At 42.5% G+C, this 64,829-nt stretch overlaps 2 protein-coding genes across 8 annotated transcripts in view; one reads left to right on the plus strand and one right to left on the minus strand.

Annotated features, from left to right (window-relative positions):
* LOC120312908 (tumor necrosis factor receptor superfamily member 10A-like) overlaps positions 1–18,835 on the plus strand; it is a 48,545-nt gene extending 29,710 nt beyond the window's left edge. For 3 of the 5 annotated variants that reach the window (XM_039354227.1, XM_039354224.1, XM_039354226.1), the window contains exons 2-10: positions 55–184; positions 2,807–2,938; positions 4,206–4,320; positions 7,129–7,217; positions 8,849–8,968; positions 9,679–9,704; positions 12,624–12,803; positions 13,851–13,914; positions 15,223–18,835. In XM_039354227.1, the coding sequence (XP_039210161.1) occupies positions 97–184; positions 2,807–2,938; positions 4,206–4,320; positions 7,129–7,217; positions 8,849–8,968; positions 9,679–9,704; positions 12,624–12,803; positions 13,851–13,914; positions 15,223–15,512 (1,104 nt within the window). In that variant the 5' untranslated portion in view covers positions 55–96 and the 3' untranslated portion in view covers positions 15,513–18,835. The remainder of the gene's footprint in view (positions 1–54; positions 185–2,806; positions 2,939–4,205; positions 4,321–7,128; positions 7,218–8,848; positions 8,969–9,678; positions 9,705–12,623; positions 12,804–13,850; positions 13,915–15,222) is intronic. The other 2 variants (XM_039354225.1, XM_039354228.1) reach the window with 2 other exon arrangements.
* A 3,380-nt stretch (positions 18,836–22,215) lies between these two features.
* On the minus strand, positions 22,216–60,355 carry RHOBTB2 (Rho related BTB domain containing 2). 3 transcript variants are annotated; one of them, XM_039354229.1, is made up of 11 exons: positions 60,207–60,355; positions 50,045–50,124; positions 34,478–34,679; positions 33,288–33,391; positions 31,909–32,094; positions 30,263–31,272; positions 27,114–27,232; positions 26,095–26,245; positions 25,650–25,738; positions 24,445–24,550; positions 22,216–23,549 (listed from the first exon to the last, which is right to left on the minus strand). In XM_039354229.1, the coding sequence occupies exons 2-11, from the start codon at positions 50,098–50,100 to the stop codon at positions 23,323–23,325; spliced, it is 2,250 nt and encodes a 749-aa protein (XP_039210163.1). In that variant the 5' UTR covers positions 50,101–50,124; positions 60,207–60,355; the 3' UTR covers positions 22,216–23,322. The 3 variants fall into 3 exon arrangements, with proteins under 3 accessions (XP_039210163.1, XP_039210164.1, XP_039210165.1); XM_039354230.1 differs by lacking the exons at positions 50,045–50,124; positions 60,207–60,355 and adding an exon at positions 43,387–43,615 and having other exon boundaries at positions 23,323–23,549; XM_039354231.1 differs by lacking the exons at positions 50,045–50,124; positions 60,207–60,355 and adding an exon at positions 40,992–41,313 and having other exon boundaries at positions 23,323–23,549.
* Between the last annotated feature and the right edge of the window lie 4,474 nt (positions 60,356–64,829).

Genomic DNA, 64,829 nt, shown 5'->3' on the forward strand with positions numbered 1-64,829 from the left:
CTCAGAGAGGCACAGACTAAAATTATCCCCGATTTCTCTTGTCTTTGTTTCCAGCATGAAGTCACCCTGACAAGACTTCCTCAAATACAGAATCCAATGGTCACTGCCCCCACGATACCAGATGATGACACCAACAACTTCTACACTGTTTACAGCAACCGCAAGTGCCAGAAATGCCCACCAGGTATCACGTTATTGGCTCAACCTGATCCTTCTTAGTAAGACCTGGACATGTGTATGACTTGCCCCTTTTTTTGAGAAGGATAACTTGGACCGTTCTTTCTTGCTGACCCCGTGGGACAATCATTTTCGAAAGACCATTTCTGAATAGTTATTTTTTGCATCATTGTTCCTCGTTCCGAGAAATGTGCATGAGCAGAAGCAAGGGAGGGTTGGATGACCAGGCTGGAAGCAGTGACAAATCTGCACAGGAAATGACCCGTTCCAAGAACTGTGCTTAGAAGCCATTGGAAGTTGTAGATAACAGCAGAAGCCTACTTTGAAAATAATAATAATAATAATAAAAATCACATTGCATTAGTCATTTCCCCAGAAATTCCATACAGAATTCATGACACAGTAAGAATTTGAAAAAGGAAAGCCAGATGGGAAAAAGAGGGGCTTTGAAAAGTTAAGTGAGTATTCCAGGACACCTAGTTAGCATGGCCATAAAGGAGAAAGTTGGAAATTATAACTTGGCACAACTTTCTGGATAACCACCACTTTTCTTCTAGGAAACTGGACAAAAAAAATATTGCTGTGGTGTTCATTTTATTGTGGCTAAGAAGATGATTCAGAGGGATTAGAAGCACATCCTGCTGTTCCAAAAAAAAGCGTGTTTTCCCCCCTCCTTCCCAAATAATAGGCCCACGCTGCTTCTGATGGACTTCCACTGGCTATTCCCCTTAATATTACATTTTTCTGAGCACAACTACAATGTATGCTTCTGCTTAAAAAGGCAGATTCCCAAGTGGTTGACACACTTATATTTCTGACATAATAATGTTGTTAGTTGTGAAGTCATGTCCGACCCATTGCGACCCCATGGACAACGTTCCTCCAGGCCTTCCTGTCCTCTACCATCTTCTGGAGTCCATTTAAGCTCACACCTACTGCTTCAGTGACTCCATCCAGCTGCCTCATTCTCCGTCGTCCCTTTCTTCTATTGCCCTCCATCTTTCCCAGCCTCAGACTCTTCTCCCGTGAGTCCTTCCTTCTCATTAGGTGGCCAAAGTATTTAAGTTTCAACTTCAGGATCTGGCCTTCTAAAGAGCAGTCAGGGTTGATCTCCTCTAGGACTGACCACCTTACAGTCCAGGGGACTCGCAGGAATCTTCTCCAGCACCATAGTTCAAAGGCCTCAATTCATAATACTACTGAGACACTTCTGCGCTGTGCAAGACGGTATTTGTTTTTTTTAATTTAATTTACATCACTGCCCGTCAGAACTGCCACCTCACACCGGTGATCCTGCTATCACCAATGTGCCATGGACCCTGGGGGGAGGGGGGAAGGAAGGGGGAAGGTGTGGGGGGAAATGAAAGTAATGGAAGTCGCTCCGCTGTGAGAAGAATGCTGCTGCAAGCCGGCCTACACAGCCAGAGTGACCATTTTCAAAAAACATCTTCTTTGAAATTGATTGGATGATTGGGGGGGGAGGGAGGAAGGGGAACCAGCAATGGGAAGTGCCTAAGAGGATTGTGCCTACTTGGGATTTTGGCACGTGAATTTCAGTTCTGGCTTGGCTTTGCTGTATTTCACTTGACCTTTAGTAAACGATACCTTTCCCCACAAATGGAGTCAAGGATCGTTCTTGCTTAAAGGTTCAAGTTGGGACAGGACTGATACTGCCCATCTCTCATACATGTCTCAGGGTGGCTCACAAGTTAAAGCAACAAAAACCAAGCTACTCTCAACAAAATTAAAAACAATTCGAACAGTGAAAACAAATAACCAAAGCCATCAAAAAATAAAAAAATCACACGGGAGTGCCAACCTAAAACTCACAAACAATAAGCCATCTTGCAGGATCCCTACTTCTAGGGCAGGGGTAGGCAACCTTGGCTCTTTTATGACTCGTGGACTTCAACTCCCAGAATTCCTGAGCCAGCACAGCTGGCTCAGGAATTCTGGGATGTGAAGTCCACATGTCATAAAAGAGCCAAGGTTGCCTACCCCTGTTCTAGGAGATCCCCAGGCCTGATGGCACAGCCATGTGTTCAGGGACTTCTTAAAGGCCAACAGGGTTGGGCCAATCTGACTTCAGGGTGGATGATCTACCAAAGTCTGGGCGCCTTAGCGGGATAGATTCTGCTCCTGGGTCCCATCAGTGGGAACCCCTTTAAACAGAGAACTCGCAACATACTTGTTCTGCCAGATTTGATGGGATGGGTAGATACAACAGGGGAGAGAGAGCAGTGCTAACTGCTTTCTATAGCTGTGTAGTAGATTTATTTTCTGCCTTTATTTGGTGCAACCTGGACATCCATTGTATGGCTAGATCCGCAGTTCCTAGAGAATTCTTGTCTTTTAATACAGGGGTTCTCAAACCCTGGTCTGAGGACCGGCCCCGGTCCGCAGCCTGTTGGGAACTGGGCCGTGCAAGCAGCGGGCGAATGCGTGAAGTTCCATTTGCACATGCGCAGGATTAGGTTGTGCACACACAACCATCCTCTCCCCACTGCCGCCGCCACTGCTGCCACTGCTACCACTGCTGGTCCACCAAGCCGGAAAAGTTGGGAAACCTCTATTTTTAATATATACTTTTAATGTGTACTTATTTTTTACGTCTTTTTTTTTCTTCCAGGCACGTTCGTCTTTCAGCCTTGTGCTATCCCCAGAAGTAGAGGGACTTGCCGGCCCTGTGAAAACAACACCTTTTCCAAGCTGCCGAATTCCTTCAAGGCCTGTTTTAGTTGCAGAGCCTGCAGGAGTTTAGGTAATTAAGGATGGAGACCATTTTTTTTTTTTGGAAGAACTTTTTTATTTTTTCCAACTCTCCCCCATACCTATCAGCAAATATACAGCAGATATTTATCACGTGTTAACAGATATTCTTTTTACATTCTTATCTATCAGATACTCTTAATAAAATAAAGTAAATACATACACATAAATTTTGGTGTTGCTCGCCCATTTGCCCTTTCACTGTATCCACACTCCTACTCTTTCTTGTCTACCTCCTTTCTCTCTTTCTTCTCTTTCTTCCCTACTTCCCTCTTCTTCCTCTCCTCTCCTCTCCTCTCTCCTTCACCACTCCCCTTTCTCCCCACTTCTCCTCCTCTTCTCCTCCAACCTTCCTACTTCCTTCCTTCCTCCTTTACTCTCTCCTCTCTCCTCTCCTTTCTTCCCTCTCCTCCCTCTTCCGGTACAATTCAGGGGTAATGACCTCCTCTCTCTAAATTTCCCCATCTATATTATATATAATAAGATTGATTTTCTATTACGTTAATACTTCTATTTAGCTGACCTTCTCGGCATATACTTCTATAAATATATATACGACCTCTGGTTATTCAATACTGTGTCGCCTGAGTCTCCCTCCTTATCTTGGATGGAGTCAATTTTATTTACTTAGTTCGTTAGATTTTTATCCTGCTTTATTACCTTATAGGTAACTCAAGGCAGCAAACATGCATAATACTCTCCCCTCTTTTTTTTTTCTTTTTTTTCTTTCCCCCTATAACAACAATCTTCTGAGGTGGGCTGGGCTGAGAGAGTGATTGACTGGCCCAAAGACACTCAAATGGGTTTTCGTGCCTGAGACTAGAACTCACTGTCTCCCGGTGATTGGTCAAAGTCAGCTAGCTAGCTTTCATGGCTAAGGCGGGGCTAGAACTCACCATCTCCCAGTTTCTAGTCTCGTGTCATAACGACTGGACGAAACTGGCTCTTATCTTATATTTGAAATGATATTTTAAACAATCAAAAGTCATCGATGCAATGAATTGAAGAAATGAAATGAAACCTGAGCCCAATGCCTTTTATGGAAAGGTTCCACCCACTGCATCCCAAGAAGTCGCTCACAGGTTATACTAAGTTGAAATGAAACATATTTGCTTTTGGTAATTCAAACATCTGGGCTTTTCTCCAGAAATCCTGGTTAAGGGTCTCTTGGGCTAACATTGCCATGCGGTCTTAGTTTAAGTCTTCATTGCTGCTCAGAACTGCTATAATTCTAAATTTGTGATTGATTCTCTTTCCAGATGAGGTAGAAGTCAAAAGGTGTACTGCAACCACAGATACTGAGTGTGCTTGCAAGAATGGTACCTTCTGCTTGCCTGACCATGCCTGTGAAACTTGCAGTAAATGTACGACAAGGTCAGCATTAATCGACACCGCTTAATATGCTTTGGAATTAACTTGGCATTCTCTACTCTGACATGAAAAAAAAAATGGAAGAGGAGAATATGCCCAAAATGAAGTTCACAGATCTTAGAGAAGGGAAGAGCAAGCTAGAGGGGAAAAAAAAAAAACAGGTTCTGCTAGCAGCACCCTCAAATTTCCAAGCTTTGGGCCATCCCCGAGGATGCATTCATAAAGGAATACAGAATAACCAAATTGGAAGAGACCTTGAAGGTCTTCTAGTCCAACCACATGCTCAAGCAGGAGACCCTATATCATTCTAGACAAGGGACTGTCCAGTCTCTTCTTGAAAACCTCCAGTGAGGGAGCATTCAGAATTTCTAGAGGCAAGCAGTTCCACTGGTTAATTTTTCTCTTAAGGAACTTTCTCCTTAAGTCTGGATTGGATTTCTCCTTGATGAGCTTCCATCCAATTCCATCCAGGGCCCTCAGGTGCTTTGGAGAATAAGTTGACCTTCTCTTCTCTGTGGACAGCCCCTCAAATATTGGAAGACTGCTGTCTTTTTTTTTTTTTTATTAAAAGTTTTATAAATTTTACAAGAAGAACAAGAACAATACAGAACAAAAAACAACATATACAAAAGAAAAAAAAATTAAACAATACATATAAAAAAAAACCCCCACCCCACACCCCTCCCAAAAACCCTCCCTTCCCCCCCCCTGAGCTTCCCAGAGCAGAATATAGGCTTAAGAAATAATAAGAAAAAAATAAAAATTAAATTAAAAACTTTATATTTATATATATAAAAAAGATATCTATAATATATATAAAAATAAAACTTATGAAAAAGCTATATGATATTTTTGTATACCCAATCTAAATTGTATAAATTTTATCCATTTGTCCCAGATAGCAAAAAACTTCTCTTGCGTTTGTTGCTTTAAGAAAGCCGAAATCTTTGCCATTTCCGCCAGATAAGCTACTTTAAAAAACCATTCCTGCAATGTAGGCAAAGATTCCTTCTTCCAATATTGTCCAACTAACAGCCTCGCGGCTGTGATCAAATTTAACATCAATACAACCTCCTTTGTATCACAATCTGTAACAATACCTAACAAAAATAATTGCGGAGTAAATTTTACCCTCCTTCTAAAAATTCTCTGGATATTCCACCATATTTTGATCCAAAATGCTTTTATCTCTCTGCATGACCACCAAATATGATAATAGGAAGCCTCCTTATAACCACATCTCCAGCATTTAGGTTGCACGTCAGGGTACATGTAAGACATTTTTTGTGGATCAAGGTGCCATCTATAAAACATTTTATAAAAATTCTCCCTTAAATTCTGTGCTTGAGTAAATTTGACATTTCTCACCCAAATAGTTTCCCAGGTGTCCAATGAAACTGGCTCACCAAAGTTCTGCGCCCATCTAATCATACAATCTTTAATTAGTTCCGTTTCTGAGTCCAATTCAACTAAAACCCCATAAATTCTCTTAATGTGGGTTTGTCTTTGATCCTTCAGTTGCTTAATAAGATTTTCATCTTCTCTAAGAAAACCCACCTTACAATCCATCTTCCATCTATCTAGTAGTTGCCTATATTGGAACCAAGAATAAATAAAATTTTCTTGTGCTAATTCTTCCCGTGATTTTAATTGCCAGTTTTGTCCATCCCATTTAAGTAACTGTCTATAAGACACCATATCCATTTTAACCCCTCTTTTTATTCCTTCTATCGCATGCCAAGGTATAGCCCATAATGGTACTTTAAAATCACTTTTATAATATTTTCTCCAGATCCTAAGTAAAGAAATTCTTAAAATATGAGATTTAAAAGCCCAATCTATTTTTTTATTAAATATTAAATAGGCATGCCACCCATAAAGTAAATCCCATCCCTCTAGATAAAGTATCTCAGAATTTGTCAAATTTACCCAGTCACTAATTAATGTTAAAACCACCGCATCATAATATAATTTCAAATTTGGTACCTTGAGTCCACCCCTCTCACGGAAGTCTTGCATAATTTTGAACTTAACCCTTGGTTTTTTCCCTGCCCAAATAAATTTATTGAGACCCTTCTGCCACTCATTTAAATTAATCTCATTTTTCAAAAGACTGCTGTCTTGTCAGCCCTGGTCCTTCTCTTCGCTTGAAGCTATGTTCACCTCTTCCCGAAGCCACAGTTTGAAGCATAAAAGCACCACACCCGGGTAGAGACTTGGCTCAACTGTTTTGAGTGACCAGTTGAGAATAAGCTTAGTTTGGATGACCATCCCAGCATAAGTAAGATCTGTACCCACCCTAGATCAGTGTGAAGGTGCCTCAGGCACCTACACTGAGCTATTAAGATTTTGAGTGATAGTTTGTGAAGCAGTGATTTTGCACAGATTTGCATCTGGAGATATTGCAGTCTTGTTGGCAGCTTCTTGAATACGTAACTTCTACAGGGTGGTGAAATTGGCTTGTCCATCACCAGATGCCAGTTTCCTGTTGGCAGTCTCCCACAGTAGCATAATGGAAGGTATATCTGAAAAGAACAATTCCAGCAACTGCCACAGTACAATCCAGCTCTTATGACACCACAGCAGGTCTCATCTGCTTACTTGAGTGCTTTATTTTGTTGATGTATGTATATTCCTACGATATATCTTGGAAATGTTCTGGATTGCCAAGGAACCTAGAATCTTAGGATAGGTTAGCAGCAGTTGGCTGCTGCTTCTAGTGGTTCAGCTTTCAGTGATTCCAATTGAGGCTTGTTTCAGTTTGAGTGTTGACCAACTCCTTCAGCGTCAGTTTTCTTTTTGTGTCCGTAGCTGTGATCCTGGAGAAAAGAAGGTGCAGGATTGCACTCCTACAAGTGACATCAAGTGTGTTCCTGATACTACCTCATCACCTCCAACAAGTAAGATGCTTGCATCCTGGTAGACCAGTATCAGTGAATGTGAGACTATGGTGCTAGTCCTACGATGAATTTTCATACAGAACAAGAAGGAAATGTAACAAAATATGGCAATGATGACAGCTCTTGATTAGAATACTTGATTATTTGATTCCTGTTGTCCTCTGACCTTTGAACCTGCAACCGTCCCTTCTCTGGAAGAGAACCAGCAGTCTGTATCTGCTATGCAGGGACAGTTCTTTGGAAGTTGCTATCATATTAGATCAGGGGTCTTCAAATCTGGCCCTTTTATGACTTGTGGACTTCAACTCCCACAATTCCTCAGCCAGCGTGCCTGACTGAGGAATTCTGGGAGTTGAAGTCCACAAGTCATAAAAGGGCCAGGTTTGAAGACCCCTGTATTAGATTTTGTTTGTTAAAGAGGGGGATAAGGGGAATTTAGATTAAATAGAAAAAGGAGATTTATATACTTAGGTATTTTGGTTGATTTCTACTGGACCTTTGCGGACTCCTAAGGAGAGTTGAAGATTTAGAGATGAGTTGTAGAAAATGGGGTGAGTTGTGGAATGAAGATGCATCTGATTGTGTTTTAAGAGGGGGTGATATGTTGTTAACGGTGGGGTCCTTGGTGCTCTCTAAGCTTGGTTTTTTTCTTGCAGACATTTCATTGCCAAACTAGGTAAAATCATCAGTGCTAGCAGGGAGCAGATGTTTGCTCTCATTTTATATGCTAGTGCAGGGGTGGGGGACCTTGGCTCTTTTGGATTTGTGGACTTCAACTCCCAGAATTCCCAAGCCAGCATGAGGGAAACTTTGGCCCCTTTATGACTCGTAGACTTCAACTCCCAGAATTCCCAAGCCAGCATGAGGGAAACTTTGGCCCCTTCATGACTCGTGAACTTCAACTCCCAGAATTCCTGAACCAGCATGAGGGAAACTTTGGCCCCTTCATGACTCGTGGGCTTCAACTCCCAGAATTCCTGAGCCAGCATGCTGGGAGTTGAAGTCCACAAGTCATAAAACAGCCAAGATCCCCCACCTTTGTGGCTTGCTTGTAAGTGTTGGTCTGAATGGGCTTGGTGGCTCCTTGATTGGCTGTTGTTTACTGTTAGATTGTTTGTCTTGAATGGTTGTTCCTTGATCGGGGTATTGTTTACTTCTTGGTTGTCAGTCTTCTTGGGTTAATCTTGGTGTTAATCTCTGCTTTAGACCAATCAAGCAAACAGTGCCCCAATCAAGGAACTTCCAAACAACCTCACAGTAAAATACAGCTCAATCAAAGAATCACCAAAACTACTTTAGTCTCTAGAACGGGCTTTTATCAGTTTCTGATCAGATGAGGCTGATTCCAGAACAGGGTTTGTAGATTAAACTCATTACATCAAATTTTATTTCAAGCCTCTTAGAAGCCAGCATAGGACCCAGTTTGAAGAAGCATTGCCATTCAAATGATCAGTCTATACCAGGGGTGTCAAACTACTGGCCCATGGTCCGGATGCGTCATGCTGGAACTGCACCCACCCCATTGCCGGCAATGGGAAAAAAGTCGCGATATGTCGCAACACATCACGCGGCATTGTGAGTTTGACACCCTTGGTCTATACCTACCTTTTTTCTTTTCCTTTCATTTTAAGGTTCCCCTGGAGTAGGAGATCATAAATGGATCTGGCTCATTGTGGCCAGTCTGGCTCTGGGGCTCTTTGCAGTGTTGGGCCTGGTATGGTGTTGGAAAAAAAACACAAGCTTTAGAAACGGTAAGAATAATATTTCTGTTTTCACTGAGACTCAAAATGCTTAAGACATGTGGCATAGCCCTTGGTATGATAATGTAATAAGCAAAGAACCTTTTATCATGAGAAAACAAAGAAGGGAGCCTCAACTGCATTCAGAAATTATAGAGTCTAGAATTCTGCCATCCTTCTCTGCATAATGCAGTGTTTCTCAACCTTGGGAATGTGAAGAATCATGGACTTCAAGTCCCAGAATTCTGGAGAAAAGATGGACAGAATTGATCTGGGGGGGGGGCGGTCAGCTTTACTTGACTGCGTTCTTACGTGCTGGTTTCATTTACTCATTTTGGAGTGTAGAAATCCTTTTGCAAGATTGAGTCAAATATCTCTTTAGTATGACTTTGCATTATTGTAATAACTCAACTCCCTCAACATCTTCACGTAGATGGAGCTCTGAGGAAGCTCTGCAGCTTTGGTGTTTGCTAGCCTTTTGCAAGAATTCCTGTCTTCTCCTCCAGTGCTTTAGAACTGAGATCACTCCAAGTTTGAATTCAAGCTAGATCTTCTAGAATCTGGGGTAGAACAAACCATCCCAAAACAGCTGTTCCATACATGTAGCAGTTTGTGCGTGAATCATTTATCAGGTTCCCATTTAAATGTCTTTATAACATGTCCACATGTGATCACTGCTCTGCTGGCTAAATTTCTTTATATCGTCCTGTTTTCTCTTACAGCTTGCACGGGTTTCTGGAGCTCCACGGTAAGAACACTTTTCTCATCTGGAGATGGAAAAAGTAATACTGGGTGAGGGGATTTTTTTTAGTCTGACAACTTTTGTATGAGAAGCTATCTTATAACAAGGGAAGTCATGTTATAAGCCATGTTGCTTTTTTCAGCCTATTAAGTGTGATTATTTTTCAGTCTTCTCTCCTTAGCCATAGAATATAGGGTATTTGGCACACCCAAAATAGGTTATCTCGTTGAGCTCTGCATGCTGTAAGATCATTATGAAGATTTAATAAAATTATGTTGCATTAGAACAACATTATAATTGTATCATCCTTGAGTACCAGGGTACGTTTCTGCAGGAGGAAGAGCTCTTTTTAAAAAGTGAATGAATGAATCTTTATTATCAAAGTATAATATGTATACAATGAGATTGACTGAGCCTCTCTCTCTGTGCCCCCCCCCACAACTCACAGTGACTACAACCCCACCAACTTATTACACTCTGTGCGCTAATTGCACAGCACACAGGCCTCACGAGTCTATCATGCATAAAATTATGTCCCATTCAAGAGCCTGGCAGCCCATAAATAAAACATAATTGGGTGTAAAGATAAAGAGAGGAAATGTTTTGCTGAAAAAAAAACTTGGAAAGAAAGGTATCCAACATCCACAGTGGAGTATCTGTAGTGTTGTTACAGAAATAGCAGTAGCACTTAGACTTACATGCCGATTCACAGTGCTTTACAGCCATTTCTAAACAGTTTACAGAGTCAGCCTCTTGGTCCCCCTTTTATTGACCTTGGAAGGAAGGAAGGCTGAATCAACCTTAAGCCAGATCGAACTGCTGGCAGGAGGCAGAATTAGCCTGCAATACTTCATTCTAACTATTTTACCACCGCGGCTCATCATATATGGAGCTGCCTTAAGGACCGTTCAGAAGGTGCAGCTAATCCAGAATGTGGATTATGTGCAGGCACTGGTGGACATGCTTTGTCATGCCTATTGTTATGCCTCTGCCTCACCACAAGTGCGCTGTTTACCTGTAGGCTTCTGAGTGCAATTCAGTGTGTTGGTTGTCTCCTTTAAACCCCTGCATCTGTCTCAACTCATTGTCGTATTTCTTGTTGATTCTAACCACTGCGCCAGTAGTTAGAATGCAGTACAGCAGGCTAATTCTGCTGACTGCCAGTTGCCAGGAGTTTGGCAGTTTGATTCTCAGCAGCTCAGGGTTCACTCAGCCTTCCACCCTTCTGAGGTCAAGGTCGGTAAAATGAGGACCCAGATTGTTGGGGGCAATAGGCAATAGGTAAACCACCTAGAGAGGGCTGTAAAGCACTCTGAAATGGTGTATGTGTCTATTGCTATTCATGGCATTATAAGGGTGGGTTATTTGTGGAACTGCCTGTCTCCAGCTATTTCTGTCCATTCAATGAGATCGGACAGAGTGGGAATGTTTTGGATCCCAACAACTAAACAACATCATCTAGCAAAACCCTGGAAAAGGGTCTTTTTTATTTGGTCATTGGCCTCTGGAATAATATCCACCTATATATGCCTCCCTGATGATATTCAAAAAGCTATTGAAGATCAGGTGGTTCTCCCAAATCTTGTATAGGTCGAATGTGGCACCCCTGTTTGAGGGTGTTTGGTTTATAGCAGGATTTCTCAATCTTGGCACCTTTAAGACAAGTGGACTTCAACTCCCAGGATTCTCAGAGTTGAAGTCCACACATCTTAAAGTTGCCAAGAAACCCAAGTTTATAAGGTTGTCTCTAGCTAATTATGAATTTTTCTCATGTTTTTGTACCGTTCTCCCTTGGGAAGGTGTCCAGAGTCATCCGTACTTGGGCATTTTTTAAATTGCCAAAATAAATATATTCAGATGAACTGAAATGACAGTTATATAGTTCTTGGTTGTAAATACAGGACAATACATACATGTAGTCTAATTTTTGAAGATTTCACGGATTTGAATTTTGTTGTTTCAATTTATGGTCTGCATTAAGGAATGTAGTAGAAAGTCTTCAAGTTGAAAATGGAGAAAAATAATGTAACCAAGTTAGTGATAGCAAATATTGTTTGTGTAAGACCTTTAAAAAAAAAAATCTACCGTAAATGCCGGCGTATAAGGCGACTTCCGCGAGCGCTGAAATCGGTGCCAAAGATGGGGGTTGTCTTATACGCCGAGTCGTCTTATACGCCAGAAATACTGGTAGTTTCCAGCATATAAGACGACGTTCTAGGAATGCAGCCCGGCTATAAAGACGGGGGTCGTCTTATACGCCGGGTCGCCTTGTACGCCGGCATTTACGGTATATATATTGCATATATTTTCTATTCTTCATTCATTCCTTATGCTGTTTGAACTATATAAAAATTTTCTTCAAGGGGGATCAGGTTAGTCAGTTATCCAAGCAGAATAGTCATCTATACAAATCTGGTTATCTTTCTTTGCCCATAACAGTCTTATCTGAATAGTTTGGTAAAACATCTCTTAATATGCTGTATTTACTAGCATTACTAAATTTAGCATTAATTAATCAAGCAAGCAATTATACAATTAAACTGCTAACAATTAAGCAATTAAAATTAATTTTCCTGGTATTGGTTAAATTAATTCACTATTAATTTAACAAGAAATTTTAACAGTAAAATTACTTGTTGAAGTAATTACAAAGGCTAATGATCCTCCACTCAACTTGGGTAGATTTAATTCTCAGAATTAACTCTAACTTTCGTGAATATTGCTATCCTTCTTGTACAATAAACAGTAGCTAAAGTGGCATTCCCTGTTAAATGGGGAAGAACGAATATTTGGGATGTCATTTAATTCAGCAAGACTTGGTTCCTATACCTAAAGGGATATGCATGCTCTTAAAAATCCAGAGACACAGTCATATTTTATTTTTTAGAGCTAGTATAATCCACCGTGTGTTTGTTTTTTTGCAAGAGTACCCAATTCCTCCCATATCTGCAGAAGAGGTTCAGTCTGGGGCCAAGGGAAGAACGTGACAACAACATGTTGAATATGCAAAGGAACCAGAGGTGCAAAATATTTTCATCCAGTCGTAGCACTGCCAATGGACAAGCACCAGACGTAATGATTCCATTAAGGGCTTGCCCTCCAGAGGTAACCAAAATGTAAAAATGCGGTGATTGTTAGTCACACATGTATGTACAACTATTTCTTTATTGATCTTTTGAAATTATGAAAAAAGTCCGGTCCTCACATTTACAATCATGGTAAACACACACACACACACACACACACACACACACACACACACACTGTTGTTACATAATTGCAATTCAGGCATTTAGTAATTGGCTTACAATTGCAACCATTTGCAGCCTCCTGTGATAGCAGTAGCACTTAGACTTATATATCGTGCTTTACAGCACACTCTGGGCAGTTTACGATGTGAGCACCCTTCCTCCAACAATCTGGGTCCTTGTTTGATCGACCTCAGAAAGACAGAAGCCTGAGTCAATCTTGAGCCGGTCACGATCGAACACCAAACTGTGGGCAGAGTTTGCCTGCAATACTGCATTCTAACCATTGTGCATGTGGTGTACCATGTGATTGTAGCTTTTGATCTTCTTGCCAGCTTCTGGTAAAAATCGCCCATTCAATGGGTTCGCACTTAACCATATAAAATGGTATAACAGTATAAAACACGGTCATAAGATTGGGTCCAACTTGTCTTATGACCGCAATGACTTACAATGGAAATTCCAGTCCCAATTATATTTGTAAGTTGAGGGCTACCTTACTAATTGCATGAATGCAATTGAGTTCTATTTATTCAGGAGGTGTGATGGCTCAGTAGTTAAAGACGCTGAGCTTGTCAGCTGGAAAGCTAACAACCCGGGTTTGAGACCCGAGTGCTGCATGACTGGGTAAGCTACCGTCACTTCCTCCAGCTCCTGCCTACTGTAGCAGTTCGAAAGGATGCAAATGCGTGTAGATACATAGGCACCACTTCAGTGGGAAGGTAACAGTGTTCCTTGCATTTCGGCATATAGTCAACGCTGGCCAAATGACCATGGAAAGTTTCTTTGGATAACATGGACTCCCTGCACTAAGAAACAGAGATAAACACCGCCCCCTGGAGTCAGACATGATTGGACAAAGGGAAACCTTTATCTTTACTTTTCTTGTTCTTTCTCATTATAGGAAGGTCAAGGATGTGCAGAAATAAGGAAGTTAGTTCCTGAAAATGGCAGGAACGCAGCAGAGAGTAAGTGCTCTTAAATCCTTGCAAGTTAATTTGGATTCTTTTTTGCCAGAATACTCCTTGAGATAGCATGTATTAGATATATAGTAACTAGAAGATTCTTCTTCGTCTTGTGCCATATCCATTATCAGACGTTGGCGACCATGTTGGGCGATCCTGTTTTTATCAGCAGCCGCACGAAAAAGTGCTGCTGAGTTTAGTCCAAACCAGTCCCTTAGATTTTGAAGCCACGATGTTCTTCTGCCTGGACCTCGTTTGCCTTCAGTCTTTCCCTGGAGGATTAAATGGAGGATGCCGTATTTTTCTGGGTGTCACATCACATGTCCGAAATATTCTAATTTTCATTTTTTAATTGTTTGGTGATTTCCCTTGGCTTTCCCAGGCGGCTGATCCCCTCCTCATTTCTGAACTTGTCAACCCAGCTTATACGTAATAGCCACCTGTAGATCCACATTTCAAATGCTTCTAGTCTCTTCAGGTGGCCTTCTGTCAGAGACCAACTCTCTACTCCATAGAGCAGGATAGAAAAAATATAGCATCTGACAAGCCTGATTTTCAGTCTTAGGCTTATGTCGTGACTGCAGAAGACCTTTTTCATTCTGAAGAATGCTGTTCGGGCTTTTTCTATCCTTGTCTTTACTTCAACGATCATGTCCCAGCTTTCATGTAAATTGGAACTGCGGTCCGTGATCCTTTCAATTTTTTCTAGTGATAGGAGCAGACAGTGTTTGCTTTTTAAACTACTAGACCCTTTTCCCGTTATTCAAAGCACCTCCTACTAGAAGTGATAAAAGCTGCCCTGTTCAATTTACAGACTGGTTTTTCTAGTTCCTATGAAATGACAAGGCTATCACTGTCAGAATCTGTTTTGGCTTGAAGATACTAGCACGAGGTTCTCTTTGGTTGCAGACCTGGCTAGTTTTGCTTGGCTGTCTCATTCTCCATGATCATCTTTACGGTTTAATTTTCATGAAGAATTTAATTTTTATCTCATTTATTTATTTGTTTGTTTTTAACTCTATTGACTTTTGAGGGGGATGGGGTTTGCATTTGCAAATGTCCCACCGAAGGCTATCGTACTTCATCCCCATTGCTGACATCCACCAACAATTCTTTCTGCAATTCTGAAAAATGTAGCTACACTTTTATAAGGACAAGCAATTGAGTTATGCCACACTTGATTCTGAAAAAGCCCTTCCAGGGTCCCCAGAGCAACCTATGGAACTGGGAAATTAGAAGCAGCTGATTAATAAGACTCCTCCTCCTCCTCCTCCTCCTCCTCCTCCTCAAATTTATCATATTCCTTTCCAGCTCTGAGTCGAGCCTTTGACAACTTCATCAACAAGGTGCCTTCAAAAGACTGGAGGAGATTCATGAGACTTCTCAACTTGACCGATAACGAAATTGACTCTGCAGCGAATTTTTCACAATATGCGAATGAGCAGCATTATCAAATGCTACGGACCTGGCTGGACAAGAATGGGCAGGCAGCCACCTTAAGTGTTCTTCTGGAGGTGCTCAATGGCATGGATTTAAAGGGCATTGCGGAAGAAGTTACAAAAGATCTCGTTGCTCAACGTTTGTATGTCTATGAAGAATAAGTTCTTAGCCAGGTGGGCCCTTCTTGAATCCAGTGTTTGTCCACCTGGCAAAGTGAGAAGGAAAAGATGTTGAGTTACCAGCTTCTTCTCACCAAGCCATATCTTGTTTACATTTTAAAATATCCCATACTAGCACAAGGCCTTCTATGCACTGCCTTTCCAAACAGGTTTTTATGTTGGCAGCTAGGGCTGTGCTGTACATTAGACTCAAAATCAAAAGATACTTTCAGAGTAGATGTGGATTATGCCAGACACAACTGTTGCCATGTCCTTACCGAAACAGTGTCCTTTTGCGGACTTTTTCAAGTCATCATTCGTAAAATACACCCTTACGTTAAGGAGGTGTCAACAGCCTGTCATGTCTGTCTCAAAGCAGTTGGCAGTACCCTGTGTTGCCTCCTTTCTTTATTCAGCCCAGGTTTTCTCAGGAAGGCACAACTGCCCTGTAAGCCCACATAAAAAAAGAGGCATTTCTTTGAAGAGGTGCCACACCAATTTGGCTCTTGAATGTTCAGAAATTATTACGCTACTGGTAAGTATTTCTATACCGGTGTTATTCTGAAGGTTGTTCCATTCTTTTCAGTACAAATGATGTCTTTCCCACGAAAATTATTTGGGCAGCCAAATTGATCTTTTTCGATTACCAATATAAAATCTGTATTTTTATTTATTTATTTTAAAAAACACACACACAATTCGTCTTGGGTAAGTTTTGATAGTTTCAGATCTTCTTTTGGATTTGACGTAAAACGAAAGATAAACGTCTTTTGTTCACGTCAAATCCAAAAGAAAAACCCGAGACTATCAGAACTTAACCTAAGACAAATTGTGTGTTTTTTTAAAAAAACAAAATAAAATACAGAATTTATATTGGGAAGCCATCTTTATACATGTTTAAAAAGTATTTGGTTTTTAAATCCTGCTGCTATTCAGTCATGAAAGGAACCTCCACAAATAAGAACAATCATTTCACTTGAAAAGATGGGCCAGCATTTGCTGTTCTGTTGACACTGTGAAGTTTTTCATAAGTTTTCTGCTGAATTTAGCTCTCCTGGATAGAGAATGCCAAATCATCAAAACTGATTTCTTGTATCTATATCTCTGGGGTGCTGGGTGTAAAGGGGAAAAATCCACCCTCCCTTAATTCAATACTGCAGAGGTCCCCAAACTATGGCCCACAGCCCAATAACAGACCATGGCCTGTTTGCAACTGGGTTACGTTGAGTGGCATGCCAGCGAGTGTACACTTGCAGCCGCACTTGCATAAGTGGCTGGCACGCACGCATGTGTGTGCCTGCCCCTCGTGCAAAACCATCCTCTCTTTCCCCCACCCCCACGCCAGGTCACCAACCTGCAAAGGTTGCAGAACGCTGCAATCCAGTATATTCAGGAGCTCTCCTTAAAAGACCTTTAAGAGAATTTCTTCTGCAAGGACTAGAAATATTTTCTCTTTTAAATTCAGTGAAAATTAAAAATCTCAAGGAACGAAATGCTATGCCCGAAGTTATTTTCCATCTCAGTTTTTAGACAAGCCATTATACATTTCTCATAAAGAAAGGATTGTTCTTAAGTGCACTTTGGAGGTCTCTAGGAATCTCTTTTCAGTACGAAGCCTGAAAAGACAGGACAGAAGGATTTTCCAACTACTTGTTTACAGTTTAATGTTAATTTATGTTCTACAGTGTGACAGAGCAGGATCCAGATCCTCACCGAGAAGATACATAATATGTTGATGAAATCAGCCGGAGTTATTTATCTTTTTAAAAATACCCTGTTAATTTGAGTTCCTAAAAAATATGTGTGTGTTTTTGTTGCCATTACACCAAAAGATCAAAGTAGCATAAAAAGAAAATGGCTGATCTTTAAAACTAAAATGTTGGGGGAAAAAAATCCACCCTAACCAAAGTACTTTAATATGAGATCCTATTTCTGATTTGCAGTAAATATGGCAAGGGTTTTATTTATGACAATTTTAAAAATAAGCTGATGAATATTTTATTTTGTAAATTATTAATCTGGAGCATGAGAAAGGGGATAGTTACCCTCATTGCACTCCGCATATTTACAAGCAATTGTTTGAGGTTGTAAATTGCGGTGCTCCATTCTCAGTGTGCCTACAAGATCCCCCTTGTAGGTTCAAAGTGGCCCCAAAGTCGTGTAGAACGCTAGCCCTCATGTGCTGCCTTCCTTTCAGTGTTGAATTCAGTTTTTGGCATCCCACATTTGATTCTGGATAAAGAATACTTTGGTTTGATAGTGAGCGGATTCGGTTTCCTCTGCTCCGTGCCTTGACACTGCTATTTGGCTAGCTTACTGTGCTTGCAGTAATCCTTGATACTGGACAAAATTTGAATGACAGTGTTAGTACAAAAGGATTTAGGTGGGGGCGGTTTCTGCCCATAATTTTCAGTATTCAACAATTTAATTCAATGAGTGTGTGTGGAAGGGAAGCAGGGAGATTACAAGGTTGGGTGGCATCTTTTCATTCTCCGAAGAACTGTCCCAACGGAGCTCCTGGGTAGACAACTGTTCTGGATGAACATCAATGTCCAGATAACTCAGTCACGACTTTACACCGTAACTTATTGTTTTGGGTTAAAATAACATTTTTTTTATCAGGATGAATTTGAATGTGTCTTACCCTGCGGCATTTCCAGAGGCCAGTAAAAATGCAAGAGTGCCAGAAGAATTCATTTTTATTTGGTATGGAATGCAGGCAATCACTGCAGCATTAAAGAGAAGAGGGTGCATATTATGATAGACCCTGAGCCAGATTTTTAAAACCTTAAGTCTTCGGCATACATTTTGCGTGTTGTCTGTGATGGAAGTCTTGATGACGAAGTCCATCTGATTAAGTTTATGTGGATTTGAAAGACCGGGTCCTATGTAAATCTTTGAAATGCAATATATTTCCATTCAATGTATTGGCTGAACCCATAAGACGACAAGCCCAGGTCTCCTTTTTTAGCAGCTGGGATCTGGATCCTGCCAGAGGTGGAACAAAAATATTGGTGCAAATAATTACTCTTCAAATTGAAGTGTGTTCCAAAGTTGTATCTATTTCTAGATATTTATGCCTACGGTATGTTTTTGTTTCTGTTTTCTCTTCTCTTTGACTACTTGATTTGAAATGTTAAACTTAAATGCATGATTATTTTAGATAGTGGAGCTGTAGGAAAAAATATTTCTTCAAGTTTGTATAAATCCTTGTTTAATTTATGGACTTGTCTTTTGCTCATTAGCAGTTGAAATGAAAACAGGTACTTGTTGATGAAGCTATGTAAAGTTCCGTTTGGAATAAATAAAACTATTATTAAAAATTACACACTGTTGTACAATCTGTTATATATGACGATGATGGCAGCAATATAGCCATCGAAAGCTAGGTTATTTATTTATTAAACTTTTAATTGTTTTACCTCCTGGTGCTCGTTTTTATCTTTTGAATATATATATATATATATATATATATATATATATATATATATATTATAGATATATGGAAGTGTCTTGGCGACGTTTCGACGAAGTCCCATTCGTCATCTTCAGGCTGGTGTCTTCAGCTTCGTGCTTCGAGGAGCACGAAGCTGAAGACACCAGCCTGAAGATGAAGAATGGGACTTCGTCGAAACGTCGCCAAGACACTTCCAATCTTACGTGGGAGAAAACCCGAATAACCAAAGACCTACATACAAACACCCGCGAAAACCTCAGAAAACATATATATATATATATATATATATATATATATATATATATATATATATATATATATATATACACACACACCTGGGGGTGTGTGAGGCTCACATGGGGTTGTTGGGCGGTGCATGGATCGTCCATATCGGGCACCCCCTCCCTTTCTTTCTCTGTGCGCGGGGAGTCCATAGCCTCTATTCCAGCATCCACATGTTGGGGTGGGAGACTCTCTCGCTGCACGATCCATGCACCGCCCAACAACCCCATGTGAGCTCACACCCCCCCAGGAGGGAGGGAGCGATATTAATGGAGCCAGAACACCTAAAAGACTTAATGCTAAAATCTCGGAGTGTACGGTTGCCCATAGCAATGAAGAGGAGCGTCCCATGTGGAGAGGGGAGAGAAAGCATAGAAGGAGTAATGAGAGTGGTTTGAGTGCCAAACAACGGGAGGGAACGTATATAAGGAAGACTGAGGTGGGGAATAAAGACTTGATTGTTGAGGCATACCATACCTGGATAGGAGCTGTTAACATGACAAAGGAAGAGAGAGATACACAATTGGGAAGGGATATTAACCTACAATTAGTGGAGCCCTATCCCCATTGTAAAACACAAGAAAACATCAGATCAAGTCCTCCAAAGACCAATAGTGGAGGGATAGGGAAGGGCATCCGAAGAAAAGAACATAACGTTATAGACACATCTTGGCTTTCAGCTGGCCAATCAGGGCCAGTAACACGGTCTAAGAGCCGTGCGCAAACGTTACTTGAACCTACTTAAACCACCTTTACTGCAATGGCCTTTTAGCCCTGACGATGCTGGGGAGTTCCCCCAGCAAAAGCTTGGCAACTTTTTAGTAATAGTATACTTTTAGTAAAGTATTTTTACTTCAACTCTCCCAGTGATTGTGTTTTATTCTTTTATTTATATATATATAAAAAAAAACCGTAAAGCAAACCGAAGAAATTATTTTTTATTGTTTTTGATATTAACTTTTCTCCCTGGTTTTCCGTATTCTCATATTTAAAAACCCTCAAGGGACCGACCTCCCAATGAGCGGGGGGTGGGAAGCTGGTGGGAATCACTAGGTGCATGGATTTACCGTACTCCTGGCTTTTTTTTAAATTGGGTGTTTGTTTTGCTCTCTGTATACTCTCTTTGAAGTCTATCTAGTATCTACATGAGTCAATCAAAAATTTCAGAATATATCAGCAGGTGAGCTTGTGTCAATCCTGAAGTCAATTCCAAGTTAGGGATATACCGTAGGGCAGGAGTCTTCAAACTTGGCAACTTTGAGACTTGTGGACTTCAACTCCCAGAATTCCTCAGCCAGGGATTTTTTTAAAAAATATTTTTAAAAATTGGACGGGATGGTTGGAAATATATTATCCCTGATGTTGTGGCAAGCGGAATTTTATGTTTATGGTTTCCCGTGCACAAATTCTAAATTCTGACCTGAATCTGGAGCACTATAACATGCCACCGTATTTGACAAGAGTTATGACCCACTCATTTTATCAGCATGGAGAAAGAAGCTTGTCTCTTGCACCCTAAAGCCTTCATAATCGAGAGCAGGGGTAGGCAACCTTGGCTCTTTTGTGACTTGTGGACTTCAACTCCTAGAATTCCTGAGCCAGCCATGCTGAGGGGAAAGGGAGAGGTTTCCAAGCTTTGTCATGATGGCTCAGTAATTCTGGGAGTTGATGTCCCTGATCCAGAGCAATGATTTAAAAATGCCAGGACATCAAATAAGCTTAACATGTCATCCTCAGATTACAACCGTTCATTTAGTGGTTGTCCAAAGTTACAACAGCACTGAAAAAAAGTGACAATATCTCTGCCTTGGCATCATCCCCAGTTATGTGATCCAAATTCGGGTGCTTGGCAATGGGCATGTGTGATGTTTGCATCATCCCAGGGTCATGTGATCACCATTTGCAACCTTCCCAAGTCAATGGGGAAAAGTCAGCTTCGCTTAATGACCTCCTGATTCACTTCACTGCAGTTGACAACCGCGACAAAAAAGGTGGCAAGATTTGAGTGCGGCTCGCTCACAACTGCCTTTCTTAGCAATGAAAATTCTGGCCTCAACCGTGGCACTATTTGTATCAGTTGGAGGAAGAACCTAGAACCGTGATGGAGAACCTATGGCACGGGTGCCAGAGGTGGCACTCAGAGCCCTCTCTGTGGGCACGCGCGCCGTTGCCCCAGTCCTAGGCCTTCAGCTGGGTTTTATAAACCCTTTTCGCTTTAGGCCTCCGCCATGTGCAAAAAAAAAAAAAAAAGGTTCAATCAATCAATTTCAACTTCTTGCAGGAAAAAAAAAGATCTCGTGAAGTTGGAATTGATTCATTGAACTTTTTAGTCCCACCCAGTCTGCCATTACCACTGCAGCCACGCCCACCCAATGGGCCACACCAACCCAATGGGCCATGCCCACCCGGCACCTGATGATACATAAGTGGGTTTTGGGTTGCAGGCAAACTCTGCCCAGAGTCTCAAGTTTGATCCTAATGGGATCAAACACATTGCGGTTTTTTTTTTTTTTTTTGTCTTCTGAGGCAGTACTTGGGGTGCTAGAACATGTCTTCTGACTTCTGCTTTAGACACAGCTATTGTAGGTAAAGCTCACAACACTAAAGCTTTAGTTATTTGAAGCAGAGTTAGAAGAGGAGCCGTGGTGGCACAGTGGTTAGAATGCAGTATTGCAGGCTGAATCTATTCACTGCCAGCAGTTCGATCCTGACTGGATCAAGGTTGACTCAGCCTTCCATCCTTCCGAGGCTGGTAAAATTATTGGGGGCAATCTGCTGATGTTATAAACTGAGAAGTGCTGTAAAGTGCTATGGGGCAGTATATAAGCTTAAATGCTATTGTTTACTATTCAGAACTACCATCTACCACAATGAGAAAGTTCAGTATCGGACAGAGTAAGACTGCTCTGGATTGTCACCCTCTCTTCTTTCTTTCCACTTCCAAGTCACAGAAAAAGTTCACAACTCTTTCTTTAAAATACCATTTATTACAACAGAATCTTCCACACTAAAATCCAAGATGTGTATTGGTTGGTGTTTCTTTTTTATTAAAACAGCACATTAACTGCTGGGGGTGTGGGGGGAGGGGTTATACTCTTTCATCCACAACACATCCTCAAGCATTATGGCCAAAATCAGGCGGCATTGTTCTCGTCTTCCCATTTTTCTCCTAATCTGGTCAGTCTTGTAGATTGTGTTGCAAACTACTGACAAAATTAAGGAAAAAAAGTGGGTGGGAACAGCTTTCCAGCCTCGCCAAGCTGGTTTTTCTATCCTACGGTCATTTTTCCCCCCCTCTTGCCCTTGAACCCCAGTGGAGGATCTGTGCTTCTCTAGGCCAGCGTCTCCTTCATAGGGGTGTGCACCTTTCAGGAACAGAGAGACCACAGCCATTTGCTGGCAGGATACATGCCTTGCTCAAAGCAAAACATCTAGAGATAAGTGCCTGGGTAGAAGTTAAGTGCAACCAAAATAAAGTGGCCCTCTTCCCATCGGGAAGGAACCCAGAAAAGGAAAAACAAAGTCCTGGGACACACAGCACCTGCAATAGCTTGAAATGTTAAGGTGCAGAGAATGGTCGATGTGACGTACGTTCATACTTTTTTTTAAAAAAAAAACAACTTTCTTTCACAAAGGGGAAAAGAAGGAAAAAATAATACAGAATGGCTCCTCCTTTCTTGGAGTAATTGTTTTCTCCCATTAAACAAACAAACAAACAAAAACACCCTCCTCCAGCATTTCTGCAAAACAAGGTCAGTCTCTCTAGATGAGTGAGCCTCTTGGAAAGAAACAGGACTGCTTTCCATTCCATCGGTGGTGGTCTCTCCGTCTGCTGTGCTTCTAGACTAGCCGAGGCAGGGATGGAGACCACCTGGAGCTCTGGATGAGTTGTTGGGTATTCTGGCTCCCGAGCTGCTCTCCTTCAGGTTTTTCTCATCAGCCTCTCAGGGGGATTCATGCTGATTTTTCTCCTCTGAGGGCCTCAGCCAGTGGTATCTCACCACGGCTTTGGAACGCCGGGCACCAGTAGGCTCACACCTTCTAAAAGCCATCGAAGCGTAGGCAGTGCAACCTTCAAACTACAGCAGAGGAAGAGGAGGAGGAAGAAGAGGAAGATGAAGCTGTGGCGGCAGATGAGGAAGGGGAAGAGGCATTCCAGAAGAGCCACCGTCTCTTTGGCTGCCGTTTCTGATGGAGGTAGTCTTCCTTCTCGCGCTCTTTCCTGGCTCTCTGGAAATGATCCTCTTCCTTCAGGTACCAAACGGGGGGCCAACGATGCTTCTCAAAGTAGTCCTGATTTTCTGAAAAGAAAAATTCAAAGAGGAATTAAAAACTTTCAGCCCCGTGCTAGAATTTGGATCTTTTTTATTTCTGAAACACTCATACAAATTTAACATTGTTGTTTTTTTAAAAAACAACAGCCGGTGCAATACAAAAAGGACCGTCCCACGGCAGTTTGCAAAGTAAAATAAAAACAGCAATGTGGTGGTATGCTCCACGCCTGTTTTCATGCCCACCCTGCATGTTTTGCAGGCTACAAGCAAGCTCTGTATATTTGCAAAATGCAATCGTAGAAAGAAAACTTAAATCGGGGTAACTGGTTTAGTTCTAAGAGCTGCCTTTCACTTTGGCAGATATTAAATTGTTAGAAGAAGCAAAAACTGGAGCAGCTTGGAGAATCGAGAACGGATGAATCCTGTTCCCTAATTGACAGGCGGCTGAGAAGCAACCATAACTTCTCTGCCTGTCCCTGTTCAGATTATTTGTCTTCCTCTGAGACTATAAAACAGATTAAAAATGAGCCGAGGTGGCGCAGCAGTTAGAGTGCAGTACTGCAGGCCACTTCAGCTGACTGTGTTCAGCAGGTCAGCGGTTCAAATCTCACCGGCTCAAGGTTGACTCAGCCTTCCAGCCTTCCGAGGTAGGTAAAATGAGGACCCAGATTGTTGGGGGCAATGTAAATATATATAGACATTGCTTACTGGTGTACACCGCTTAGAGAGTGCTTGCACTTAAAGCGGTATATAAGTCTCATAAATAAATAAATAAATATCAGACGGACCGACAGCATGCAGAGATGACAAGAATGGCCCTCCACAAAAAAGCTTGCAAAAACGATAGGATCGTCTTTTTTGACCCACCCGACTCCTGAGCCCAAAAGAAAAGTGGTGCCATCGTTCGTAAATTCACACCTACCTGCTGACATTGCTTTCATTTCCCGAGGAAACTTGCGACAGATATTGTTGTAGTTGGTGCAGATATGGTGGAGGCACCAATCGGCTAACTGGTAGGCACCATGGAACTGTGGGGAAGAGAAAAGAGAGGCTGGCATGAGTTCACCATTTGATTTGCATTTAGCCAGAAAAGGCATACAGGTTGTCCTCGACTTACAAACATACATTTCGTGACTGTTTGACGTTACAACGACCTTGAAAAAAGTGACTTATGAGCCTTTTTTTTTTTTAACACTTCATGACCTCTGCGTCATCCTCATGGTCACATGAGCAAAATTCGGAACCCTTAGCAACTGGCATGTGTTTAGACTTGTTCTGTAGACCTTTTGAGTCAAATCTTCCTTTGAAAAGGAAGAGAGAATCAGTTTGGTTTAGTGCAGAGGGTGGGCAAGTATGGCAACTTTACGACTGGTGAGCCCTGTTGGCTCAGGAATTCTGGAAGATGAAGTCCACAGAACATAAAGTTGCCACAGCAATCCTGCTTTATCATGAAAACTAGTTGGGTGACTTTGGGCCAGTCACCCTCTCTCAGCCCAATTCACCACTCAAGGTTGTTGTTGTCGGGAAATAGGAGGAGGAAGGTGTGTTGGATGTGTTGGATATGCTCACCACCTTGAACTATTTTTAAAAATAACAAAGGCGGGATATAAATACATTAAAAGGAGGATCCCATCCAAGTGAATTGCAGAAGCATCGAGCTTCACAGAACGTATCATCAGATGAGTATCAGATTATGGCCTAACAATATTCCAAAACAAGGACAACAAAATAATGCCAAAACAACTAGACACAAAGACAGTTCCCCCACCCCTCCCATGCTATCAGTCTGCTGAACACCTAATTCCCACAGCAGTGTCTTATGCCTAAAGATATTCACCCATGTAGTAGGGCTATATTGCAATTATCCTTCTAATCTTCTTCTTCTTCCATCTTTCCTACTACCTTCTCCTTTATTGCTTGTTGTTTGTATTCTATGGTTTATTATTGTTATGATTTATGATCTTACGACTTGTTTGTATGAACATTGAGAGCTTATGCATCGGAGACAAATTCCTTTTGTGTTCAATCACATTGGCCAATAAAGAATATTCCTATATTCCTATTCCTATATGACACTATTCCAAAACAAGGAGCATTTTGGATTGATTCTAAGTAAGTTGTTTGTACCTGAGCCAGCTCCAGGAACACAAGGACATCACCGTCTATATCCACTAACATCTGTGTTGCTTCCATCAAACCAGACACAGTGAACTGTTCTGGAAAAGATAAAAATATCAAACACCATCAGTTGGTTCATTACCTGGCTCCCAAAGATAAGATTTAGATTTCTGTCTTGCCAATAACAAACCAATTAAATTATTGGTGGGCTAAAATTAATAATCTGGGAACTGGTATCATCTATTGCATTTTTTTAAAACAGTCCTGTTCCCTGAAAGCTGAGATTAATAAAAAGCCAAACATAAACTTGACACACATAGAGCATGTCCAAAGTGGACAATCAAAAATAAATGCCATGCTTATTTCCTATAGTTGGCATTTGTTTCTTTCCAATGTTTGGCATTTGAAATGATCCATCATTTATAAACGGGGAAGGAAAAGTGCAGCAAATTACCTGTGAGTGCAACCAGGTGTGGCAGACACAAGCGGTTGGCCAAGATGATGAGTTTCATGTAATCAAGGTCTGAAGAAGAATAAAACTGGCCAGTATATAGGTACTCAAGCACTGCTCGCATGCAACTCTTACTGGTGTATGGTAGCACTACCTGCAATGGTGAGGATACCAAGGGGTTAAATTTGTACCATTTTCAGATGGAAAATAAAGTAAAATCTCCACATTTTCTTCAACCATACTGAGCCCATTTTATACCCTTCTCCAGCTGCTGCGCTCTTTCAAAGCAGCATTCCAAACATTCGGTGCATTTTGCGCAGAAAACATCAGCACTAACGTTGGTTGAAACAAGGGAACATGGCTGTGTACAAAAAGTTCACTCAGGAACACGAATGTAACTACATGAAGTTACATAAAAGAGAGAGAGAGAGAGAATCGGGTGGCTAAAAACCAGGAGAGTGTGAGTTTTAGTCTCACATTAGGCATGAAATTCAGCTGAGTGACTTTGGGCCAGCAACCAAGAGATGGTGAGTTCTAGTCCTGTCTTAGGCATGCAAGCCGGCTGGGTGACTTTGGGGCTGGTGATTCTTAGCCCCCAACTCACCTCACAGGGTAGTAATGGTTGTGGGGAGAAAAATGGAGAAGGAGGAGGAGGAGGAAATTATGTGTTGTATGTTCGCCATCTTGAGTTATTTATGAAGCAAAAAAGGTGGGATAAAATAAGTAATAAAATAAAATATAAAATAAAATAAAAAATAAAATAATAAAATGAAATGAAATAATGAAGTGGAGTGAAGTAAAGTAAAGTAAAGTAAAGTAAAGTAAAATAGTAAAGTAAAGTAAGGTAAGGTAAGGTAAGGTAAGGTAAAGTAAAGTAAAGTAAAGTAAAGTAAAGTAAAGTAAAGTAAATAATAAAATAAAATAAAATAAAATAAAATAAAATAAAATAAATATAATATAAAAAATAATAAAATAAAATAAAAATAAATAAATTTCTCAATCCATGCTCAAGATTGCCTCACCTCCTGAGTTGAGCTCTCAACGAAAGGACCCCCAAACATGGCAGCCATCCAGTCGCAACTGGAGATCAGCAAGGGTTTGTGAGCACTGATAGCACCGTCATCCAGTATAAAAGTGACATCTGCGAAAGAGGAGAACATGCTAAGCACATTTGTTAAGTAATAGTTACGCATCCCTGTCACGCTGGAAACCGAGGTGCAGATTATGCCTATGTCAAAAAAAAAAAAAACCTTGCCAAGCCTGGCTTAATAATATGGCACAGATAAGATTTGTCCCTCCAAGTATGACTAGCCGAAATTTCTGCAGGCTGCAGTTTGCCAGCCTTGAAAGTTTAGGTGAGTAAACCAACAACCATTAAGACAAACACACTGTGGTGACAGCGTTATACCCCAATTTAAACTAGATTTGTGCTCCCTCTATCAACTCTTTATGATTTAGGATGTCATGCAGCCTAGTCCGAGAGTGCTACACCCACTTCATTCTTTTACACCAAGACAGGCAACCTGGCACTCAAGCCAAAACCAACGAAGTCTTTGATTTATGACCAGAGTTGAGCCCAAAATCTCAACCACTAAGTGAGTTCTGCCTCATTTTACAACCATGGAAATCATAAGGACCAATGGCTATTAGCCTTGATGGCTATGTAGCTTCCTTGCCCAGTTGGGTGGCCACTGTGAGAACAGACTGTGGAACCAGAAGATCCGGAGATCCTTTTCAACAGGGCACCGCTAATGTCTTATATTCTTACCCTAAAGCAGGGGTCTTCAAACTTGGCGACATCAAGACTTGTGGACTTCAACTCCCAGAATTCCTCAGCCAGCCCTGGCTGGCTGAGGAATTCTGGGAGTTGAAGTCCACAAGTCTTAAAGTGGCCAAGTTTGAAAAGCCCTGCCCTAAAGTATCCCAAAAGTGCTTTCATTTTAAAGTCAACTGAACTTTCTGAAACTTAAAGACAACTTTTTTCTCCTTTTGCTTCTCGTTCAAGAAGCTTCTTCAGATCTAACCAACTGGTTACCATCTACCACAGAGGTCCCCAACCTTTTGGGCACCAGGGACCGGTTAAGTGGAGAGAGGTTTTTCCACGGACTGGGGTTTGTATGTGTGGTTTTGTGTGCTGCCTGCATCCTGCAGATGGGTCTTTGCTGGTTTGTGTGGATCGGTTGTTGGCATGCCACGGCTTGGTACCGGTCCACGGACCGGGGGTTGGGGACCTCTGATCTACCAACTAGCTGTTTAGAACTGAAGAAGCTTCTTGAATGAGAAGTAAAACATCTTAAAGAAATCAAAAAATCCAGTTGCCTTTAAAATAAAAGCACCTTTGGGACACCATGACTGGGATGAATGAGAAGCTCCACAGATGTTTACCCTAAAATAGTGTTTGTCAACCTTGCCAACTTTAAACTACGTAAGGCTTCAACTTGCTGGCTGAGGAATTCTGGGGATTGAAATCCACGTATCTCAAAATTGCAAAGCTGAGAAACCCTGTCCTAAAGGCATAACCCAAAGGGTATTGCCTATCGGTTTTATGTTTGTTCCACCCACAACAGGAACAGGCACAACAATCAGGATGATCACATTTGGCAACAGCTGGATACATAGAATAAAAATAGCAGGACACTGCATGCTGCCAAATAATTTTATGAACTCCAGGTGCCCCTTTAATACTACTATTAAACTGCTGTTAAACCAGCACTTGCAGAGATGCCTGGGGCAGGGAAGCAGCTGGTCCTCTGGGGTGGCAGCAGGTAGAAGGGCCACTGGATACTCATGTACCGATTGAGGTGGTAAACCTTATCCAAACTCTCCCGCTTGAAGACTGGATTCCAACCTCACGTTGGAACCACTGCCTCTGTGCCTAGGTGAACCAGATGTAAAAGAATGGAATGGCAGAACTGGGTGTGGGATGAAAAGGGGGAATCAGCCTAGAATTTCTACGTATTCACAAGAGAATGAAGTCCAACTCCTTTGGAGTGCCATTGACCCTTATCTAACTCTAAGCTGGTGCCAAACCTTAGTTGAGAAGTTTCCGGTGCATAGGCTTTTAGCACTAAACCAGTTTAATTGAACCGTCATGGATGGACCCGGTCTTTTGTGCCTGATACCAGAATAGCAAAGCGGAAGACTTTAAAGTAATTGTGTCCCTAGCAAGCAAGATGTTTTAAATGCGGGATATGTTTTCACAAAGGAACATGCAGAATGTTGGTACACAGAAAAGGCAGATTTGGCAGTCGTGTTTCCCCATAAGCAGCCAAGTTCATTTTTGTGGGGGGGGAGCACCAATCACCAATGCAGGCACGTAGACGAAACAACAGAATCCAAAATGTCTGTTAGCTTATTTGACCTCACTTGGCCTGTTAACTCAATAGACAGTTGTTAAGACAGCTTCTGTACAACATTCATGCCCAGAATAAGGTAGGTGTCCCCTGACAACAATGATTAGTAGATTGTAGGATCTGATCTGAGTCAGTCACTGGGACCAAAGGTTTATTCTTTCAAGCTTTTGGGCTCATGCTGGCGCCCATCCTCAGGAAACTTAGAAGCCTAGGAAGTGAGCACAAGGAATCAAGTAATGACTTAATAGCTGGCCATCAACTCCCTAATTAACAAAGCCACACATAATCAGACACCATATAAATACAATGTGTAGAACAGCCCAGTGCACACATCCTGGAGGAAGAGGGAGAGAGGGAGAAAGAGAGAGAGGGAGAGGGAGAGGGAGAGGGAGAGAGAGAGAGAGGAGAAAGAAAGAGAGAGAGAGAGAGAGAGAGAGAGAGAGAGAGAGAGAGAGAAGAGAGAGAGGAGAAAGAGAGGAGAGAGAAAGAGAGAGGAGAGAGAGTAGAGAGAAGGAGAGAGAGATAGGAGAAAGAGAGAGAGAGGAGAAAAAGAGAGAGAGAGAGAGAGAGAGAGAGAGAGAGAGAGAGAGAGAGAGAGAGAGAGAGAGAGAGAGAGAGAGAGAGAGAGAGAAGATGTTCCCCAGCACAAGCCTGAAAGAATAAACTTTTGGTCCTGGTGACTCAAATTGGATGTTGCAACATTATCCTGGGACACATATATTTGCTTTCATTCGTCAGTAGATTGTCCTGCTGGGAGCTCAAAACTATGTCTCACTACAATTAGACTCCTGGTTTTAGAGCACTGCTTTTGAACCTACCAGAGAAAGTCCCCTTGGCCAGACACTCTTTCACCCGATTGGTTCTCCTGACATGGAAGGCTTTGGTGATCTCCTGGTTCATGAATGCCTCGTTATTGAGGATGTTAGCCACCATCATCCTGAGGTCGAAGACTTCAAGCAGTTCAGCAATGTGAGCAATATGCATGAGATCTCTCTCGTTCTCATCCAACTCCCCGGTGTAAAGGTATTTTAGCACGGCCCTGAATGGTCCCAGCTGGATGGAGGGATCCATCTTCACTACCACCATTAGCCGAGGCTTGTAGGTCATGGGGTCATCTGCCATCTCCTCCTGGATGCTGACAAAGGCACGGCTCCAAGAGGAGAGGATCCTCCCTCTCTTTAGCCCTCGTTCCCCGTAGTTCTTGCCCCGCAAAATCCCATCGCTGGTGGAGGCTCTAAGGCACGGTTTTTGCTGGCCGGAACCAGCTTCTTCTGTACTCTCACAGATGTCAAAGCTAGCAGCCCTCAGGAGGAATTCCCGCCCGTGATGGTGGCGTTCCTGAGGAGCCGCTCGCTCCGCAGCACCCATCCTGATGCCGCCTCCCGCCATCTCCTCTTGGTGCTCCTCGTTCAGATCCATCAGGAACAAGTCGTAGAACTTAGAGGAGGCGGTAGAGAGGTAGATCTTGTGCGCGTAGATTTTGATTCTCTCTTGCAGTACCAGGATAACGTCTGCGCACAAAGGGTCCTCCAGCAAGTGGGCTGGACGCTCTTCATTGTTGGAAGGAGGGTTGGACACAACAATGATGGGGGGCGGAGGCTTGGGAGGCAAAAAAGGGGCCTGCAGCAAAGGTCTCTGAACATTACGGAGGTGGGACTTCCAGAACTGGAGATGCCGGCGGGAGATGAGGGCAGCTCGGATGGCATTGTCGAAGACATCCTTGATGCCAAATTGGGCTACTACACTGGTCTCGTAATAAGGGATGCCCAGCTCTTTGGCCACCTCTCGTCCTTTCTCTGGAGGCAGAATTTCATTTGGTTTGATTGGCCTGGAAGAAAAAGAAAATAGCAACAGGTCTGATGTTAGCTGAGCAACCAAAACTCAAAATTACGGGGGGGGGGGGGAAGAGTGATTATCTAATTGGAAAAACAACAATTCATCCCCCCAAAATATACTACTATTGATCAGGCTAAGAATACAGTTCAGACTAATATTAGATAATCAGTAACACTAAGAATGAGATTGTCTACAGAAAGTCTAAAGCGGGGGTCCTCAACCTTGGCAACTTTAAGACTTGTGGACTTCAACTCCCAGAATTCCTCAGCCAGTTTTGCTGGATGAGTAATTCTGGCAGTTGAAGTCCACAAGTCTTAAAGCTGCCAAGGTTGAGGACCCCTGGTCTAAAGAATTACATTCTACCTTGAAAACCCTGACCCTTCAACTTTTTCCCATTTTCTCCTCCAACCCCAACATGGAGGTCATGTGACCGTGGGACATTGCCAAGGGCCATAAAGGTGAGCCTGTCACCAAGGGTCCAAAACGTGATCACATGACCATGGGGAGGGAGAGCGACTGTTGTAACTTCGGAAATAGACCATAAGTAAGTAGCTTTGTCATTAATTTCAACCCCATGGACTTCCTGTTCAGTTTCCCCCACCAAGGAAACTAAACGAAATTATCTTACCTGGCTAAAGGTCGCCTGGCTCTATTCACTGCTTCTAGGTCAGCATAGCGAAGGTCAAGCTGGCAGCCCACCAAGATGACCGGTGCTCTGGGACAGAAATGCTTAATCTCGGGATACCACATGGTCTTCACATGGTGGAGGGAGTTGGGATTAGCAATGGAAAAACATAATACTACGACATCGGATCTGTAGGAAGAAAGGAAGCAAGAATCAGTGATCAAGGACGTAGGTGTGTAAGAACTAGCCTTGAATGATTTTTGATTTTACTTATTATTTTTTGTCTCTCAAGGTCTCGTAATTCTCCTGGCAACATCCATTTTACCAAATCTTTTTTCTTGTCCTCAAACTTATTTTGCAATCTTAAAGGGTAGTTTGTCTTTTCCATGTCCAGAGTTCCCTGTAAATTTTTTTCCATCTGGGTTAAGCCATATTTCCTAGTATTATTAAATTCCATCTTGAAACCTTTCTCCTCTGTCTCTTAATCAGTTGTCTGTTTTCTCTGCTCTCTCTTTATTTTTATTTTCTGAGAATTTTTATGTTGTAAAGTTAAATTAGAGATGTGCTCATGTCAGCCTCCTGGGCTTGACAGCTCATTTATGTTTTCAAGGTTATGTTTAATTTCCTTGTGGTTTGAGATCATTGTTATTTGGATTAGTTGCAACATAGCATAGATCTCCTTCTGGAAAGTATTTTTTTTTTCTTGGTATATTCCTTCTGCAGATCTCTGGTTTTCCATGGTTATTATTTGCAGAAACATGAGAAAAATGTTTATATTTAATTATCCTCTATTTAAATAAGAACTGTATTAATTTAAGGTTGGCCACAGAGAATATTATTGGAAGAAGAGGAAATCAAGTCATTATATGGAGTATAGAATTATAGAAATTAATTGTTATTGTTTTTTAAAAACTAACCCAGACAACACGATGTTTATCAAATATTAAGGTTTATGTTAAAAATCAATAAAACATATTTTTTTTGAAAAAAGAATTTGCCTTGAATGATGGCCTATGAACCCCCTCCTCACAATATATGTAGTAAGGGTGCACATTTGACCAGCGTTTTGGAACCAACCCTGATTGCTTTTCAAATTCTCCTTATTTCCTCTGCCTTAACCATACTATTAGAATTAGTATAATAAAAGCAAAATGCCCTTTGAAATCTCAAGAGATGCGTTTAGAGAGAGAATCAGTGGGCAGAGCAAGACCATTTTCTCCACCTGTATCTTCCAGACAGGTGGACCTCATCTTCCAGAATTCCTTGATATTGACCATCGCTATTTCTTGCAACGCTTGAATTTCACAGTGAATTTCTCTGCGGCATGAAGAAGTCTGTCTTAAGAGTCCTACAGAAGTTCTACACCTGTTTTCAGGGCCTACCTTCCATAAGCGAAACGCCTGTCTTTGTGATGGTCCCCAAAGGTATCCCAAAGCCGTAAGGAAACGCTAACATCATCTACAACATCCCGGGAGCGTTCCAGTACCTGAGAAAAAGAAAAGAAAAGATTATCTTCAGACCAAAAGGACGATTAGTGAGGCAGTGGTGCTGAAGGTCCCAGACTAGGAATGTGGAGACCCAAATTCTAATCTCCTTTCAGTCAGAGAAGCTCTCATTCAATCCCAGAGTCAAACTGGTGCAGTGACAAAGGTGACGCCTGAGAATAAGAAGAATAAGGTTCAGGTCTCTCTGGATGACTTTGAGGATGATGGATTGGGCAGACCCAGATTCTAGTCCCCCTTGCCCATACAAGCTCTTTGGAGCTCTTTAAGTCTCTGTTTCAGCCCAACTTTGCAGGATTGTGGTTGTGGGGGAAAAGAACAGGGACCCCTGTGTATGCCACCTTGAGCATCTTTACAAAAGATGGGAGGTATATGTAACACATAAACAATTTCCTCTCAGTTTTTCAACCTACGAATCAGCAATATGGCTTTCGGGAAAAGAAACTAAGAAACATCTTCATTTTTTTTTTCCTCCTGGAAATTTTGATCCGAGACCAAAACTAATTGCTTGATTAAGGAAAAATAAATGCAAGCATTTTCACCAGACCCAAATCAGAACAACTCTGGAAAAATCATGAAAACACATCAGTATTTATTACTAGAACATGATGCATCGTTGTAGTTTTAGACTATGAACAGACCCTCTTTAATGCTTGAGATGATGGGGAATAAAGGAGACCTTTTATAAACTTTTTTGGTTTGTTTTGATGAGGAGCGTCTCAAAACTGCAGTATGGAGAATAAAAACACCCTAGTAGTAGAGAGTGGTCCAGATTTGTTGAATAGTATAGAAAAGGTTCTCGTTTTTTCCCCAAGCGTGCAGTTTATTTTCCAAAACTCTATGCACCACTCTTTTATTGTTTTACACACACACATAACAGTGCCTTCATTTTTTTTAAAGAGTTTGTCGTAAGAATGAAGTTTAATGTAGAATTTCAGGGAGTTGTATAAGTCAAAGGCAACTTAAAGTTCAGGTGACCCACAGCACTTTTAGAGTCCCAAAGGAAGTTTTTTTTTTATTACCCTATCACTTCTCCCCTTAATATACCCACCAATGAAAATGCAACTCACCTCCTGGCAAACACGGTACTGATCAATAGCCCAGACGGTGGGCACATGGGTAGCGAGGAGCTGATACTGAGTCAGTGTGGCATTACATGCGCGGGCACAAATAAGCCGAGTCTTGCCCACTGCGTTGTCCCCAACCACAACACACTTGATGGTTTCTACGTTTGGCCTTTCATAATCCATGTCAGAATCCATTAATTGGGACCTGTATCAAGAGAGATGGAAAAGACAAGAGAAAAGGTGCATCAGACAGGTGTTTCCCCCCCCCTCCAGTTGGTGCTCCAGAACATCGTCCAGAGCAGGCCACACCACAATGGAAGCAATCAATAACAGTAATCCTACTTCAATGGGATCTGCTGCCAGGGCTAGGCGGTGATGCTTAGATTTGGCCTTTGCAAATGACCACACACATACACACAGGCATGCCAATAGGCCATCAACAGGCCACCCAAGTTGCAGAAGACTTGGCTGGTTGTTCTCCTCCAGACTGAGAGAATCTTCACCAGGTCTCAGAAAAGAACACAGAAGAGCCCTGGGAACTTGGCCAATGCCTCGCCCCGACCCAGCATGCATTCCAGCCATTGTCCCTTTAAAAATTAATAAGCGTTTCAGAGCATGCCTCAGTGCAGCTTCTGACAAGATACATATCCTGGCAATTTGGTTCCAATCGCCTTCCCTTCTTGTTGATTTCTACACTGGTCCTGTAAGCCTCTCGTCCCAATCTCACCTCCACCAAACCTGTCCTCCATCCAATACTGGTCAAGAAACCTACCTGAGCAGCCACAGCCTGACCCATTCCTCTGTCCACAGCTCCCCCATCCACCCCACCCTTTCTTCTTCTCTTTCTCACGTACACACATCCAAATGCATCGGCAGCCTCTGGGACTTAATAATTAAAGAAGAGGCCATAATGCAGGCTGCGGGCTGCTTATTTAGCAAAAGGAACCACGGACACTTTGGGATAATGGAATTTACAGCCCAGTTGCTGCTGACTCAGAATAAATCAAAGGCCTAGTTAGCTCCCTGTTTGTTTGTTGTTGTTGTTTAAAAAAAACCCAAAACCAAAAAAGAACTTGTTATAATAAGAGTGTCACCACAGGCCTCTGAATGGGAAAACTCAATGCCTGGTTAGAAAGAAGCTGCTGGAAGAAAGGGTGGATTCAATGTGGTTGAACATTTGCCCTCAAGCGAAATTGACAGAAGTTTGCCTCTTCTTTATCTTCTATACTGGGATTTGGATCAAGTCATACGAGCAACTCAGCTGCTTGTGATCTAATCTAAGCGTAGGAGTTTGGGAAGGAAGTTAACTTAACTCAAAAGTCTTGAGGCAAAGATGGCTTCCAAGTTTCCCATTTCTCCCTACTTCTCTGTTCCATGTGAGCTTTACATCGTTCAAGGTGACGAATGGAATAGAGTAAAAGAATAATGAAGTTGGAAGGGATGTTGGAGGTCTTCTAGTAGTCCAACACCCTGCTCAACCAGGAGACCCTATTTCTGGACAAATGACTGTCCAATCTCTTCTTAAAAACCTTCAGTGATGGAGCATCTACAACTCCTGAAGATGAACTGTTCCACTGATTAATTGTCCTCATTTGATAAACTTGCATCTGTTGCTTTTTGTCAGGTACTTTGGAGAATAAGTCAACACCCACTACTCTATGACAGCTCTCAAATATTGGAAAACTACTATCACGTCACCCCAGCCCTTCTCTTCATTAGACTAGACCAGGAGTCTTCAAACTTGGCTCTTTTATGACTTGGGGACTTCAACTCCCAGAATTCCTCAGCCAGCGTGCCTGGCTGAGGAATTCTGGGAGTTGAAGTCCACAACTCATAAAAGGGCCAAGTTTGAAGACCCCTGAACTAGACATACCTAGTTCCCACAACCACTGATTTTATGCTTTAGCCTCCAGACCCCTTATCATCTGTGCTGCTCTTCTATAATCCTTATCACAACCATTTCAGCAAGTGTTAAAGATCTTATGGCTGCCTGCACATAACATGCTAAGCTTGCTTCATTTTACATTTAGCAAAGGGCTTCTTGGTTGAACTCAATAGGCTTATGAACTCAACAGATTTACAATTCAAAATTTGAGGGGGTTTAATCATAAATGAAAAAAAGGTCAATTCAATAACCCAGTTAAGCATTTTATGCAAATCCACTCAGGTCACACTCCTTACCAGCACGGAAATTAAACTATACTCAGTCAGGGCTATTCATGGAAGTTGTATAATATAGAATATTCGTGTGAACAAAGCAATATAGGCTGAGTCCTGAGAAAATTTTATAATAAAAGAACAAATTTGTTGAAAGTCTCTCAAATAAATATGCAATGACGGAAATGACAAAGAAGCCCACTATGATGGGGGTATAAAATAACTTCCTTATCGTTAGAAAATGTATCCAGTGGATTAAAGAAAAACAAAACAAAAGAATTACGCAGGGAAAAAAAATCTTCAGTTCCTCAGCGCACGGGTTTTTAAAAGCTGAGTGTGATTCATTCATCCCAAAATAGGTCTAAAGTGTCAGGTATCTACTGATTTTACAAAAATGGGTTTTGCGGTAAAAACAAGACCACACAATTTGAGGCAAAATAAAGTGTATTATTAGCCTTCTTCTTTGTTGTTCCCAAAACATGACATAGACAGCCAAAAGAGACTTTGATAAGAATAACAGTTTCTTGAAAAAAAATTAAGAGATTTTGAGACTACAATTCTATTTATGTTTTCTTAAGAAGAGCAATAGCACTTAGACGTATATACCACTTCACAGTGCTTTACAGCCCTCTCTAAGCAGTTTACAGAGTCAGCATATTGCCCCCAATCATATATAGCATACATCTCAGCTTAACAGGTAACATTGCCCCAAAGCAATTTAAACCTATTTCTATAGGATTTCACATTGGTTTACACAACCCAACTTCTCTAGGAAGCAGTGGGAGGATGAGGGAGTAAGTGTAATTCTAATACTCAATATAAAGTACAGCATAATCTATAGAAGTAGAACCATTAAAAACCAAGTTTAAATTCCCACTGAGCCAGATTGCCAGGTAATTTTAGGCTACAATACATGATTCATCTAGTACATACTACTTAAAATACAGTTTATGTGACCACAATGTACTGAATAAACCACAAGTCTATAAAGCAAAATATATAACCCCACCATGGATGGGTTCACAAAATATCCTAAGCCAGAACTGAACAAGCCAGGTGGTGTGAACCCAGACAATTCAACCTACTCTACCTCTCAGATTTATTCCGAGGATGAAATAGGGGAGAGTAGAACAGCATGCCTACAATCCTGAGTAAATATACCTAAATATACCGTATACAACAGAGGGACCATTAAGAACCATTTGCTGCATTAAGCATTCATTCGGGGGGAGGGGCAAAAAACAAGTAATCACTTTGATGGAATGGTTAAAGCATCAGGCTAGGAACCTGGGATGGTGAGGTATAGTCCCAGCTTAGGTACAAACCCAGCTGGATAACCTTGGGCCAGTCACGCTCTCTCAGCCCTGCAGGGACTTGTCCAGGTAGGCACCGGGAATCAAGACAGATTCAAAGGCGCAAAAGAGGAAAGTTGGAACCCACAAATAATTCATATCTAGGGGACGAACAAAACATGAAATTTTTGTACAGCAGGTTATCATGATTTCATAGTGGCATGGTGGATGCCTGTATCGGTCCAAAACCCTTGGTAGACCTTGGTTCCAAAATTTCCTTTTTAGCACTGAGGCTAAAGGAAAGCTCCTTTTGGCCCAAGTAACAGAACCAAGTTTGTTCCTCCTCTATGAAAATTATTACATGGTGTTGCAAGAGTTAAGAAGAACTTGTTCCAAAGGTGCAAAATGCAGAGACATCAGGGATGGAAACAAGAAGGGGTGGGTGCATCAAGCTATTTTCCAAAGCACCTGAAGACAGGACAAGAAGCACTGGATGGAAAGTAATCAAGAAGAGAAGCAACCTAGAACTAAGGAGAAATTTCCTAACAGAACAATTAACCAGTGGAACGGCTTGCCTTCAGAGGTTGTGAAGTGCTCCATTCTCTGGAGGCTTTTAAGTAGAAACTGGACAGCCATTTGACTGAAAGGGTATATGGCAGTGGTGGCGAACCTATGGCACGGGTGCCAGAGGAGGCACTCGGAGCCCTCTCTGTGGGCACACATGCCATTGCCCCAGCCTTGCCTCCCCCACGACCCCCTCCTCTCCAGCAGCCCCCTTGAAGGAGAGTCGCCCCCGAGTGTGGCCCACACGGAGCAGCGCAGCCGAGGACATGGCAGCCAGGCAGCGTAGACAAGACTCTGCCCTCACACCCCATCATGCAGTTGATGCTGCAGGACACGGGCAGAGGGCATGGCTGCCATAACGCTGCTGAGCTACCTGGGCAATCTGTGGCGGGCCCTGGAGGCGGTGAGTGGTCCTGTGGGCAGGCAGGAAGGCAGGGGTTGGAGTGGGGGCAGTTTTTGGGCACTCGGTCTCTAAAAGGTTCGCCATCACTGGTATAGGGTCTCCGGCTTGGACAGGGGATTGGACTAGAAGACCTCCAAGACCCCTTCTTCCAACTCTGTTCTTCTATTCTACTTATGTTGTTGGAAAGAAAACATACGGAAGAAGATTGCCAGGTGGAATTCTGCCAGCAGCATCAACAGGGCTGGCTCAGAAGACTGTCTCAGTCAGTGCTATTTAACAAGGGACAATCAGCTCTCTGGACAGACAAAAGCTACCAGCTCTGGACCATCACCGCATCACGTATTCTTTCTTTCCATATACATATATAAAACCTCTTGGGATTACAGAGAGGACAAATAATCAGGGCCAACCTTCTTCTCTTCTCTTTCAACCCGTTTGAGTGTCTATTTTAGTAGCTCTTTTGTCCCAATTCATGATCTTCTTTGTTCGTCCAGGTCTGTAATCATGGCACCCAGATGCTCCAGTCCCCCGCTGGGCTCACCTTAACCTTAACCCTTCTCCCTTTCAGACTCAGTTTTCTGGCTTGCTGCTCTTGTTTGCTCCTTCTCTGTAATTCCAGCATCTGTCCCTGCTCATCACTCCCTGCTCCCTCGTGACGTCCTCAGCGCTCTGCTTACTAGAATTCCAGCCCTCCAATCTGCCTTGGCTATCTCTACCTCTTAAAGAGAAAAGTCCCATGTTCCCACGAGCTGCTGCCTCGGTCTTCTGTTGCCAAGGAGACCAGAGAATCACCAGGGGAGCCTAACTCGTTTCCTTAGCAACGGAAGAGCTAAAATCCCTCCCATCATTTTACAGAATTTTTTTTTTTGTAAAAGAAAAAGAAATGAATATCCCCATGTAATGTTTTTTTTTTTTTTTTAACGAACTAATAATAACAGCCTTGAATCCAAACAGGATCTGGGTTCCACTCAGAGCATCGAAGGCAGGATAATGTGAACATCTCATGTTCGGAACATCCCACCCAGGTGCAAAGCAGAAACGGGGCCAAAAAAAATCTGCACATTCCGGGCCAGGCTTGGCTTGCTTGTTATGATAACAACAGCCACGCAGACTGGAAAAGCAACCCATTTTGCAAAACCAGCAGAAACGCGTGCGTATGTTTTGCGCCTGCACACACACACACACACACACACACACACACACACACACGGGGCTCTCGAAGTGCACTGCACATTTCTTCCGCCACGCAAGCACCTCAAAACTTGCATTCTGGAAGGCGGCGCGGCTTCCCGTTCAGTCCAAACGCCCAAAGGCAAGAGAAAGAAAGAAAAAAAGAAAGAAAGAAAGAAAGAAAGAAAGAAAGAAAGAAAGAAAGAAGGAAGGAAGGAAGGAAGGAAGGAAGGAAGGAAGGAAGGAAGGAAGGAAGGAAGGAAGGATTGCCCGAGCGCTGCACGAGCTTTTTTCTTTTTCTTCTTCTTCTTTTCCCCCCCTTTGCAACGGTTGTTGTCCGCAGATGCACCCCGGGACTCTTGCCCGCTTTGCTCAACAACTTTCACCACCCCGTTCTCCTTTCCCCACTCCCCTCCACCGGGGCGCTGATCCTCTACCCGCCGTGGGTCGTGCGCAAGGCGCACAGGCAACGGCGACCCCGAGCAACTGCGCCCGGTGCTCTCGGCGTGTGCGTGTGACAGCCACGGGAGCGCTGGCAGGGCAGCGTCTCCCTTGCCCCGAGAGGGCCCATCCACTCCGGCAGTGCGGGACTCCGGAGGGCAGGAAAAACGGAGCTGGCACCGAGACGCGCAGGGCGCGCAGGACGCGGAGAGGAGCGGGCTGGGTTCCAAGGGGAGCCTTCCCAGTTCTCTCCCCCCTTCCCAAACCCCGTCTGGCCTCTCTCTCTCTCTCTCTCTCTCTCTCTCTCTCTCTCTCTCTCTCTCTCTCTCTCTCTCTCTCTCTCTCTCTCTCTTTTTCTCCCCCCCCCCCCGTCTGTCAATCAGCCTTCGGTTCAAGTACTCTGGCTAAGCTGGAGCCGGGCGGAATGGCTTGGACCCTTCTCCGCTTAAGAGGCAGGCGCGGAGCGCGCCGGACGGCGGCTTTTACTTACACCGACACCTCTGAAGGGGCAATTGGCGGCGGGAAGACGAGCCCGGCTCTTCCCTGGAGACATGATGCTGATCGCGATAACGAGCGCTGGGCTCGGCCTCCTCCTCCTCCTTCTCCTCTTCTTCTTCCGCCGGACAGAGGCCGCCGCTGCAGGAGATTCAAGGCTCCCCAGCTCAGCTGCAGCTGCTCGGGGATACGACTCCGCGCGCCGGCTCCGGACAGGCCGGAGGAGCCCTTTGCAAAGCGCCGCCGGCCAGCATCTTCCCTGCCGGAGCTCTGCCGCCCGCGGGAAGGCTCAGCTCCTCCACTCTGCCTCGCTTCACCCTACCCCACCCCGGCCGCGGCTTCCCACTCTTCTCCCTCCCCGGCCCACCGAGGCGTCTCCTTCCTCGCCGTCCCCGAGTTGCGGAGCAACTGAGAGGCAGGCGGAGAAGGCGCGAGCTGCAGTCCCGAGGCTGGGACGCGCCCAAGGCTTATTTTCATTCACAAAAAAAGAGAGAGAGATAGAGAGGAGGGGGGGGGAGGAACACCCAGGAGCGCAGTGGCAAGCTCCGCCTTGCATCCCCCGGCGGCTGCCGATTGGCTGAGAGCAAGCAAAGCCAAAGAGTGTGTGTGTGTGGGGGGGAGGTTAGAGACCGAACGAAGCCGGGTCTTTCTGGGTTAAGAGGCAGCGATGCTATCCGGGAAAGATTCCGACAAGCATCAGTGCTCCTGGCCGAGGAGATAGGAGGACTATTTCGAAGCAGGGTCTTGTGTTTATCTGGAGGAGGGTGGGGGGAGAGTTTGCAACGTGGGTGAGCCCCTATAATAATATATGGGTAAGTGGGAGGGAAGGGGGGGGGGAATAGTAACTTTTTAGGACACGTCGAGGCTAATGTTCAGTCTCTTTCCAGGAGGCATTGGGAAAGTGTTGGCAACGCTTAGCAGGCCCATGGGAAGGGGGACTTGGCCGCAAGCGCTATCCGGCCCTTGGCCTGGAGGTTTTTTTTTTTCCAGGTTTATCCTAGGACCCCAGCCTTATAGCAGGGGTACCCAAGATCAAAAGGCTGGAGCGAGAGAGGGCTAAGCTCGCTCAACAGAAAGAAAAGAAGTCCCAGAGGAATGGCTATGGGCCGCCCTAGTCTTGGCTTGTCCCTCTTATCTAAAAATAAAATAAAATAAAATACAATAAAAATAAAAAATCCTGAAATCCGGAGAAACCTCTTCGAACTGCACTTTTTGTCTTGCAGGAACAAAAGCTCCCGGTTTAAAAAAAAAAAACAGCAAATAGCGCGTGCAGACAGTTACATAACAAAATGCTCGTCTTGCAGTATGACTGTCCTGGAGAAAAAGCTGAGCCAAGTTTTTCACCAAGTTCCTGGTCCGAGCCTTGATCAAGTTAAAACAAAACAAAACAAACAAAAAAAAAAATACCCTGGGACGTTCCTTTCACAATTTGTTCATAATAATATCCCAGGAAGGAGTCAGACCTACCCTTCGCCAGCCCTGCACTAAACGGCGAGGCCATCACGACGGCAGGACTTGCACCACGCGCCAGAACCAAGAAAACAGCTGCCTTTTCAGCCAGGCCTCTTGGGCAAAAAGCAGCTGTGGGTCACCCCCTCGCTGGAAGCGAATCCTTAGAGGGGGGGGTCTCCACTCTCGGATCCCTGTCCATCTGGACCCCCCTTGCTAAGCTGCCTTTCCTCTCTTGAGGTCCGCTGGGCTTCGGTAGACTACAAAGCCCGTTGCTTTTTCTGCAGCTGACCCGGCGCTCTTGTGCCTCAATTTTGCAGCCCTGCCAGCTGCCTGCTTCTGAATCCCAGCCCACCCGTGCCCTTGTCAACTCTGCCACGCTGCCATCCCCACCCACGTCGTCCTTCCTTTTGCAATCTCAAGCACAGAACACCCCCCCCCAAAAAACCCTTCAGCCCTTAAAGGGAGGCGAATCAGACTCAAGCCCCCGGGCCGGCTTCTTTTAGCAGCAGCCTGGATAAGCTTGCTTGTGACCCAGCACATCAAGATTCCATGATTTCTCCTCTCCCCCCCCCCGGTCCCTCTTGTCCTCGCGGAGGCTTCTTTGCCCCCACCCCCACGCCCCCACCCCAATGCATAACCAAAGCGAGCTGGTTCCTGCTCGGTTCCTGCTTGAGCCGCTGATGCCATGCCGCGTCAGCGCGCGTCAGAGCGCCCGCATCTACCTCACTGCGCACCTTCCGCGATCCCACCACAAGACACGCAACATTTTCCCCTCTCCGGCTTCTTCCAGCTTCCAGCACCCCGTTTCCCCTCCCCCCCTGCCTCTCTTCCCTCCCTCCCTCCCCCCCTCAATTGCCAGCTCCGCTCTCAAGCTGCATTCTGCAACACACACACACACACACACACACATACACACCACCCCCTCCGCCCTTTCTCACCTAATTCGCAAGACAGGGATCTCTCTCTCCATAGCAGAAGAATCCTTGGATTACTCGACTGGGGAGAGGGGATCCTCCAGCTTGGAAGGTCTTTGGGGGGGGGGTTGGCGGTTTTTTGGGTTTTGGGGTTGTTGTTTTTTTTTTTTGGTTTTTAGTTTAAGTTTGGGCTTGGCTTTTCGGAGCCAGCTGCCTTGCCAAGCTGCCCAAAGTGTTTTGAGTCAGCGAACTAGCTGTTGTTGATCTTCTCCTGCATTGAGCCTGGAATGAAAGCTTGCAGGCACAGGCAGCTGAGTTATATAGGCTTCTGAACTTCCTTGTGGGAAAGGGTCACAGAAGGGGGGGGGGAACAAAAAAAACCCCACATAGGCTTTGCCACTTGTGTGATTTGGCTGACTTGCTCCTGGAGCAGGTGGTTAACTGTGGTATGTGAAAAGTTCCTGGAGGCATTAGCTTCAGTCTGGAGTCTTGAATGGAAGCCTAATTGTGACATAGGTCAAAACAATTCTTAAGTAACTGGTGCCTGTTTTCCTCCAAGACAAGGCCTGCTTTGTTAGGTATGAAGGTATTGGAGAGAACAAGCAAGGTGAGGGAAGTCAGAGCCCCCCCCCAGAAGGAAATATTAAAAGGGCAGAAAAATATATTTTTCAAAAGGATTTTCAAAAGCAGAAACCAACCCTGCCCCCAAGTCTGTCTGTCTCCAGCAGTAGCTAACCCTATACAAATGCAAATGTAACCATCAGAAAGTTGGAGCCAGAAAACTCAAGAAGACAACATCTGCATACCCTACCCAAACTCTAGGAGTCATTAGCCCCATCACCAGGGAAGCAGGATATGATAATAGGATTAAACCACAGATACCAAGGCCTAGAAAAACACACTCAGATTCAGTTCAAAGTTCATGCCACAGGTACAGGAAACTATTCCAAACAAAAGGCTAGAGAGGGCATAAAAAACTACTGCCCATGTGCTCAGCCCCTTCTTTTCTCTGGTCTTTCCTGCAAGAACCATCTTTCTGGCTCTTCAATAAACTACAACCTTCTTCCCAAAGCAGTCGCCATGTTGTTTATTTATCCCTGGCTTGGATGAACCAGGATGAAGACTTTATTTCCACAAAGGAGAAATGAAGACGGGAATGGAGTTGAAAGTAATAAACTAGGAAGCTACCACTATCCATCTATTAACTTCTAACCTGGGTGCAAACAGGCATAAATCGTTAAGGGGTCCTTGGTGATCTCTGAGCTTGGTGGTTTTCTTGTAGGTGTTTCATGACCCAACTAGGTAACATCATCAGTGTTGGGAGGGAGCCTAACAAAAGTCTAATCAACTCTCAAGAACATTCCCAACAGCATTGGCAGTTGTAACCCATTGTATATAAACAGAGAGCAAACCCCACTTCCTTCTAGCGTTGATGATGTTAATGAAACATCTGCAAGAAAACCACCAAGCTCAGAGAGCACCAAAGACTCAGCTGTTCCACCCTGAGCTACGAATATTCTCTTCTATCAATAAATCACTAAACTTGACAGAATCGATAACCTAAACCTAGACTCACGGAAGGGCTATTTGTCAGTCACAATGTATGTAACATGTAAAGATGCCCCAAATGATCAAGAACCTGTGCATCTGTGCAATAGGTACATTTTTTTTTTTTTTGGCTTCATTTTAAGAGGCAGTCTAGGGGAAAATAACCTGTGTAAATTACTTGTACACCAAGTACATCTTGGTGTACATCTCTCTGTGAGCAGATGGGTGGTTTCTAAATCTGATAAATAAATAAATAAATGCTTGGAATGTGCTTGTGTAATTTAATTCTCTAAATATTTCTGCATCTCAACTAAATGTTCTGGACGCATTCACATGACATTCCCAGTTAGCAAGTAGCATAATTGCCTGTGTTTTACCTTAGCATGTTATATGAGCCCAGCTCAAATGAGATGTACAAATGTGGAGCCCTGGGTCAATAAAATGAAAATTTTGCTAATTCTGGGTAAAAGTTCTCCCAGCTCGGTTTCCGAGCTGTAGGAATGTTCTAATTCACCTATTTTAAAGGTTAAGTATTCCTTCCACACAGAGACTCTAAATTAAAGTTAAAGGAAGTGTTGCTAAGGCTCTTTGAGTAAAACAAAATTATTTGTTGGCTCAGATAGGTTATGTAAGCTGTATAAATAAAGCTCCCCACTTGTGTAACTCTTATTCTCCAGATTTGGAGCCAAATGTTTAGTATGTATGATACTTAAATCCTAATAGAGTTGCTTAATTTAGTTGCTTAATTTAGCATACTGCCATGGAGAAAACCTATCTGTTAAGAGTTGACAGCAATTGATGGCACATAATCAATTGTCAATAGACAGCCCCAATTAATCAAACTATGGTTTCAGAGTAGGGTGGGCAACTTAAGCATTAAATGCTTTTTTAGCTACTACTGGAATCAAATTAGCTCAAATTTTACGGTTAGATAACAGGAATCTTTCTACAATAATCCTCAGATAACCCAAATAGGAGATGGTGCTATCATATTTACTAGTAGTCTTTGGCTTATACCTACCATTGGAACTGGAATTTCAGTCGCTAAGCAATGCGGTCCTTAAGCAAGTCCTCAGGTGACCAGATCCAATTTTACAACCATTTTTACCACCATCATTAAGCAGATCATCATGTTGTTAAGCAAAGACTGGACAGCCATTTGTCTGAAATGATATAGGGTTTCCTTCCTGAGCAGGGGGTTGGACTAGATGACCTCCAAGGTCCCTTCCAACTTTATTATTATTATTATTAAATCTGATTTCTTCAATTGGAGAAAGGTCACAAATTGTGATCATCTGACTGCAAGATGACGCAACCATCATAAATGCAAGCCTATTGCCAAGTGCCGGAACTGGGATCACGTGACTGGGAGCAGCAGTCATGACTTTAAGGACATCTCATAAGTCATGTTTTTCAAGGCTGTTCTAACTTCAAACGATAGTTAACAGTCATAAACTGAGGACTATATTATTATTTTTTGGGGCTTTGGATACTGTTTGTTTTTAAAAGGAAGCTACGAACCGATTCCAATTTGGGACCTTTCCCCAATTGGACAAATCAGATTTGCTTAATAACATGGACATTTCTTTAATGATGGTGTTAAAATTGATGGTAAAATTGGGTCCGGTCACCTGAGGGCATGCTTAATGACCGCATTGCTTAGCGACTGAAATTCCAGTCCCAACTGTAATCGTAAGTCAAGGATCACCAGTAAAGATGATAGCAGACACCGCCATCTCCTATCTGAGTTATCTAAGGATTATTTTAGAAAGATTCCTGTTATCTAACCACAAAATCACAACACTTGAAACAGAAGGAAGCCTGCTTTCTAATGTCTTACATAACTCAGAAATATTTAAGCTGGTACTGACAATAGTTGGTGAAGGCTGCTAACAGAAATTAAAACACATGGAGTCATCTGCAAAAAATCTCTGTGCTACCATCAGAACAGCCATGCTACAAATGATAGAGAGACGGGAAGGGAGATAACAAAACAACAAATATTGTCCATCAGGAATGACGGAACTATGTGATCTGTCAGACCTCCCTACTTACAAATGGTTCGTTGTGCAGCAGCCAGCCAGGAGGATGAAATGGCACAAGCCTAATTTAATTAAAATACAATATACCCCACCCTAATGGAGAAACTGTAACCCAAGTATCTCCATTGCTCAGGCTGTAAACTGTGGATGGCGAATTTCAGGGGTAGGCCACCTTGGCTCTTTTATGACTTGTGGACTTCAACTCCCAGAATTGCTGAGTCAGCCTGGCTCAGCTTGGAAACCTCTCCCTTTCCCCTCAGCGTGGCTGGCTCGGGAATTCTGGGAGCTGAAGTCCACACGTCATTAAAAGAGCCAAGGTTGCCTACCCCTGGCCAATTTCTATACGAGTCCTTGACTTATGTCCAAACTTTCTATTGCTAAACAAGGCGGTTGTAATTGAAGTTGCCCTCGATTTTGCAGCCTTATTTTTTGGCCTAGTTGTTAAGCAACCCCTGCCATTGTTAAGTGAACATTGTGGTCATTAAGGGATTCTGCCTTCCTCTGTTGTTTTTGCTTGTTCAAAGCCGGCTGGGGAAGTTATAAATAATGATCACACGACGTCAGGACATTGCAACTGTCATAAATACAGGCCAGTTGCTAAGCGCCCAGATTTTGATCATATGACCATGGGGATGCTGCAATGGTCATAAAGGTGAAAAATAGTCATAAGTCACTGTTTTCAGTGTCATTGTAACTTTGAAACAGTTAACAAATGAATGGTTATAATTTGAGGACCAGCCGTACATTACGACTTAAGTATCACACATAAACTTCACCACTTACCTCCGAACCTGGAGAGTCAGAAGATACCCAAGCTTTGAGTGGGAGCTTTATTCCCACAGCTTGCACAGTTTATCTGAGCTAAGAAATAATTTGGTTTTACTCAATGAGCCCTTTTCTTATTAGCAACTCTTCCATTATATTTTCAAGAAAGAACTTAGTGTGTCAGTCCTGTATTTCTGCAGGCAGTAGGGTTGGAATCCTGAAATTCGAGAAGTGGTCCTCCACTTATAACAGTTGATTTAGCTACCATTCAAAGTTACAACGGCACTGAAAAAAGACCCGGATGACCATTTTTCGCACTGAACGACCGTCGCAGCAGTCTCATTGTCGCATAATCCAAAATCGGGCACCTGGCCTGCGTTTATGACCATTGCAGTGTCCTGGGGTCACGTGATCCCCTTTGCCAGCCTTCTGATGAGCGAAGTCGATGGGGAAACCTGGATTTACTTCACGACTTAACAACTGCAGGGATTCACTCAACTTCTGTGGCCAGGAAGGTCGTAAAATAGAGCAAAACTCACTCGACAAATGTCTCACTTAATGACAGAAACGTTGGGCTTCATTATGGTCGTACGCCGAGGACTATACGTATGCCTTTCTGGAAGAATGTGTCCCTGTACAGTGTCCCTGACCACAAACTGAAAGTTGGGGTATATTTTCCCAACTAACAAAGACAAATTTGATTTATTTCGCACGTGCGCCTGCAGAGTTCTGCATGTATCCTATTAAGTAGGTCTGTTTTATTCACAGTTTCCCCCAAAATCAAGAGATCTCTACGTTAGAACCAGTAACAGTTTCTTAGTGCTTTAGTGCCAGGCGGTCTTAGTCAGAATCTTTTTCAGGAAATCGTGAGTTCAAGCACAATAGCCCACAAGGGGATTTTCGACAGAGACATACATATATATAACGTGCTGTCTACTATTTTGATCCCCTTGCTATAGATCTGTTTTGTCTATATTAGTGGCTATAAATAGTTACCAGCAAACTTTCCTAAGTTCTAACACCCTCTTCCAGTTATCTCCAAGGGCAGTAATCTGGTTGCTTGTAAGGAACTATAAAAAGACCCAACAAAGTTCAAGAAATATCTGGAGAGATTGACATGAGCCATCAAGATGCTTGTTAGTGATGTAACAGGCAAGCTGAGTCATCCTTTAGGGGCAAAGTTCAAATTTTATTTATGAAGGACTAAGAGCTGGCTTGGCCAGAAGGTAAACGGTTCTTTCCAACTAGCTCCTTCTGTTTGGGACTACAGCACCCACAGGGAAAACTGGAAGAGAATCAGCGCATGGAGTAGGGCACAGTGTTGGGCTATGGCTGGAGAGAACCACATTCATCCCTTCCATGAACCCAAAGCTCATGAACTTGCCTTGAGGGCAGTCAGTCCGTCTCAGCCTAACTCACACAAATAATTGTTGGTAGGGACAAAACCTAACTTATTGCTAATTAAATAGTTTGAAAACTGCTATTTACAAAACACCCAGGTTATTCCATATGGAAGCTTAGTAGTCCAGTAAACTTACTTAGAATTGTTATACTTTCCAATGTCTTTTCCCATTCCTAAATGTCATGCTAACATACCGGACTGCAAAAATCTGGGTGACCACTAGATGGTAGGCAAGAGGTATAGGAAAACCAACTCTTTGCTTCCTTGTCATCTGTGTCTTAGAAGACAGAGAACCCAAGTAAGGCTATTTTCTAATTTAGCCTCCTGTTGTAGAAATTTGTATTTTGTGGGAGTTGATGGAGAAGTCCTTTTAATATATTGGTTCTTTTGGATCAGTTTTGAATCTATCATCCTATACAGGTAATCCTCGACTTACAACAGTTCATTTAGTGAACTGTTCGAAGTTACAACAGCGCTGAAAAAGTGACTTACGACCATTTTTCACACTGACAATGATTGCAGCATCCCCACAATCATGTGGTCAAAATTCAGACACTTGACAACTGACTCATATCTATGATGGTTGCAGCGTCCCGGGATCATGTGATCATCTTTTGTAATCTCCTAACAAGCAAGGTCAATGGGGAAGTCAGATTCACTTAACAGCCCTGTTACTAACTTAACAACTGCAGTGATTCATTTAATATCTAGGTAGTAAAATGGGGGAAAACTTACTTAACAAATGTTTTACCTAGTAACAGATTTGGGGTTAGTTGTGGTCGTAAGTTGAGGACTACCTGTACTTTGTAGAATGAGGATATAAAGAGAAGAGATTAGCATTAGGTATTTTAACCTAAATGTGGACCATCTTTTAGCTGAGCTTAGTAACAAGGCCAACAGAATGAAAAGCATTGTGTATACTCACAGTGCATGGTTCATCTTAGTTTTCCGTTTGTCAGCACTTTTGTCTCTGGTTCCCATCTCTTCTTTTGTCTCCTCAAGAATCTGAAAATAGAAGAACATGTACAGATGACACGAAGGCCTGCTAATCTCTGTCTACCTGTTTAGCCTTTGGAAGATGCTGGAAGATGCTGTAAAGCTAATGATCCTCTGATTTCACTAGTGGGATGGAAAACGCAAAACCATTTGGATTGTTTCCTGCCAGTTTCAGCATGTGCCCTTCTCCAGTATTCGAGAGAAGTAAATAAATAAAGCAAACAAACTGCTTGTGGTATGCTTGTAAATGGGACACCAACATGAGAGTTGATGGTAGAGCCAGCCAAAGACTTCCTGAGTTTCCAAATACGGATTTCTGCCCAATGTTTAATTTGCATTTATAAATCCTAGCTTACTTTTGTACTTTTCCCAATCGCTAACTTCTCAGCAGTTCGGTATCCAGTGAACAGTGGATGAAAAAGCTATTATTAAAACTAATTGGTAATTGGCATACACACCGAGAGAGAAATCACTCAAGACTCTTTATATTCAGGCTCGTAGTTGTTGTAAAATGGCTGAGCTTGACTCACCGTTATGACATGGAAACATCCGTGCAGTTTTCTTGAAAGCAAGTCAGAAGTGGTTTACTATTACCGTATCTTCTTTCAGGATGTATTTTTTTTAACCTATCCTACAGTTCTCCTATTGATTACTCATCCAGACCCAACCTTCCTTAGCTTCTAAACAAAAATGCAGCTCAAACACTGAAAAGCAGCTCTGATGCTTTTCAAAAACCATTAGAACAACAGTTCAGTGGTGGAATTCAGCCAGTTCGCACCCGTTCAGTAGAACCGGTAGCTAAATGTTTGTTGCCCAGGCCCAGAATGGACATCTAGAAGCAGCATCCACACAGAGAACCGATTGTTCACATATTTGAACCCCACCACTGCAACAGTTCCTCAGTATACCTAACCAGGATGGGATTCATCCATGATAAATCTTTATTTAACTTATATGGGCTTATAAACTATTTCAGAATGTCCATAGATATGGCCCCCCTAAATCAGGATGGCCACACTGTGCAATTAAAGTCTCTGTGGAAGAATGTATTAAGGAGATGGGTTCCCAGGAGGGATGGGATGCATTCCACAGGAGTTAAGAAGCAACTCAGTCCTGATATTATATGTTTCAGTCCTGATATTACATGTGAGAGAAAGAGGGACTAGTGCACATATTCTAGATGCAGATAACAGAGTCCTTAGTCTGGCAAGATTTTGTCTATAGATGTTAAAAACAAAGAACTAAGTTTGGAAGAATCACCACATATCATTCTTGGTTTGGGGTCTGACATTTTACCAGTTCTTTACATGCATTGTAAACAAGTTATAGCTTCAACCATGCCATTGGCTGCCATCTTGATTTTTTATTTTTTTATTTTTTGGACTACTCTCTGTACTGCTCAAATCTGAGAGGACTCCTGGTTTATCTTTTTCTCTCCAGTAAGAAAACTCCACAAAACTCCATAACACTCAACAGGCTGGTTGTAAGTTCTGGGATCTATAATCCCAGCCTATTTGGAGGGCGACAGATGTAGAAGGCTGAGCTGAACTATGGATTTGTTATGAAGTCTGAGCTAGCTAAATATAGCTATGGTGATACTATCTCATTTAGGGAGTGGATTGGAAAGGAAAAGCAAACAAGCAGCTCTAAACTCTGGTTTGTCTCTATGTCTGTGGACTAAAAAGCGTGGCTAGATCCACAAAAGAGTGGCTTCATCTGATGTCTCTGGACGATGAGCCACCACTGAATCTAACTATAGCCCTCTCCCATTGAAACCAATGAAGAGGATCGATTTCAAAAGCAACCCAAAGCTTGCATTCCAAGCGATCTGTCATAGGATAGCGGAAGATTTTCTCCTTCACCTCTCCAGTTGCCCTGGCAACCGTTTCTAAGCTATCCAGCACTGGGGATGACTGTCAGATGAGTCCCCCCCCCCTACACCTGATATGGAGAAGCAGTAGTTGACATCATACAAGGTTTCCATTTTGAAGGTTGTTGGCTTTTTTTTTTTTAATCTTTTATTTGGCTAAGCTTTGAGCAAATTCCTGGAATAGAATTTTGAAGGGGGCTGATGCTTAATTTTTAAGGAACTTTGTTTTGCATGCCAGCAAATGTACAGGTAGGCTTTCTCCAGCTCCAAAACTTCTGCCTAGGAAAGCTTACCAAAGCTAAAATTGCAGGAGGCAAAAAAATTAGAGCTTTGAGTCAATGACTATTCTCAGTCATCCAGGTAAGATTGCCTGAAGGTTGAGTCATGGCAGCTGGACAAATTTTTTTCTTGTTAGTTTGAGACCTTTTGCAGCTTCATCAGTTGGAGCAAGTTAGTCAGGCAGAAAATGTGCCAACTCTTTCTGTACCAACCTCAGGGGTTCCTTCCCCAAAGCTGGAGACTTGAGGATAACTTAAGTCGCTTATCCTTAAGTCTTCCAACAGAGTTGGAGACTTGAGGATCACATCTGCAATTCAAAAATCTCAGTTGGGGAAGTCCTTATGAGGATCAGCCCCTCCAAACATGGAATGGGACAAGTCACCACAGGACAACCTCAAAAATTCGATTTAATTATTTAAAGCAATTAAACAATTATTTTAATTTTTGTCATTCGGGTTTCATTCTGTCCCTCCTTCCGCATTCTTTCTTTAATGATTCTAGTCCACCATTTCTTTGATATTAGTGGAACTCTTTTTCCGCAGGGAGTTGGCCACGTCGAGTTGGCTGCTGATCCCTCCCAACAGCCCAACGGAAACAGACTGTATTCCTCAGTCACGTAAAGCTAAGTAACTGAAGGAGGAAAAGATCCGATCCTGTGTAGAGGAAACGATCTGAGAGTAACTTTGCCTCAGATTACTTCCGTTCTGCAGCTTTTTTTTTTTTTTTTTTTTGCATTTGAGGGACAGGTTGAGATTGCAGGCCTTCCTCTGTCTATTTAAAAAGGGTTTTCTTCCTTTTAGTAAAGACCATAAGTTGGAGGTTTTGAAGCAAAAGAGGACTGGCGCTGGAAGCCCCAGTAGGTCGCTTGGTGGGCAGTTCTGCAGATTTTGCATAAAGCTCTCGAACAAAATAGGGAGTGTGTTGCATCAGCTCCTAAAGCAGAACAATGTCAGGACTGGGTGTCATTTTCCAATCTAGAGGATTTGGTTTAGACAGAACGCCACTGCGTAACTTTAAGCAAGTCTGTGTGGACTAGTCTACCTGCTGAGGACTTCTGAGGACTCTTTTTCAGAGTTTTGAGAAGGGGAAAAAAGTGATAGAGAGCAGGGAAAAAGAAGCCCATCCCTGTTAATAAGATAAGATAAGATGAGATGGGATGAGATGAGGCAAGGCAAGGCAAGGTGAGGCAAGATAAGATAAAAGATATAAGATAAGATAAGATATAAGATAAGAGATAAGATAAGATAAGATAAGACATAAGATATAAGATAAGATAAGGCAATGCAAGGCAAGGCAAGATGATAAGATAAGATAAGATAAGATATAAGAGAAGAGAAGAGAGAAGTGAGAAGATAAGATAAGATAAGATAAGATAAGATAAGATAAGATAAGATAAGATATATTGTCATTTTTTTACTGTGGGCACAACGGCACGCATCAAAAATGAAATTTAGTTGCCCGCTCTCAAAGTGAAACACATACATGACACACACCTAAGCATATTATATACAACATGTGTACAGACCCACACCCCTCCATATACATAACAAATAAATATTAAATATTGTCCATCTTGAATATATAACGGAAGGAGGAAGCTTGAGAGTTCGCAAGGTTAATGCGGTATGGAATGAAACTATGGCTGAATCTGGATGTTCTGCCACGGATACCATGAAGCCCCCTCTTCCCAGAAGAGAACAAGGAAAATGTTCACATTCGCTCCAGAAATCTGAGGGTAAAGAAGATTATCTCATGGGATTTATTCACATGTTTGCTTGGTTGATGTAATCTGTGGCTAAGAATATAAAATAAACTGCAGCCAGCATTTGGAAAATAAATAATTTAAGGTTCACACCACTCAAGTCACAGGGATCATGATCCCTAGTTCTCAAGCACTTGGCAAATATACCTTTAATTCTTTATAAGCATATCTCAAAATACAGGGCACCTGAAATAACACTGATTATATAATCCAGAAATGCCACTGTATTTGTTCTTCTCGGCTTTCTGCATTGCCCTAGCTCAACATAGTTACATAATTTGGAGGGTTTTTTTTTTTTTTTTTTTTTTAGGAATCCTTGCTAGGATTCTACTTTAGTATTTAAATGACTGATCAGCTTAATGTTAGAAACAAGCTTATCTCTCTCTTTTTTAGTTCTAGATTGTATCGGGGATGGAAGGAGAACCTCAATAGATAATGTACTCCTAACAGAATAGAATCTGAGGAATGTATTTTGAATATGAAGCAAGAAACAAAGTCTCTTAACAAGAGAGGAAAAATTATGCAGTTATTATGTTAATCTTCTCCAAACTGATCCTGCCGCCCCCCCCCCACCCCGTGGTTCCCAGCCAACATAGTTTTGCCATCAGGGGCCACCCTTTAATGAACTCTTCGTGAACACTTCTGAACAGGAGATTATTCACCGGTTACCTACAGCCATTATTTTTCAACCTTCTTAACTTGAAGGTATTAGGACAGTGGTTCTCAACCTGTGGGTCGGGACCCCATTTGGGGTCGAACAACCATTTCACGGGGATCGCCAAACAATGCAGTCCGCCATTTTTTTCCCCTTTTCCTTAGCTGTGCTACTCCCTTTTATTCTATTGGCTTTTGAAAGCCAATAGAATAGACTCTCTTGAATAGATCTAATTCTGTTGGCTTTCAAAAGCCAATAGGAATCGTCCAGGCTGTCTCTGCCCTGCTGAGCCTGCCAAAAGTCCCATTCTGCAAACGGTGCTGCACCAGTTGAGTAGTCCTCGACTTACGACCGGTTGAGTAGTCCACGACTTACGACCGGTTGGGGGTCGCGGCATTAAAAAGGTTGAAAACCACTGTATTAGGACTTCAACTCCCAGAATGCTTCAGCCAGCAGGGGAACCAGGCTGGGAATTCTGGGAGTTGAAGTCCACACATCTTAAGGTTGCTAATATTGGAAAACACGGATCTAGCGATGGATTCCCTTCTTCACATTTTGCTTCTGAGTTATCAAAATGGGAAGATCATGCAGAATTATGCCAGATTCTAATGAATTCAGTGTCTGCTTTTCTACCACAGATTAATCTGTGTTAACAAAACTCAACTGTTAACATGCTATTCCCCCCCCAAAACCCCACAAGATAGCGAGTCTATGCCATACTCTAACCATACTATGCAGCTTATCAGCCATCGTCCCTGATTACAGAGCAGGTATACAAGCAAGCAAATGTGGAATATCGGCCGATGGCTGTAGCAATTGGAATGAAACAGTTATAGGCCTGACTTTCCACTGTATCTGAGCTTCATACAATATTCACAGCCTCATACAGTATTAAGAGTTGCTGGTGCTACATAAAAAAAAAATGGAAAAAAAATGTTCTGTATGGACTTGGGGTTGCTTTAAATAGCAGATCCTCATTGTTTCTCAGTGGCGTCCTGCTGTTTTCTCTCTTTGCTGCTTTATTAGCAGGAAGAGTTGCACAAAAATAGGATCCTATTACCCCAATACTTCACACTTTTTATTTTTCAAGTGCCTTGCCATGCATTCATTTTCACCATGCATTCATAAAGACGTTAAGTGTTATCAATGGCCTCATTTCTTTTCTTTTTTTCTTTTTCACATTTTTCCAGTGGAGAATACTGCACTGCAGATAAGCTAAAAGCTTTCAAAAAAAAAAAAAAAATCACAGCTTGACTTTAAGAAATATTTCTGACTTCGTACGTATCCCTGTGAGTTCTCAGGAAGCCACTCTTTTTGCTGTTTCTTCATCTAATTCCAAATAGAATAATAGGATTTCCTTTCTCATTTCCTTTTGTCATAATAAGCTCTTTTAATATTTGTTGTTTGTGGGAAGTATTTGGTATATATAATATGCTGCAAGTGATCCTTGAGCAAGGAAGAATCTTTTTTTTAAAAAAATTGTAAACCTATTTGATTTGAAACAGCAAAAAATTGTGGAAGTTAGCATCCTTTGATCAACCAGCCTTCTATTTTGCTCTTATTGTATCTCTGCTAGAACATGTTTCTTAACAAAGCCTAACCTTTCATAACCTGACCTTTCACGAAACAGGTAAGTAAAAGGGGAATTACCTGATAGTACATGATAAGGTAATTGGAGATCCCTTTCTTTTTTTAAAGGTTATTCCGGTAAAACCTGTCTTTTTTCTTAGACAGAAAATGACATTATCTTTTCTCCTACAGATGTTTAAAATCTCAGTTAACATTTTTCCTAAGTAGCCTGGGCAAGGGGTTCTTGGAGATGTAGTTCAGAAATTCTGGAGTAACTCACCTTTACTTGATTTTGATATACATCCTGATATCCAGGTGAGAAATATTATTAACCCCATGTTTGTGCTCTCCTTGTCTCTGACATCTACAGCCATGCTGTCTTTCAGCCTGTTCTAAATTTCCTTGGGGGCTGTTTTTATCTCAACCTTTCCTTGGAAAGTACCCCCATAAAGTGCTGGCATACAACTTCAGCCATCAATAGACACAGAAAGATAAACTACATTTACACACCATTCAAAAGAGATAATAAAAAAGCTAAGGAAGAAACAACAACCAGAACAGATTTTGTCCAGCAACCAATATCCAGAGAAGCGGGGATTAACACCAGACAAACTATCATGGAAAATACCCTAATCAAGGTACTACCAAAAAAGAAAACCACACTCCACCAGCATTGGCAGGGCAGAAAAAGGAGCAAACCCCACACTCACCAGCACTGAAGGTGTGACCTATTCAGGTAGAGAAACATCTGCAAACAAGCGACCAAGCTCAAAGAACAGCAAGGACTCCACGGTTCAACCCTGCGCTACAAATATTCTCTTCTATTGCAGTACAACTTCCCCAGACTAGACGCTCTATATTCCAAAAGCTTGCAAAAGCATTGGGTTAGAGACGTCTAGTCTTCCTGATATGAATTTTCATCAGAAAGTTATTTCCAGGATGGAATGCTGAGCATCTTGGGACATATAAATAAACATTGCAACCGATGGAAACCTTTTTTTTTTTTTTTGGTATCACAAGTAGACTTTGTTTTTCCATGCTGATGGCTGAGTCAGAAAGCAAGACTCGACCAACTGAGGGGTAGTTCTAAGATGCCACAGATAGTTTGGCAAGAGGAAAAGAGAGGCTAACATTCCTGGAGGCTACCTGTTGTGGGAAGAGTTAGACCGGGAGGCCAAAAAGAGAGATCTCGAAACAACATTTCTATAGATTACAAAACGAACCTTGTTCTTCCCAACAGCTGATTTGATGCTGTTGGCGGCTGTGTGCTCCTACAGAATTATCTTCTCTATTCCCTGGTATTAGAAGAGAGCTCAGGTCTTATGACTTGGCATATTTTTTTTATTAAAAGTTTTACAAATTTCATACAATATAAACCCCTCCCCCCCTTCCCAGAGCTGATTACAGCGTAACAAATAAACAAACATAATCTAACTAACATTAACCAATTATACTATCAATCAAAACCATAACACACTTTAACTCCTTTTCAAAACAAATGTTAACAAATTATAAACTCAAATAACAATATAATTAAAACTTTTAATATTTATCTAAAATCTACTCATATGCAAGAATACTTTTCAGTTTCATATCTTTTTTGAATGTAATCAATCCATCTTCTCCAAACCATAATATATTTTTCTTGTGAATGGTCCTTTAAATAGGCGGAGAGATGACTTGGCATAATTTTACGTAGACAGAGTTTCAGCGCCTGGGATATCAGCCCAGAATTGTCTGTTTGAAGAACACTAATTACATTTTTTTTTTTAATCCAGTCCTTTCTGGCAACTGTAAACAATGTAGCATGGGAGGCATAAGGCCCTGGGGAAACAGAATTACTAGAAGTGTGTCTTGTGGAGCAATCGTTACTCAGTCTTTGCATCATGTTTGTTTGCGCCCTCTGTTGTCTTGCTTCTACACCCCTGCAATTGCCCTCTTGTTCACACCAAAACCATCTGAGAAGTTTAGAGGCACTAGAATGCTTTGGAAAGAAGGAAGCCGGGAAATGTACAACAGGAAATGTACTACTTCAGTCGGGAAATGTAGTAATCTAAGTAATCTAAGAGGTACCGTGTCAACCTAAGGGACACCTATTTCTCCTATAGCAAGGAGAGTTGAAGTCCATAAGTCTTAAAGGTTGTGAGGGTTGGACAGCCCTGTCCTATAGGATGTTGCATCTATGAAGATGGCGACCTTCCTGATCGTTACACAAGAACTTACACGATTTCATATTTTTGCAGCTTTCTCTTCATATTTTGAAAAATGACTGTAGTCAGCCACAATCCGGACCTTCAGCTAGAAACTCTACAAAATGGACATGGTGCTTTATGGATTTTGCTGTAACCTGACATTCTCCAAATGAGTTGGAACTACAATTCTCAAATTTCTTAGTCTCTGTGGCTAGTTCTGAGAATTGCAGCCTAAAGCTGGTGGCTGCTTGGTCAAAGAAAAGCAGATTTAGACTTTAGTGTTCTGAGAAAGCACTTTCCAAAGATGTGAGTTACCTTGAGAGCTGGGGTCAATGGTAATTGTAGTCCAGCATTTCTAAAGAGATCATATTGAAGATTGCTCAGAAATTAAATCTACCAATTCCCTGACTGGTTGAATCTTAGATCAAGGCCTTCTTCATTAAACCAATTTTAAGCCGTGATTTATTAAATTAGCACAAGAGATTCAATCAGATGCTAAGAGATTCACACAAAACACTAGCCCTTTACAAACATTGAAATCATGGCCATTTTATGCTTACCAAAGAACTTTTTGTCAAAAGCAATCAATAATAAAATGTTGTAAGCAACAATGTTTACATATAATATGAAATATGCACTACTGGTAGCGGTATTATATTCTGTGTAAGCTAACAAGAGCCTTTTGGTTGCAGGAAAATGAAAAATGAATGAATGAATAAATAAGAAAGAAACAGAATTTTCACTCCACTGTCTGCTAATAGACAGGACAATAGATCATTAATTTGATGTTAGGCGCCTGGTTTTTAAACATATAAGTAGTCCTAGACTTACAATCATTTGTTTAGTGACCATTCAAAGTTACAATAACACTGAAAAAAATGAATTATAAATGGTCCTCACACTTATGACCATCGCAGAATCCCTGTGGTCACATGATCAAAATTCAGGTACTTTACACCTGGCCTGTATTTATGACAGTTACAGCATCCTGGGGTAACCATTTGAGATCTTCCCCAGCCAGCTTCCAATAAGCAAAGACAATTGGGGGGGGGGAGCTGAATTCACTTAATGGCCACATGATTGACTTAAGGACTGCAGTGATTTGCTTGACAACTGTGGCCAAAAGGTCATAAAATCAGATGCTACTCGCTTAATAACTGCCTTCCTTATCAACAGAAATTCTCGCCCCAGTTTGTGGTTGTAAGTCAAAGACTATCTGTATGGGGGAACAATTCACTACCTTGTTCCCAGACATCTAGAGAACATCGTAAGAATAAACTGGAACAAACAATAAAGAACAGGAAGACAATAACAGAATGAGCGACGGATCATTTAGTCCAGCTTTCTAGCCGAAGCAGAAAACTGAATCCTGAAACTTTCCAACAAAAAAGGTCAAAGCAATCCCAGGGACAAAAAAAGAAGATGGGATCTTCTTTGTGACGGTGAGCATCTGTTGGGAAATATCCAAAATTTAAAACAGTCTCCCATAAGCCAAGGTCTTCCAGACCCATCACACTACAACCCCTATGATACCCATCAGCATCAACAACTCCTCCCTTATAACGGAGGATGCAAATATTCCAAAGAAGGAACACCTTTCCAGTATTCTAGTTTGAACACTGCTTCAAATTGTGCGCTTCACCATACAAAAAAAAAAGAAGAAGAAGAAAAAGAGCATGCCTCAGGTAGCTATAATTCTTACAATTTCTGTTTTCTTACAAGGGGAAGCCCCAAGAGATTTGCTGCGAAAGCCACAGGCGTTACCTGTACGACAGTGCTCCGAGGCACGGACAATGCCTCTTTCTCTCTTCTGGATCTGTCTCTGGGAATCTGAGGCCCAAGCTCCAAGATCTTGGAAGTTCTAACTGGTGTGAGCAGGCTAGTGTAATTTATAAGTGTTCCACTCACCCATGTGATCTGAGCAGATGCCATAAGGCTGAGAATTTTTTTTTTCCCAGGAGATGAGAAGGAAAAAAAATGGCTGGGAACTAAAACCTGTTCAACCACACTTGTGGCTTATGCTCAGTAGAAAGGAATTTTCCACTAATAGGAGTACACATGTGTTTACAAACTGCCCGGCTGTCTGAATAGGCGATGGCAGACAGGATTCAAGATTAGGCAGAAACACGAGGAACAGTTCCACTTCGTTATGTGTAAATGTTCAACGCAGCTTCCTGAGCGCTTCTATTTCCACTAAAGAATATATTTTTGGTGCTCACCGATCTGGACTCAAAAGCTGAAAAGGCAACAGTTCTCAGGGTGTTCTTTGTATCCAATGGACGGTACAAGAAAAGTGCAATTCTTCCCATATTTTGCTTTAGGCCAAATGGGAAATGTTGTCACGCATATCATGTGCACAGTTTTAATATACAATTTTTCCTCCACGCAGTGCAGATTTGTATCCTTTCTTAGCATAAGGTTTATGGATAGCCCTTGACTTATATCCATTCATTTAGAAACCGTTCAAAGTTACAACAGCACTGAAAAAAATGACTTATAACCAGTCCTCGCACTTACGACCATCACAGCATCTCCATAGTTGCATGATCAAAATTTGGGGCATTTGATTTACAATGGTTGCAGCATCCTGGGGTCATTTGATTGCCATTTATGACCTTCTCAGCTGTGTCTGATAAGCAGTCAAAGGGGAAAAGCCTTAAAGAAAATGTGTTTAACAGTGGTGGTGATTTCCTTAACAACCATGGCGAAAAAGATCAAAAAAATCAAGTGTGATTCAGTTAACAACTGCCTTGCTTAGCAATGAAAATTTGAGTCCCAATTGTGTTTGTAAACTGAGGACGACCTTCGGCATTCCACACTTGGAATGCTGCATCCAATTTTGGTCACCATAATGTAAAAAAAGATGCTGAGACGCTAGAAAGACTGCAGAGAAGAGCAACAAAGATGATCAGGAGACTGGAAGCTAAAACATATAAGGAACGGTTGCTGGAATTGGGTATGTCTAGTTTAACGAAGAGAAGGACGAGGGGGGACATGATAGCAGTGTTCCAATATTTGAGGGGCTGCCACAAAGAAGGGGGGGTTAAAGAAGAGATTGGACAACCATTTGTCTGAAATAATTTTAAAAAATACTAGAATGTGCGGAAATGGACAGACTCACTTTGAGTTGAAAGAAAAAGAAGAAACAGAACACTATCTGACTCGGGACTTATTTTATCAATGGCTGGAGATAAAAAAGAAAGGATTAGGAATTAAATTTGTAATTAGCAAATGATAAACTCAGACAATATGTTGTTGAATAAGTACTATGGAACTGTATGAAAAAAATTAATGAAAATTTTACAAAAGGAAGGAAGGAAGGAAGGAAGGGAGGGAGGGAGGGAGGGAGGAAGGAAGGAAGGAAGGAAGGAAGAAAGGTGGGGAGTAAGTGTTGCTCTCCAACCACTCCTTGCTTTCTAACATCCTCACCCTTTACAACTGGCGTAACTGATAGAGAAAGGCCAGTGGGGATGGCTGATGGTTCTCTAAACAAAAGAGCCAGAAGCTGGGTGGGTTGTGATGTCCTGTCTTGTTTTGTCTCATCTTACCTTGTTATGTCTTTCCTTTCCTCACCCTCCCCCATTGAATCCTCAAATCAGGATCACCTCCAGAATAAACCAGAGGATTACAAATGCACGGCCCGCCTGGGTCTAGGAACTTATTGTTTTGTATTCAGGCACACAGGTGCTCGGGAGGCAAAGGCATGTAATTACGCCCTGGGAAAGATGGGGAAACAGCCAAGGAAAGGTGATCGTGACTCAGTGGGAACTCAAAGCTAACCATCTCTCAAAGTGACTAGGGACATGGAAGAGCGGGTGGAGTGATTCAATGGGAACCCAAAGAGCTAGCCAAAGGCCAGGTACTGGAAGGAGAGGGATGACTCATGCGACATGTTGAAAGCAAGTGCTAATGAACGATTGGTATGTCGGCATGCAGTGGGAAAAGATCCTCAAGGCTGCTGTATCGAAAGGGCCAGGAGCAGCCTGGATCAAGGGATGGAAACCAATCAAGGAAAAAAGCAACCTAGAACTAAGGAGAAACTTCCTGACAGTTAGAACAATTAACCAGTGGAACGACCTGCCTCCAGAAGCTGTGAATGCTCCAACACTGGAAGTTTTTAAGAAGAGACTGGACAGCCATTGGTCTGAAATGGTATAGGGTTTCCTGCCTGAGCAGGGGGTTAAACTATTATTATTATTGTTGTTGTTGTTGTTCTGCACAGAGAACCTTCTTCTCATTTGTTTCCCTTTTCTCATTTGCTTTCTGCCAGGGAAGATGTTGGCTAATTTGCTTCTTTAAGCATCGCTGGCTTCGGCGCATCTTTGCCTCTGCACCTCTCACCGATCTTGAGTGACGGGTTACCAAAGTCCAGGTGGTCCTCGACGTACGACCACAACTGAGCCCAGAATTTATGTTGCTAAGTGAGAACTTGGTTAAGTGAGCCTGGGCCCCATTTTACGACTTTTCTGGCCACTTTTAGTTGTTAAAATTGGTAACCCGGTTGTTTAAATGAAGCTGGCCTCCCCATTGACTTGGCTGGTCAGAAGGTCGCAAAAGGAGATCATGGGACCCTGGGACACTGCGACCGTCATAAAGGTGAGTCAGTTTTTCAAGCAGCCAAGTTTAAATCACATGATTGAATGCAATGGTCCTAAGTGTGAAAAATGTTCATAAGTCACTTTTTTTTCAACTTCAAATGGTCACGAAGCAAACGGTTGTAAGCCGAGGACTGCGTGTACACCAGAGAGAGCACAGGGGGAGGACCCTTGGTTTGAAAGAGCTGCAAAAGAGGCCATCTGTGTTAGAATTGAACACCCCTCCCTCCACAGAGGGGGAGGGATAAGACGCCACCTATCTCCTGTCTGCAACACAACCCTTTCAGCAGTTCCAAGGAGATTCCACAACCAATTGCATCCCGATTCAGATGACCCTGAGGGCCCAGATAAACCCCCAAGTGGCCTCAACGTCTCTCAGAGAGAATACTAATGATCAGATGGCTGCAAAGAAATATCATCCTTCCATTCTCCCTCTCTCTCTCCCCCCCAACCCCGTCCATCCTGTCAGAACTAATCCTTGCACCCATCGCCATCCAGCCAGAACCGATGAAGCTTCTCGGATGATCTTCAAGGAAAAACAAAGACAGCCCAGTTGCACCTTTAGGGGTGCCATGATCTGGATGGCTGGGCATCTCCACAGACAAGAGAATGCTTATTTCCTGAGATCCAGATGGCAAGGTCATCCGAGAGAAGCAATTACTGTCCCCTGGCTTGAGAGATGAAAAACAGAAACGTAATTTTGTAGCGGGCAAAGATTTATCCCTAACGGTGGAGTGCAGTTATGCCAAGATGAGACTGCCTCTTTCATTGTTTTGATTTTCTTATGGAACCCTGGGTGGGTTTTATTATTGATTGCTTTACTTAACGATTTCAGGGGAAGGCTGTTTTTTTTTAATTCTTCCTGCATTTGCATGATTCCAAGTTTCCTTTTGTTGGAATATGCTTAAAGAGTACATAGCCAGTGATAAGTGAGCAGAAATAATGCCATTGTGTAAAAATGGGTCGGTTATGATCCTAAGTCAAGGACTGCCTGTTCCTGGATTTACACATCTCCGGGGTTGCTTAATCCTGATGTATTAAATAAGTGAAAATAGTTGGGTTCCCACAGTGTGCTGAACTCAGCATTGTATACCAACGTAGTCACAATCTGGGTTACACATCATCCCACACTACTGTCTGTTTAACTAGGGGGTTGGAATAAGCCACAATTGGGTTTACTTCCTGTTGTATGACAAGGCATAAATTATATTAAAAAAAAAATCCAAATCATGCACCTTTGAGTCAAAACCAAATCAACCCTATTGCAGCTTTGTGCAAATTCTGCATCCGAGTTGCTCTGTCTCCACCCTCGCACAAATGTTATCTATGTAAACAATGGACCTCCATTGATTTTCAGTCATTTCATGGGCCTTTAGCCCTAAACAAAATGCCACAAATGGTTGTTTAGACTCTAAGCTTCTTTAGCATTATTTATCTGTAATTTAGTAGAAAAGGGGAGGAAGAGAGGGGGAGAGAGAGGCAGAGAGGGAGAGGGGGGAGAGAGCGGGGGAGAGGGGGAGGGGAGAGGAGAGGGAATGGAAGGGGAGGAGAGGGGAGAAGAGAGGAGAGGGGCGAGGGAAGAGGAGAGGGCAGGAGAGGGGAGATGAGAGGGCAGGGGAAAGGAGAAGGAAGGGGAGAGGAGAGGAGAGGAGAGGAGAGGAGAGGAGAGGAGAGGAGAAGAGAGGAGAGGAGAGGAGAGGAGAGGAGAGGAAAGGGAGGGGAGGAGAGGGGCGAGGGAAGAGGAGAGGGCAGGGGAGGGGAGACGAGAGGGCAGGGGAAAGGAGAAGGAAGG

Source organism: Crotalus tigris, unplaced genomic scaffold (assembly GCF_016545835.1).
Source record: "Crotalus tigris isolate CLP2741 ecotype Arizona unplaced genomic scaffold, ASM1654583v1 scf7180000018549.3470463, whole genome shotgun sequence".
Taxonomy (NCBI): domain Eukaryota; kingdom Metazoa; phylum Chordata; class Lepidosauria; order Squamata; family Viperidae; genus Crotalus; species Crotalus tigris.

What these genes read in the sequence shown, in the direction of transcription:
- RHOBTB2 (XM_039354229.1), bottom strand. Translation starts at nt 50,100, where the DNA reads ATGGGAACCAGAGACAAAAGTGCTGACAAACGGAAAACTAAGATGAAC. An exon ending in TTGAGAGCTCAACTCAGGAG is followed by an intron (nt 26,246 to 27,113) that starts GTGAGGCAATCT and finishes TCACCATTGCAG; the next exon opens with GTAGTGCTACCATACACCAG. An exon ending in TGTTCCTGGAGCTGGCTCAG is followed by an intron (nt 24,551 to 25,649) that starts GTACAAACAACT and finishes TCTTCCCCACAG; the next exon opens with TTCCATGGTGCCTACCAGTT.